Source organism: Motacilla alba, chromosome 8, assembly GCF_015832195.1.
Source record: "Motacilla alba alba isolate MOTALB_02 chromosome 8, Motacilla_alba_V1.0_pri, whole genome shotgun sequence".
Taxonomy (NCBI): Eukaryota; Metazoa; Chordata; class Aves; order Passeriformes; family Motacillidae; genus Motacilla; species Motacilla alba.
Window position 1 is genome coordinate 15675458 of NC_052023.1, and position 72089 is coordinate 15747546.

Here is a 72089-nt window from a genome sequence, read left to right on the forward strand (position 1 = left end):
AGTCACAGCACTGAACTGCAGAAGAACTGTATTTCACAGTAACCGTGCTGCTGTTTGTTCTTGGAAAAAATCACTCATTGTTCTCTTATCCCTGTACTGCTCTGAAGAATCTACAAAAAACCCCCAAAAAACCTGAGAAAACAAACCCAAGGAAACACGAGAACCTGAATACAAGAGCAGAATGTAATTGTACAGGGTGATTCTACACTGAACTGAAACATTCATGTTTTTATCATTGAGAACAAATGAAGTACAATGCCAGTCTGTTCCCCTTCTCTTCTTATGTCTCCATTTTGTTTTTACTTTGTTTAGCTTAGATTTTTTCTCTTTTTAGAGTCCTGCAGGGAGGAAAGAAGGAGTCTTTGTTTTAAAAAGTCTGAAACCAACACTGGCCCATTGATCACAATTAAGTCTAAAATAATACGCTTTTGCTGACCTGTTTGTATTGAATCCAAAAAACTGTATGTTATACCTGCTGTAGTCTGGATCTGCCCCTAGATCCAGTTTCTTCTCCTTGAGCTTCTGGTTGTGGGACAGTAAGCACAAATGAACCTCTGTGTTTTATTTATAGGGCTATACTTCCTCTTCTGTATGAAAGTGAATTTTTCATAATCAGGTGTTCTCTTTGGCACATTTCTTTGACAGATGCCTGTCCCCGTTACAACCATCTCTGTTGTCAGTTAAGTTCTTCAGACCATGAAAGGTGACACAGGACAGCAGTAGTTTTCACAGGAACACTGGGGAATTGCATACAAATTTCAAGTAATCTTGACATGATGTGCATGGGTCCAATTCAGAGCCTCCTGAAGTCCATATGAAACTGCTGACTTCAACACTCACCCATGTCTTCAGAGGCTGCTTCTGAATTTTTGAATTCAGATTTTTAACATGATAAGCTATAGAGGCTTAACCCGGTGACTCTTGGTAGTCTAGTCTACTCTAATGAGTAAATTTGCTGGTGATTAGTCAGACAATAGATGTGCTTTAGGAGAATAGTGGAGAGATTCACAAAAATATGTCTTTTGACATAATTTCCTGTGAATGAGGAGTGTTAGGTGCCATGGACCTGCTTCTGCCCATTCTCAGTCTTGGTCTTTAGTGACCCCCAACATGCATGCAGGCAGCATGCATAGCCTCATCTTGTTTCTAAGGATGTGTGCATAGGGAAAAATCCTTCAAGGGTCTCCCAGCACTTGTCTCCCAGACTGCTCACCAAGTCGACTGGCTTGGAGTTAATTTTCAGCTCATGTGCATGGACACAGAACAGAGGATACAATCAATCACGTGAAAAATAGATTAAAAATAATTTGAAAAGAAGATCAGACAGACAGTGGCAATTAGCCATGGGGCTCAGTCACACAAACATACTGACCAGTAGCCTGCTTCCCTGCATATAGTCCTTTTTAGTCCCCTTTTCCAATGCACCTCAATCTTTTTAGTTTTCCCTGGTCTACTATTGTTTGTCCCTTCTTTCTCTATGGCCTTTTGCCTAAACGTCTCATAATAACGCTTATCCTTTTAACAGTCTCCTGTTCTGAGTTTCCCTCTCAGACACTTCAGTATCAATTCTGCTCTCCTTTAAACAATAGTCCCCTAAGGTTGTGATAGGGAAGATGTGTGCTAATGTCTTTACAAATCATTTGATGGGTGAAGGTACGGGTGTTTATGTGTTTGAAATAGTTCTTAATGTCTCTATTAACTTCAAGCAGCAGGTTTGCTACAGAGCCCAGAGGGCCTGGCTTCTGAAACAGACAACTGGTTCTGCATAAGCTTGAATTCCTGAAGTTAGGTGTAAAATGACAGGGGGGATATGTGGGAGGCAGTTTGGGAAGGCTGTGGGGAAAGGAAGAGGGCAACGTGCGACTGAGACATTAGGATAAAAGGAGGCTGCACCCTCTGAAATCTCAAGAGGGAAAACCTATGGGCATGTGCTCCAGTGGACTCTCTCCCTTTATTCGAATGAAGCAGGACTGCTGTGTCTCCTTTATGGACTCTGGCTTTTCATAGCATGATTTTCCATACAGTTGCATAGCTGACCAGAGACTTTCAGCTGTGGAGTCTCTCAATAGGTTTTGTGCCAGGGAAACAGCTAAAACATTCACCTGTGACAGATTTATGGGCAATTGATTCAGATGAATCATGTTTCCTGAATTTTTGTGTTTATTTTGATTGACTATTAGCTGCACTGATCACAAATCTATCTATTCTGCCTGATTTCTTCCCTTGAGAGCTTTAGGGCAGCGGGATGCTGGTCCTTGTGCCTGTTCACAAACACGAGTCTGAGGATCAGGCTGGACCATTACAAAAGGCTGCAGAAAAGAGGCTGCTGTGTTGCAAACACGAGATGTACAGCCCCGGACGTTCAGGAAAATGTCTACTGTATGAATCTCACGTTCAGTGCAAGAAACTCTGTCTGGTCTGCATGTGTAGAGGGATGGGGGCACAGAGGGCTGTGTGAGGGCTGTTTGCACCTTGGAGTCATGGCTCTGCCCAAGTACATGGTATCTTTGGCGGAGAAGCCGGAGGTGAAGTCGAAGGCAGGATCCCTTGGCCGGGATGACCGCGGTGCCAGCGCTCTCCGGAGCGGGGCACATGCGCTCGCCTCTGCTGCCCTCCAGAGCCCGGCCCGCGGAACTGAGCCCGGCCGGGTGCAGGCTCCAGATTAACCTCATCTTCCCTCTTCACCTCGGCGACTCAAATCATGCGAGCCGTGCCTGCCGCGGAGCTTCTATTACTTTGCGGATAGCGAGAAACTGTTACGGCCACCCAAGACTGAAGGAAGCCCTGATTCCCCGGCAAAATCAAACCCCATGAGAGAGTGGCTTTGCTCGCTTTTGCAGCCTGAAAGTTCACCCGCAGCCTGTCCTCAGAGACATTTTCCTAGGTTTTCTGTACCAGATCTGCTCATTACCATCTCATGTATTTTTTCTTCTTCTTTTTTCTCCCCTCCCTTTTTGTTTCTTTCAGGGTTGTATAAAACATTAAGAAACTCTAAGGAGTGGCATACTCCTCATGTGATCTTCACCCAGGTCGCTGAGGATTTTTTGCATGACCACGTGTCTGGGCGAAGTCTGTTTCTTCAAATCTTTTGGCTGGATAGAGGAGCACAGTGTTACCTTACAACTACCTCAAATGAAGTCTGTGTTTAACATCAGCCATTTTGAGTGTTACAGTGCAGCCTGTTACAGACACAAAATACTTTGTCTGGGGACTGATGCATCACAGAATCACTGAATCATAGAATGTTAAGGGGTTGGAAAGGATTTTAAAAATCATCTAGTTCCAAACCCCGCCCCCGCCTAGGGCAGATACATCTCACACTAGTGTGACATAACCCATGCAGTAAAGAATTTCTTCCTTAGCTAAACTGGTGTTGTTAGGTCCATCAAAGGGGGGCATTACAGAGGGCATTTCTTAAACAAACGGCTTATTTCGCAAAGCTGCTTGGTTCGCGGAACACAGCAGCACCTCACACTGGGAACTGGCGGGGTCCATGGACATGGCACCTCACGCCCAGGGCTGTGCAGCTGCAGGGATGCCACCGAGGGCTCAGTCCCACCAGGCACTGCCTGACTGCAGCGGAGCGTACTCTGAACCACTTCACCAGGGCCCGCTGGGCGTGTGCGGGAGGGTGATGGTGTGGATGTCTCGCCACTCCTCGTCCTGCAGCGACCTCAAGCATGACAGGGCCAGCCGCCAGGACACAAAATGGCGGCTGCCAGGGCTCAAAATGGCCGCCGCGCAGCCTCCCTCGTGACCCAGCCGAGCCAGGCCCCGAGCGCGGCGGGCCCGGGCCCGCGCTCCCTGCAGGCCGGCCCAGTCACGTGACGCGCCGCCCGAGCCAATCGCCGCGCGCCGTGGCCGTGCGTGCAGCGCGCGGGTCCCGCCTCGCCTCGTTGTGGTGGAAGGCGCCATTGGGAGCCGCCGGAGCCGCCGCCACCTTCCCGCCAGCAGCGCCCGCCGCCGCCGCCGCCATGGACTACGGGGAAGGTGAGGGCGCTCCCCCGCTGCAAGGGCACGGCCCGGCCGCCGCCGCCGCTGCCGCCGTGGGGCCCGGCCGTGACTCAAAATGGCAGCGGCCGCTTTGTTACGCGCAGGACGGAGTCCCCCTCACCCACGTCCTCGTCCTCCTCCCCCGCCGCCACTGCCGGGCTGGGGGAGCTGCGGCGGCGGCCGGCGGCGGGAGGGCTGCGCGGGAGGAGGGCCCTCCCCGGGGCGGCGCGGGCGGGCGGGCAGCGCGGGCGGGGGCGGCGCTCCGCGGGCCGAGGCGCCCTGGGGGCGCGGGGCGAGCGGGGGGCGAGGGGGCGGCGGCGGGTGGGGGGCGCGGGCAGAGCCGGGGGGAGCTCGGGGCGAGCTCTTTGAGGGGGTCGTGTCAGGAGCCTGGAGATCCGACAGGAGAGAGAGCCGCCTCTTGTTGCGGCTCCCTGTCTCTCCCCTCCAGCTCTTGCTAAGCACTAAGTCATTCTCACTGACCCATCCTCTCCAGCTGAAGACAGAGATTGGAGATTCCCAGATACCCCCATGCATTGTGGTGTGAACATGCCCAGTGGGTCAGTCTCAGGTATGAGCTATAAATACGTCTAACCTGTAAAAAGAGTCGGGGCTGAACAATCAGTGTTAACAAAATCAAAAAAAGGAAACGGGTTTTTTAAAGTGCCTAACATGGTTTAAGTGCTCATGTTGTTTTCTGGAGGAGTTGTAACTGTCTGGGAGTGAGACTTGATTTTCATCTTGGGCATGTCAACATGAACTGCACGTTCCAAATGAAAAATTGTGAGATAAAGGAGTGGGGATGGGGGGTGGGGTAGAAATACAGACTTTTCTTAAGGTGGTGCTTTTTTTTTACATAAACCAGTATATTCTTACAGAGTACTATTTTTGTTGAAAAGAAAGAATATTTTCATTTTTTTATATAAACCAGAACCTGTAATTGCCTGGATTCTGTTTGCTTTTTGCCCCCCTAAAGTTTACTTCAACGACCAGTTTGGAAAGGAGCATAGAAAAAACATGTAAAGCCAAAACCAGAAGCTATCTCTTTCTTTTTGCACTGTCAAAAATACTATGCAGATAAAACAAAAAGGAGTGCACATACTTTGGTAAGATGATTAAGGTTATGAGTTTAGAAAAGACTCAAGAAATGTTTTGACATCTCTTGCCAGCATGCAAGCAAGTGTTAAAAGGATCTTAATATAAAAGCTTTACTGATACTGTATCCAAGCTGCGTTTACAGATCCTGTCAAGTAAGTGCTTTCTGTTGCTTCTCTTTGACACTCTTGCTGGCTGTTACATGGGAATAGCACATTGAATTACAGATGCATCTTTGATTGCAATGTAATAATTTTTGTTACACATTTCTTGAGTCTTACCTTTTTTTCAGATTATAATATTTTGCATTTATCTTTCTGCATATTAAAATTAATAAATAGTAAATAAATAAGTATATTGCCCCATGTTCTCATCTTCTTTATTGAGTACTAATTAAATATTCACTTGATTTTTAGAATGAAAGGTTATTCTTAAGTGCCAGTTTAAGTATCTTATTGGAATATTCACTGTAACTCTTGACCAGAACTTGCTTTTTTGAGGTCTGATAGTACAAATACTAAAATGAATCCAGGCTCGTTGTAGGGGAAGTAACTATTTGAATGTGTATTGTACAATTAGTGTTCCTTTCATGTGCCTCTGTAATAATAGTTTTCATTGTGTTAATTAAGCTGTGTGTTATTTGTAATTATTACAAAAGTTTAATTATGATGTATGCAGCTTGAAACTTTTACCATGACTGTTTATAAATTGTATGTACATGAGCAAGGCATGCATAAAAATTGTTTCACCCAGGTTCTGTACAAGGGACTGAAGGCTGTTTTGTGGGGTTCAGAAGACAGGCAGCAGAGGGTAGATGTTGGGAGTTCTCATCTTTGCCTGGTTTTCATTTGAGCTCTTGGCAAGGTTCATCCTGTTGGAAACTTTCAGGCAGTGGGAAGCGCTTTCAGTTGTGTGTCTGATGACTCCTGTAATTGCACCATTGTCCCTTCCTGACGGCTCAGTTTGAGCCCAGAGTTGACATGCCCTTTGGAATAAAGTGTTAGTATTGTTAGCAGAAATATTATTAAATATTCGTGTTAATATTTTAGTTACTGCAGCTATTGTCTTTTTAGTCTGGAAGGGGAAATGTCCTAATGACAAGGTTGTGATGCTAACAACCCAGACATGGTGTTATGAAAATGTAATGTGCCTGGAAAAAAAATACTGCTTCCTATTGCACAACAGACCCTTAAGCTTCTGGTAGTCAAAATTTAGCTTTTATAATTTATTTTGCTAGATCTCTCTAATTTTCTTAGCCTTTTCATCTGCTTCACATGGATCACACTGTTTAAAATGATTTCTTGTCTTTATGCTGTGAATATGATTTCAATGTTCTCTGCTCTAAAGCTTTTTCTTTTAAATTGAGTTCTTTGTACCAAGAGATTCTGAGTCTCACCTACTGTTTGTTTACTTTGTAGTTGTTTTCCTTTGGAAAATTTGATTTTTCTTTACTGGCTATTGAGATTTATTTTGCAGCTATTTTAAATTATTTCTCCACCAAGTATGGCTTCTTTTTTTTTTTTTAAATTAGTCTGAAGAAATACATATACATTAACATTTTCATTTTTAAATTAAACTTGTGTTTTAGTATGCTATTCTTTTTTAATTTAGAGGTAATATATTGTTTTCACCTTTGACGTAGCTCTTCTCCCCTCTTTTCAATACAAGTTCAATACAATCTAGAAGCTAAAAACCTGATAGTTCTTTGCAAGTTCTTCTATTTCCCTGCTTAAATTCAATGGCTCATTGATCCACAGGGTATTTATGCAAGAAGCTGCAGATGCCAAAACCTGATTTATTCTGTTAATAAATTCTTTGTTTCAGATGCTTTGATAATGCCTTCATCTCAGCAGTTCACCCTCTTGTTTTTAAGAGCAAATACGGACCACTGTTTTTTAATTTCTTTTTAATTCTGTGGTTTTCACAGATACACAAATATAATATTTCTTCAAAGGTTTCTTTGATAAGCAGTTACTATTTAAACTTAAATGAACTACTACTCATTTGAATTTTTGGTTTGAGACACTGGAATTCATTTCCTGGTGTTTTTTCTCTAGTGCTTCAATACATGTTCTTTCAGCATGTGAAACAATTTCACATTTAGTTGCCTGCACAGACAGGCCACTTTTCTATATCTCTACTGATGATGACAGTGATTATTATCAGTTACTACACTAAGGTCCTTTCTATTTTTGTTTATCTAAATGAATATTTACTGTTGTCTTGTATGTTTCCCCCTTTTTAGGATAAAGCCTGTCTGAAGAACATACTTTGAGAGGAAAGTTTAATACCTGAAGAAATACTGTACTTGTTAAGTTGAATGCAGTTCCTTTGTTGTGCTCTGGGCGTGAAGTATAAAATGTAGGAATCTTTGATAAAGTTCACAGCTGATGGCTGAACCAGGAGGACAGTGGTTGGAATGATAGGTTAACTGATCGGCAGTGTGGAACAGTTAATGAAGTAGTTGGAAGGAGATTACAAGGTCACCTTCAGTAGATCAGGTCAAAAGTGTCTATCCTACCTCACCAATATCCTGTTTGTCACTCTCTGTTTGGAGGCATGGAAGAAATAGTACAAGTACTCCCTTGGTATGTTTATATGCCTTCACTGGTTTGCAGCTGAGGACTTTCCCAGTCATAGTCTGTGTTTGACATGCTTTGAATTTCTTGTCAGTTGATTTATCCAATTTCTGTCTTAAATCCCTGTTAATCATTAGTAACTTACTACTTGTAACTGGGTTCTGGGACTTGTATGTCTGTTTTGTGAAAAGTGGCTTGGGTCCTTCTTTAGCTTGTTACTTGTAAATTTCATTTGCTCCCTCCAGTTTCTGGCAGTAAATCATTCAAGTGATCATCCCCCTTCATGTCTTTGTACCTTTTGTGTCCTGTGTTAACCGTTTTCAAATGTGAGTATGTTATAATGTAGGTAAATGCAGGGCAGTGAGTCTGGAAAGGGATGAATAAATTGTTCACTGTTGGGGAGGAGATGGTGGTGATGTCCTGAAGGCAGGGGTTTGAGGATTTAGGGACTGGCATAGCTCTATAGCAAGACTGCTGATGTTATATAAGATGACCTGAGTAAGGAGTGTTGAGCAAGTGTGGATGTCAGAAGTTATTCTGTGATTGTAAATTGTATTTTAGTGTTAGCTTTCATGCTAAAAATTTTAGACCAAAAATAAATTTCAAAATGATGCTTTTTAAACCATTTTTTTGGAAGGGTTCTTTGCACTTGAAAGTTTTTGTGTTTTTCCAATACTGCACTGCTGGCATATGCATAACATTGGTCCCTACTTCCTGTGCTGTAGTAGAATTGCATTGCAGTGGCGGGGATCTTGACAGTATGTTGTGTTCTTCCTTGTTGAGGGACTTGATTCAGTTCTCAACTCTTAACCTCACTGGCTTTGTGCCATCTTAGGGCCTGTAGATAATAGGGAGCCAGTGAAACTAAGGTGAATTATTGGGTGCTTTCGGGTCAGGTATGTCAGTTTGCAGAATGTCAGTGTCTTTTGATTAGTCGTCCTGTATTAAAAAACCTAACAACCTGGATCTGAGATTAGGTGATCCCATGGTCAATCTTAATTTCTGTGAAACTGAGTTCATTGTCTTGGCTATCTTCTCTTTTTGCTGGTTTGCATCTTTATGTAAACAGTCTTGAGGGTAATGTACTCCATTAGGTGGCAGATTATTCAGAAGCACCAGAGTAGGAGCATTAGATGTTTTTATTGGAAGCCTCATCAGTTTCTTTTTGCAGTCACTCTTTGCAATTTAAGTTGATGATGGGTGGTGCTACATGATTAGTATTTTGAAAAGGTTTTTTTACGCTTTGATTTTTGAATCTTTATTGTATGTTCAGAAAATGAACATGTACAGTGTGACTTCTATGTTAGAAGTTTTTTTTTTCTTTTCCCAGAAGTATAATCTTTAATTTTTTGGAAAGTACCTATGATCATTAGAATAAAAATCAGCAGTAGGTCTTTATGTGTTGGAGTCTCTGTTCAGGCATGCTAAGCATATCTATGTGAAAGCGATACAGTCATCTGAATATAATTTGCAGAATTTTCATTGTTGACAGATGCAGGAAAGTAAATTACAATGACTTGGTGCTAACAAGAACTAGGTACAAACGGGATATAATTTATATACGTATTTTCAGCACTACAGTTATTTTCATGAAATGACATGCACAGAGAGTTACTGTATTTCTTTAAATAGGACAACTTCTTACGACTTCAAGAGAGCTAATTGTCCTGGAAAAGTCAGTGGTTTACATGTGGAGATACTGAAATGTGTACTCTCTCTTGTCAGAGTAAAACAGCTACTTGGTTTTATTTTTATCCTTCCTGTGTTCATTGTGTATTCCTTCTGTGTTACTTTCCTCTGAATCTTGACTTGCCAGGTTTTCTTGGTATGACCCAAACCTTGGTGTTGGTTGATACTGGGAAGCAGTTTTGGTCTCCAGAATGCCGGTGAAGTGCAGATTGTGTACATTACAGGAAGACAGTGAATCATAATCGTTAGGCAGATCTGCAGCATTGTTTTAGTGCGTTGAATTTGAGTGATTATTTGCCCAGAATTTTTATGTAGACCTTCCAGTGCTGAGGAGGAAGTTGGTTCTTTTGTCAGACTTCATTACAAGATGCTGAGATGTCATGAAGTGACAGCAGTTTGACTGTGAAATACCAGCACCTTAGCACAGTTAGCGAGCTGCAGCTCAGTGCTGATTAGGGTGGATTTTTGTTTGTGCTAGATGGCAGAAAATTCTTTTGTTTGTCTCTAGCCTATATACAGAGCCTGCACTGCAGCATGACAGCTTGTAACCTTGACCCAGGGTCTCTCAATGACTTTGTGGGTTTCTTGGGGCATTGGATAGAGAGCCTCTGAGCTCTTTGTGTTATGAAAGGGTTGGAAGTGGTCTTAATTTTCTACAACTTCAGACATATTCTACATCAGGTATCTTCATTTAATTTGCTTAATTTATGACGATTCCAGCTGATGGAACAATAATCCTGAGTTACCTACTACTATTGGAAAAAATTAGGAACTTTATTTCAGTCAAGAGGTGCTCAGATGATGACAGACACGTGGCTTCTCTAATCATAGTGTCAAAATTGGTCTGCAACTGTCAATTTTGCATTTTGTTTGTAAGCACCGTGGCAATGAGTAAACCTCTTACTTAAGACTTTAAACTAGATTACTTTATAAGAATTCTCACTTGCTTTCTTTATAAACATTTTTCTGCTCTTTTTTTAGACATGGACCGGGATTATGGGCATGGAGGCTATGGTGGCCCACGATCCATGGACTCTTACCTTAACCAATCCTATGGGATGGAGAGTCATGGAGGTGGAGGCGGAGGAGGTGGTGGTGGTGGTAACAGGTAAAATAATCCTTCAGTTGTCCCAAGAATCAAATCAAATCCAATTTTAGTTTAAAATCATTCTTCTAACTTAAGTGTTCCTGAGGCATGTTGTTATGATTTTGTATGAACACTTTCATTCTGAGTCTTCATGTTTGATAAATACTGGCAAATACTAAACTGTAAGTGCTAGATTCTTGTAATAATCAGCATTTTTGTGGAAAAGTTTGACAGCGGAACAGTGCGTCTGAATGAAAATAGCAAAAGTTTTGTTTTTCAGTATTGTCTAGCAATTTGCAGCTGATTGGCCTGACACACCATTTCTGACATAGCAGACTAGACCTAATTGGTTTAGTGTCTTAGACTGAATCTATCAACATTCCGTTTTCAAGGAACATTTAGGGTATGTGTTCTTTGGTTTAAATGTGCAGTGCTCAAGTGATCTTGGTATTGAATCTGAAAGTCATGTCCAGATTATTTCATTGGAAGGTACTGATTACTCTTGAAACTGTGTGCATGTTCTGGGCTGCTTTGTAAGATGGAATAGTCTAAAACTAAACATTTGATGCAGTGGTCTGAAAGTTGTGTATTTAATGCTAGGGTACTATTTGCTCTTTCAGATGAAAACAATAGGGAGCAGCTGATTTGATTTAGGTCTTAAAATTGCATTCAAAGAAGCATGCTTTTCAGAGTAGTTATTCTATCTTGGAGGAGATAAAATGTGAAGAAAACTTAGATAATCTGATATTTTTCTTGTGTGCATCCTTGAATTTTTGTCTGGCTGTTGCCAGATTACTGTGTGGTTCCTGTCTGTAGTCTCTGTGGTGCCACTGGGGAAGGACAGTACTAAAGAGGGAGGCTGGAGAAGTGTTGTGTCTTGCTGCTCGGTTCTATTAAGCATTTTAGTTAAGTATAACTTGTTTAATAATGAACATTAATATTGATTTACAAGTCTGAGCAGAGATTGAGGAATGAGCGTACCTACCATATAGTAATCTGCATATGATGGAGGTTGAATGACTACTTGAACGCCAAAATGTCGCTTGCTATGTAACCTAATGTTATGCATGGACTTTTTCTGGTGTCATTTTCTGTGTATCTTTGAGACTTCTGAGATGAACAGATTTTAAAATGAAGGCATTCAGTTTACTGTAGATACAGTTAGGAAGTTGAGTCTCTTGTAGGTTGTATTGTATCAGTTAGGGGATTGTCTTTCCCAGCTGCTCAATCACCCTGTTACATACCCTGCAGGGACACTAACGTGTTTCCCTTCCACGCAGTTGCAGATACTGATTTCTAGCCTGACACTGCCCATGTCCCAGGCAAAGCAAACTCTTGATAAATAGCTGAAGATTGTAGCTCCTTGTTGCTTTATTCTGGAATTCCAAGGATTCTTTGTGTGTCTGCTGTGCATGCATTGGGGAGACTTTCAAAATCTTGAGTTGCTAGACCTAATGGTCTGCAAGTGAAAGCTGGATAGACTGAAGACCATGAACTTCTTTGCTTGTGAGACTGAATAGAAAAAAAATTTCAGAAAGAAAAAATGTGAACAGAAGAGCATATAAAATGAGAACTGTGGGATACTTGGAACTCAGAACTGTACCACTAAAAAAGCCAAAACATTTTTTTTTTCCCAGTTCAGAACTAAGCTGCCTCTTAACTGCTGTTTAACTGTTAGACTGTGAGGGTATGATTTTGAAGAAAGGGGAGTTTGACTAGGCTTTGAATGTCTGCAGGTGATTATTTTTGTGAGACTAGGGCTGGGCTCCAATAATGTTTTAGTAAATAAATGTTGCTGAAAATTTAAGTGAACAAAGTTCAGGTATACTGAACTTTAGAATTGTTTGTAGCAAAAATGGCTCAGATAGCTTTCTGTCTGGTCATAGTGTGAATTGCCCAGCCCTAATCAAGATTAAACAATAACACAACTGTACAGATCAGTATAGTAATAAATTGATTTTAGTTGATAAATGTCAACTGATAACTTGTCTTTTGAAATGTATATAACATTAGTAAGCTTACTTTTTTTTCTCCTCACTGTGCAACTTTTCCAGGTTTGGACCTTATGAGTCTTACGACTCCGGGTCTTCTCTGGGTGGGCGAGATCTGTACAGATCTGGCTATGGTTATAATGAACCCGAACAAAGCCGCTTCGGAGGTAGTTATGGTGGTCGATTTGACAACTCCTACCGGAATAGCCTTGACTCTTTCGGAGGTAGAAACCAGGGCGGGTCTAGCTGGGAAGCACCTTACTCCCGTTCAAAATTGAGGCCTGGGTTTATGGAGGACAGAGGAAGAGAGAGTTACTCTTCCTACAGCAGTTTTTCTTCACCCCATATGAAGCCTGCACCTGTAGGCTCTCGGGGGAGAGGAACGCCTGCTTATCCTGAAAGTGGATTTGGAAGCAGAAACTATGATGCTTTTGGAGGACCATCAACAGGCAGAGGCCGAGGCCGAGGAGTAAGTACAGAATCTTTTCAGATTCTTTTCACTAGACACTCTTTTAAACCCTTTCAAGACCACTGCTTTAAAATAAATGCACTGTCCAGTACAGTGTGGGGGTTTTGTCCAAGCAAACAATCATGGTTGACAATGTTGTTTATTCCTTTGAAGCTGTCTTCAAGTAGAACCCAGTCCCTCTTTCTGCTGAAAGTAATGAGTAATAGACTAGTTGATAAGGTTTGTTAAATCTCTCCTTTTGTTTGAAAGGTGAAGATAAAAGTAGTAGGTTTGGTCTAAAAGGGATTAAAAGGACTTTCATTTTTCCTTGTAAACACTAGCATCTCTGCTGCTGGTGGGGAAATTTTTGAATATTGTGAAAGTTGAATTCAAAGTCTTTTGAAGTTTTGAGTAGGTTAAAGGTGCAATGTATAAGCAAAAAATAAAACCCAGGTTGTGAACTCTAGAGCAGTTTCTGGTTCATGTGAAGGGAAAAGTTGAGCTGATTCTTTAATATGTTGAGTACATGTTTTATCAAACATCAAGTCTTCTTTTAAACTTAATTCTTACTCTGACTTGTTTACTGTAAGGGTGATGGGGAGGAAATGACAAAGGTGAGTGGTTAGCAGTTACAGTGATTCTTCTCAGAATTGAAGCATGGTTAAAGGGGCATCATCAACTTGAAATCAGGTCCTTTCACAGATCTGAAATTATTTTCTACACAGTGTACCTAGTCCTCTTACTTGTATTTGTTTTGAAGACTTAAGTTCTAAGTGCTTCTCAGTGTATTCCTTTCCAGTATGGGATGTAAAAAGTATGTGTCCTAGAGACAGCATGATTAACTGTATGCAAAATAGTGATCAGTTTGAGGAAGTAATACTTAATGTTAAGTGACCTAGGGGGAAAAATACAGCAGAGAATAAAAGAGAATAAAAAAACCCCAAACCTGACAGAAATACTAACTTTAGGTTGATGGTGTCCCTTTGTCTTGGTTTTATAATGCCAGTTTGATTTTTTTTTTTTAAAGCACGAAATATTCAGTGAACACCTTTCTGCCTGTGCCTCTAGGTGTAACTTACCTTTTAAAATTCCTGAGCGTGCTGTATTTCTTTGGGAAGTGATTCTTTAAGTTTAAACTATACAGCTTGAAGTGTAGAGGAAAATTATTTTTTATTGGGTCTTTTATATGCTTAACATGTGTGGTGGTTTTGTTCCAGAAAGTCTACTTTGCAGCATTGTTGAGTATTGTAGTTGCCTTATTCAACTTTTAGCTCAGATTTGCACATGGCTGTTAGCTAGCATGTAGCATGGTATGAGAAAAAGATTCTAATCTTCATTTCTCTGCTTGTGAAGCTGAAAATGTTACATTCTTAAGCCTTTATGCTGTTCTTTCAGAACTCATTTAGATCTGAAAGCGCTGTGCAGAGTTACAACTGAGTTCTTTTTTAATTTGCTGTTGAAATTTATCCTTTTAGTCTTTTATGTAATGTAAAGGCTAGACTACTTACCAGATGTAAAATGCATTGCACCTTTAATAGGTAGATTGTCTGTTTAAAAAAACCTGAACTTGAAATTATCCAGTGTGTACTTCATGTCAAATTCGTGTCTGATGTTATTGTACATGCTAGGCAGTCTATAGCGATCTCAGCTAAATAAATTAACATGGAGATCTTGTGCATGAACTTCTGATTATGGAAAGTGCCTGTTTTGGTACATTCTGTCTGTCATTTAAAATCTGCTTTTAAAAAGTCATGCTTTTCTAGAAGGCTTTGAAGTTATTTTTATGTTCTTTTGACAGTGTAATATTAATTCTCTCCTCATTGAAGGAGATACATTTCTGCTTATCCAAGTCACTCATCCAGTCTGTGGGCTCTCTTCTGCCCTTTAATAATCAAGTATTTAAGTTGATGTTAAGAAATATGTTAGCACTTATGAAAATATTCTAGCTACCTAACTTCCCCTCTTCAGATTACTCATTTATTCTGTGTCTTCAGAGAGGTAACTTTCATATTCAAGTATCCACAAATGACTGTACATAATTTTAGAAATAGTGGAAAGGTTTAGTCTTTTAGTCTTCCAATGGAATTTTCATTCCTATCATTGCATTGTTTTTGTTTCACTCTCTCCAGGCCCAACTTAAAAATTCTGCTTTTATTGAATTCAGTGGAAAGAGAGATAAAAGAAAGAATGGGCTTCCTTCAATTGATCAGTATTCCACAGTGGGCAACCTTCTTTACTCAGTTTTCAGATCACTGCTATATCATTTTGCATAAGATGCAAAGCAAAGAAGCTTTTTTGTTAAAGCTTCTTTTTTTTTTTTAGTGTTGAAAACCGAGTTGTTAAGCTCTGTGGTTTTGTTGTTTTTTGTTTTTTTTTTCATTTGGAATTCAGCATCTAGAGAATCTGAAGAGAGGAGCCAGGATGTTAGGCTGAGATATGACAGATATGTTCATTGCCTGGACAATGGTTCTGAATAAGCAGAAACACAGTTTATACATAAGTATTAGTTCTACTGGACAAACACCCACAAAGCCATTGCACAATTGAACAGCAGACAAGGAGCTTAAGTTTCCTCCTGCATTTTGCTCTAGAACACAGATTTTAGTTAAGGTCACAGTCATACTGTACCAAGTAGTTGTTTTATTGACATTGCTTTCATATACTGATACCTTTCTCTTGATTTCACAAATTTTCAGCATATGGGAGACTTTGGCGGAATGCACAGACCTGGAATTGTCGTTGACTATCATAACAAACCCAGTCCTGCAGCAGTTGCTGCAAGAGGAATTAAAAGAAAAATGATACCGCAGCCATATAACAAACCTGGTGGGACATTTATCAAGAAGCCCAAAATGACAAAGCCTATTTTGAAGCTGAGCCAGAAAAAATCGCCTAGTAAGTAGCAAGTGTCAAAATTTTAAAGTTAAAATTAGTAATTTTTTTATTCATTAGAAATTACTTAGTTTTAATATTCAAAAAGAGGGGTGTATGTGCAGTTTTGCAATTCTTCGTTTTCTACCTTTCAAATAGTCCACAGTGGATTTTTGGAATTTACATGTCTAACTTTCCTACTGTAAAGATAATTTGTTAAAAGATACTGAATATTTTGATGTGTTCAGATATGTACCACTGAAGACAATCACATTGAGACTTTATGATGATACTTCCTGGAGGCAAATTTTCACCACTAAAAATAATGTCAGAACTCAGGTTGTCTGAAGAGAGAATTCCTGACAAATAGTAAAATGTGCTCTTGCATGAGCCTGGGCCCTGCTGTCCAAATTGTTTGGATATAAAAAGTGGTGCATCAGCTGCAATGCAGTTAAAATAAAGATAGGGCGTGGGTGAAGAGGAGAGGGAAAAGGAGGGAAACTGCAAAAATGGCAAAAACTGTTACATAATAATTTATGAGAGGCAGAAAGAGATTGCTCATGCTTGTAAATGAAATGCTCTAATGACTAGAAGAATTGTAAATGAGAGAAATAAACTAAATACAAACTGCAAATTGTATTAGTGATGCTTGGTTTCTTTAGCTTACATAAAGATATTCTACAACTCTAGTATTAAATTTTTATATTGGAGTCAAAGTTGGAGAAAAGTCACTAGTGAGGTTTGAATAAAGTACTCACTTTGAAGGAATGTAAACTCGAGTATTATATATTGTGAACAGTGTCTACAGCAGTCAGATTTTAGTTTTTATGCTTGTGATTTCCTAGTAATTTTCATGTGCAAGTGTTTTATGTAGTTTGGTTTTAAATCACCCGTGAAAATAGTTTAAAGTTGCTGTAGCTCATAGCTTGCAAGGCAAATGTGCAGACTTGGCAGAGACTTTGAGGCATAAATTCTGGTTTTGATTTCATTATTCTGGTTACATTATTATGTATTACATAACTGTTCCCTTAACTGTAATGTCAAGAGTACTGTACCAGTTCCAGGAACGGGCTGTATAGAACACGCTCCTCTGCCTTTTGTATAGGAAGCTTTATGGTGGTCTCATCAGCTTTGTTGTTATGAAGAGGGTCTCTTAAATGCACGTCCAAGTTCTTTCAGTTACATTCAGGCACAACGCTTCTAGTTTATTATTTCATCCCCCTCACTGATTTCCACAATCAAAAGACCAACACATAATATTGGGGTTACTTTAGGAAGTGGAATAGATAGTGGAATATCCACATTCTATATTATTTGCATTCTATATTATTTGCAAGAATGCGGCCTGTCCTGTGGCTCTGAGATTAGGGGGAAGAAAATGTTGAGTAGTTTAATACAGTTTCTGAAACTTGAACTGAAAGACCTAAGCAGTATCATGTAGTTGAAAACTAAAAAGTGGGTTACAACTAACAGAAACCTTGATGCAGTTGCTATCTATTGTATGAATGAAAATATATCTCAAAATTGTACTGTCCTTTCAACCTTGAAATTCTTGTTTTGGAGTTAGATATCGGTGATTGCTTCTAAAAATGTTTAGTTTGTATTTCTAAGGGTAACTGATTTTACATTTAACAGTACTACTAAACTATGATAAATAGTAAATGTAGACAATCTTCCCTGCATAACAAGCTGACTTTTTTCCTAAATATCTTATTGTCTTAAAATGAATTGTCAGTGACAGCACTTTTGCATTGTTTCTCATTTTATGTTAATAGACATGAAGACATCTTACCAGGATTCTACTGTAGAGGTAAAGATTCCCAGAACTGGAAAATGTTTTGATTCTTTGAGAAGTTTGTCTAGTATACCTGAAGACACGTAATTCTTAAGCTAGAGTTTCCAAATTGGAGATTAAACTAGATAAGTTTTTCTGAACATGATTTTGGGTTTTTTTTCCACTTGATCTAAAACTGTCTTATTTTGGTGGCAGTTGATTTTGAGTGAAAGATAGAGCTTGTGCAGATAGCCTAGAAAGTGAATTTGAAGGTGTATTTGTAGGCCCTACCTGTTCGTGTAATGCACAAGAGAGCTCTCATATGAATGAACACTTCTCGTGTTGCCACGGGTAGACAGCCTGAGCTCATGCAGCTCTGACCTGCTTGGGTGGGTACAAAGGAGATCACTAAACAAAAGTGAGGAGGTATGGCTAAGACATAAGACAGAGAGAGGATAAATAAAAAAGGGTCAGTGTTAAAAGGTATTCTCTGATAGGGTAGGAAGATTAGTCCCTTCCTTCAGACAGATCAATTGCAACACTATGTGAGAATGTTAGTAGTAAGCTAAGCATGTGTCTATATATATATCCTGGTTTAATGTTGCAAGACTGGAATGGCATTTCCCTTCTTTTTGAGTGAGGGTATTAACACCTTCTCAACTAAGTAAAAGTCTGGATTGGAAGTCAAAATATTTATATAGAAAACTATTTTGGTTGTGAAAATAATTTAGTAAGGCATTATGGAGAAATGCAGAGCTAGAAATGTTTGTACATGGAGTTGCACAAGATAATTCACTTTCTTTCATTGTCATATTTAAAAAATAGCAAGTAAGAGATCTTTGGAAATAATGTAAATTACACTGCCTTTCTGGATTTAGAATTTATGGCTTTTTTAATTTATGGATTTGACTTTATTAGGAAATTGAAGTCGATACGAGTGGTGCAGTTGTTATATATGAAGACTTCACGAGAGATGCTTATGATCTTGGATATCAGACTTTTGGAGGTAAGTCAGTTTGCTTTGTCAGCTAAGGTATTGTAGGTATTCTGTTTGTGAGACTTTGAGAAATTATATTTTGTTTGCCTGTATTTATGACCTCTAGTAGTTATTTGGTAGCATGGCTGCCTGTTTTTTGTTTAAAGAGTTTAAAAATTCAGGCTGTGAAAATATGGTTGTTTGTAATATCCATCTATAACTTGGTTGATTTTTTCATGCTTACTGTGTCTCTGCTCTCTGATCATTTCAATATGTTGTTGTTTGCCTTTTTTTTATTTTTGTAAAAAAAAAATTGTGGTTTTCTATACCTGCTACCATTCCATTGCTTGAATGCTGTTCATCCCACTGGTTCCTCGCCCATATCCTATTATTTATCCCACTAGCTGATCAATCTCACCCTTAAACCCTAGGTGAGCCACTTTTAATAAAGTGGATTCAGTTATCTTGGAGAGCTGCTGTCAGGAATGTGGGCTCTATTTCATGTACAGTCTTAATGAAACAGGTTTATTAGTAGATCACAAAAATCAGTTTAAGTGTGTATTAACTGTAGTGATTCCAAGCACATAGAAAAAGAAATCCAGTGATAAGGCTGAAATTACTTTTAGTCCTCCTTTCCTTGTATGCTCGCCTATTGCATATGGCATAGTCTCATTTGATGGCAAGGAGGGCTGGAAATTTGCAGCCAAATGAGTGTTTCTTTTCTTGAGGTAATAATAAATATTTTGAGTTTCTTTTTAAATTGTGTGAGTTTCTTTTTGTTTTAAAAGTTTGCATAAGTGCACTGAAGGAAAGAGGGAGTTTTTAGTTTATATATAGATTCAGGTCTCTATTCCCCAGCTTCTCACAGGACAGGCACTTCAGTTTATGAGCTTGAGGGTCAAAATAGAGGCCATTTCACTCCACAGAATATCATAGCAGATGTTTTTACAGCAGTAAAACAAGTGGTCCTTTGAATATTTCCAGGGTTAGTGGTAATGCACTAAATGAAATTTAAATCCTGAGATCAGTATGGGAATTGCCTCTGTGGGTAGATAGGTGTTTTTTTGTTTTCAATGTGATTATTTTTAAAAATATTCTCATGGACAGGAGTTTTTCTCCTCTCTGGATCACAGTAAATTTTGAAACTCTTTGCTACAAAATTACAAACCTCGGGATAATCAGGTCAGTCATGAGGAGGTTTTCAGTATTCATGCACGGAGTGCTTTGCAGTCTTGGTGTTTGTGCTGATGGTGTTGTATGTGCCTTTCTGTTGCTGTTTGGATGGAGGTAGATTTTCTGGAGGCTGACCTCTTTTCAAAGGTTGAACTGTAAAAGAAAACAAAGTGATCCTCTTCTTTTTCCTCTAAAACTACCCACTGGATAATATTCTAATTGGTTCTCTTTGTCCATAGCCTACTAAAGCAGACATAGGAAAGACAAACATGAGTGCACTTATGCAAAAAGTTAGTGTCCTTGGAAGTCTTAAATGTTGTAGAACTAAATTCTCTTCATTTACTCATTGACACTTTTACTCACATGCTAGGTGGTAATTTAATCAAGTTCTTCTCTCAAGGTCTGGGTACTTTGGGTACTTTGTTGTGTGGTGAATCTGTCTGTCCTTGTCTCTCCCTCCCCTGCGCCCCTATTAACTGGTTTATTTATTTGTCTGAAAATCTTTGGAATATTTTTCTGTGAAACTAAGTGAAATCTAGTGGGTAAAAATAATAAAGTTGTTGAATAATAAAGTTGTTGAATGTTGGGTGCCATACCTTGAAGCCACAGTGTCTTGTCTCATTTATGAGAATCTTTGCTTTCACTTTTGAGAGCTGCCTTCTCAGTCTTCTCAGAAGAGACAGCCTTTAGATAGTTTTCCTTTGTGTAAGGGGAATGTAGCAGTGGTGCACTAAAAACATGGGAGAGTTTTAAACAATGTGTTTTTCTCTATGCATTTCCAGTTACCTTTTTCTGGTCACATTCTTGAAGAGGCCTTTAATAGCTAGGCACGACAGGGAAGGAGTTGCTTTAACTCAGCATTTCTTTTATGACTGTAAACTAGAGTGTAAAACCTTAGCTGCAAAGTTGAAAGCAAGTATTTAAATTGGTTATCTCTAGAGGAGGAAAACAAAGCAAAATTTCACAACGTTTAAGAAAGCCATTGAACCATGTTGCTACAGGGTCGTTCTCTGCATTTTGAAGTGTTTGTAGAGGAGACAGGGAAGACAGGTACTTCTGCTGTTGTTTGTTTGTTTTAAATTTGGTTTTTTATCCTTCAATTGTATGTTAAGATGGCAAAGGAGAAGTTAAAAGTGAGGAAGAAGAAAAGCGGCGGATTGAGGCCAGAAGAGAGAAGCAAAGGCGTAGAAGAGAAAAGAACAGTGAAAAATATGGTGATGGATACAGGTTGGTGCTGTAACTTCTGCGTTGTGTACAGTGTGTTTCTTGCCCTTAATGCCTCTCTAAGAACACATGTTTTTTTCCTTTGGACTAATTTTAGGAAAATAAAATGCAAGAAAGAAATGACAAAAAACCCCACCTCCTTCCACACCCCTCAACTTCCTCTGCTCCCCAGCAAAAGCAAAAAGCTTACCCAAATAAAGGAAAAAAACCTCAAGCCAAAACCTGGCAACCAAATTCAGTGGCTTAGAAGACTGGGTGTTTTACTGGACCACTGTTGTATCAGAAAATCCACAATTTACTAACCTCTTTTCCCCCACAAGTCCATCAGTGTACACTTGAGAAACACATTAGAATGGTACTGCTTTTGAAGTATATGTTGACTTAAAACCAATTTCTAACAGTTTTTTATTCCAGTTTTATATATGTGTGTGTGTATATATCTGTGGTCAACTGTTTTGTAGCAAAAATAAGTACCTAGGTTTGTAACTTTCATAGTCTTGCCCAGTGGCTGCACTGTACAAAACTGTTTAATGTCAGTGCAGTACATGATCCTAGCTAGTGATTAGTGACTTTTCCTCATTGTACTGAGGAGTTTATATTTACTTATAAAGATCATATAGCTTTTGTATGGAAAATGAGCTTTAAATGAATTCTTCTAATTACTTATAATTAGGAATTCATGGCCTGGCTGGACTATGATTCTGTGCCTTTGAGACATACTACAAAAGGTGACAGGAAGTAGAGCTGCAATAGGTGAAGTCACAGAATAATGTGGCTTTTAAATGCCTGGCTTCTGATTTCAGCAGTTTTTGTCTCCCGAATAGGTAATTTGTTACTCTGACACTGGCGTGATTCATATTTGATTCATGTAGCACTTACCCTTCGTAATGGAAAAACTCTAGGTTTTTTTTTTTTTTTTTTCATTTCTTTTTCACTTAGGCTTCTTCAAAGAATGCTTTTCCTGTTCCCTTTCTGATTGGGTTTGTCAAGTGTCATTGTTTTGAGGAGTTTTAATAGTTACATTTAATGTATTTCTCTTGATAGAATGGCATTTACGTGCTCATTTTGCAAGTTTCGAACGTTTGAAGAAAAAGAAATTGAGTCACATCTGGAGAGTGCAGCTCACCAGGAGACGTTGGATCATATCCAGAAGCAAACAAAATTTGACAAAGTAGTGATGGAATTTCTTCATGTAAGACAGCTGGTTTTGATCTGTTATATTGAAATACTGTTCTACATGAGAATATAGTTACAATTTACCATTTATTTTCAAAATACTCTTTACTTGCCATTAATAATTTTGTAGATGGCTTTTGGTGCAGCACATACTAGTGCAAGTTCAAGCAAATGAAGCAAATTTCAACTTTTACAGTTGAAAGTAGTGCCTTAAGAAGTAATAGCAATTACCTACTGTTTGTTATAAACTGTATCAAATTTTTAGAATCTGGGTTAATATTAGAATGTAAACAATTGTACATCATAGGTATTTACAATTTTTTCCCTTTGTAGGAGTGTATGGTGAATAAATTCAAGAAGACAGCAATGCGTAAGCAGCAGACAAGTAACCAAACGGAGAATTCCCAAGCTGCTGAAAAAGATATAATGGAAGGTGAGTAGTTTGGAGCTCCCCTGGTCTTTTTCTCCCTTTGTTCTTCTTTGAATTTGATAAAATGCATAAAACCGGTTAGTTTTCACATCTTTTCTGTACCTGGTTGAGGTTCCTTGCTTCGTTTCTGATGCCATGTGGAATGTAAGCCCAGCAGGAGATGGCAAACCTTGTTGGTTGGGTATCCAGGTAGCCTTGTCAGAAGGTGAGAACATTGTGCTAGGTACCTAACAAACAATTCTGTGGGCTTTGCCAGAGTCTCATTCAGTATAAGGCATGAGGAGTGACAGCAGGTGGATGCAGTAGATAGAAAGAGAGTGTAATAAAGCAATAAGGTGGTAGTGGTCAAATACAAGGATTTGGAAAAGTGCAAATAGGGTAGTTGCTGTGGTTTGGAGGGACAATGCCAAATTGAGGAGCTGGAGCATTTTTTGGTTACCCAAGATGCATCTCGGCCTGGAATTTTTTCCCCTTGGCTGTCCTACAGGCAGTTTCTGGAGCAGTTAATGTGTCCCTGCCTTGCTGTGCCGTATCCTCCCCTTCTTTGCTTGAGGGATTTCAGAACATGGGCTACAACCAAACGAGACATCTTTATTTTAGGCAATAACTATTGCAGTATTATTTAATTTGCACTTAAAATACTAAAAGCCACTTAAAAATGGATATAGGCAGCATCTTAACAATCCCTCAAATTCTATTATACTTTCCTTAAGTACTGGGGGGCCTGTTTTCCTTTGTGATGAGAATGTTCTGTTACCAAGCTAATATTTAAAATTACAAGAGGAGTTAGATTGATGTGCTTCTTCCTGATGGTGAAGGTGGGCAAGGAAGTAAATTAGTTTTTATAAGGGGTAAAGTAACTGCAGTTACTTCAGTCAGGCATTGTTTGATGTATCAAAATGTGTATTTTTAAGGATATTGGCTATTGTTGATTGAAAATCAATGCCACTTTTGTACTTTCCCTGGGTCTCATGTGTAGTGTGTGAAGAGGTGAAGTTGGAGTATTGAAGTGAAAAACTTCCTCTTCCAGTATTGCCCTCAGAGAGCCTAATTTTCATGCCTGAATGTAGGTGAATATTCCTCAGTGGTTTACTTTGACATGTTTAATAACTGAGAGCTCTTAATTTTTGGGTAATAAACAAACAGGCTACTTTTCCAGTTGCCTAAAGTAACACAGTTTGTGTTAATGATTCATTGCATTTTCTTTGGCAGGGGTTACGGCTGATGACCATATGATGAAAGTTGAGACTGTTCACTGCAGTGCTTGCAGTGTCTATGTTCCTGCATTGCACAGTTCTGTTCAGCAGCACTTAAAATCTCCTGATCACACAAAAGGAAAACAAGTAAGATATGACACATTATTTAAAAAAATAGGTGAAAAGTGTTACAGTTCTTGGTGCGAGTTATTTCTAAGTTCTTGTTGTTGTGGCTTGTTCTTTAGAAAGCTGTAATGTCCTTAATGCACTTCGTAAGCTTAGCACCTCAGGAAGTAGCCAGCACTTAAGCACCCCAGCTAATGAAATATTGGTGTGCTTAATGGCTGCCAGTGGAAAATCATGAGAAAGTTACTAGAAATCACTTCATAATTTGATGGGGATTTGCTTTACAGAGTTTAAGTATTGGAAACATTTTGTTATTCAGATTGAAAATTAAAACATGTGTGTTTCCAGCAAGATAAATGTACTGTCTCTTTTCTTGGCCATTATCTTTTTAATTTGAAGACAACTGAGAGCAGTTTAGAATTAGCAGTTATGTTGTATTTGTCCCTGTTAAAATTTATCATGATAAACTTAAGGGCTGGTAGAAGGGTTGAAAGAGCAGCATGAGCATGATAGTAGGCAAGGTTGCCAAAGTTACGGGATTTTTTCATATGAGCTTCTGTGATTGTGGAATGTTGTAGAATGTTTTGAGTTGGAAGGAGCCATAAAAATGGCCAAGATCACCTTCAGCAATATGTTAGACTGTGATGGAGAAGCCTGAATGTTGTCTGTAGATGAGAACAGATAACTGGTTGTAGTCCCTTTATATCAGCACGATACATCTTTTGATCAAGCTAAAGCAACAAGCTGTAAACAATGCTAAACCTAGTTGGTTAGGTTTATGTGGTTTGGGCTTACATACTAAGAACAAGTAGTTCACACAGTAGTACGTTCATTATTTTATTTACAGAAACTGACCATGAATTATGTGACAGTTGTTACAGGAACGTGATAATTATTCACTGTCAAATTTGTTTCCTAGGCCTACAGAGAACAAATAAAAAGGGAGAGTGTTCTTACTGCCACCAGCATCTTGAATAATCCTATAGTCAAGGCACGATACGAGCTGTATGTGAAGGTAAGATGCAAATGGATAGAAAATAATTGTTTGCTATTTTTTCCATATTGATAGTATAACCTCAGTCCTCTCTTATAGATAGCTCACAGATTTAATGTACTTTTAATGTGTTTTGCCAGTCAAAAAGCATTGTCTCAGATAAATTATTTTGCAGCAAAAATTACCACCTTCAGATTCGCCAGCTTTTGGTTGTCATTTAAAACTTGTATCCAAGCAATTTTTAATTGGATTCTCTAATTAAAAAAAAAAAGGCAAAACAAACATCAGGCAAACTTCAGCAGTATCTTTACATATAATGTTAACTGCAGAGCACAAAACACAAATTACTCCCATCTTTACATTTGGAAGCAAAAGCTCCTGCATGTGGGTTTGTACTGAAGTATAGTGTGCACACTACTCAGCTACTTTTTACTCTGTAGAATTTTTAGGGTTCATGACAAAAACAAAAGCTTGCAACAGTAGTTGATGAGATGAGAGAATTTTAAAAGACATGGAAACTTATGTTGTAGATATGTGACCTGAGAAACAGGTGAATTCATTTTACCAAAATGGAAGGTTTTTTTCTGCTGGGCCACTTAATTTGCTAAGTGACTCTGTAATACTGTTGTTAGCTGTTTCTGGATTACCTTTAATTGGTTTATGATTCTGCCTGTGCCATAACAATAAGACTATTTCAGACAAAGCAATACTGTCTTTTGGAAATATGGCAGGGTATGAGTCAGTGCCCAAGCTAATTGTGATTTAAAATGTCAAATTAGTTGTGTCCTGAAAAATTATGTATGCATGGGTGTGTGAATCAGTTTCAGACAGCTGTTAAGGAGAGGTTGCAAATGGCCAGATAGCAGAGCCTGGAATATCTGCTGGTGTTTCCAGCCACCTCTTCCCAGTTCCTTATGGCTGGTATGCCTTGTCCAATACAGCCCCCTAGCGGGAGACTGGTAAAAGGGAGAATGGAAATTTGCCATTCATCAGTTCAAAAACTGAGCAGAGAAAAACTTGCAAGATTGTCTTCACAAGGAGACCACTGATATTTTCACAATGACTAGCACTGGTGTTTTCTGTGGTGGACTGAACTTTAACACTTTCACCAGGACCTGCTCAGTGCGATGCCTCTGGTTGTGCAAATCTCTTTCATCCTTATTCAAATTTAGAATTAACTGAGACTGAAGTAGTTCAGTTTTCTTATACAGCATGTGATGGAGCAGAGTACTCATGCATGTGGGACCTGCAGTCTTCCAGGAAAAAAAATGGTCTCAATTCTGCTTTCTTTGGGTTAAATCCAAATCTGATTTTAAAATTTCTCTTGATTTTTAGAATAATACTGACATCAAGTTTTTGTTTTGTGGCATTTGCTGAATATTTTTATAGCTCTCCAATTTTTCAGTAGCCACCTGGAATATTCTACCTGAGAAATCTAACAGGTGTGGAGAAAAAAGAGGACAAGGCACATAGCATTCAATTTTTCTTTTGTATCTTGTTTTAAATAATACTCTTAAAATCCTAGTCCTGGTGCAGTTTCTGTTTGGTGTCATACGTTCAGATCAGACTTGATTTATCAGATGTATGAACATGAAATGAGGTTTAGCCAAGAAACTCCTAATAGTTCATGTTGTTATTATTCATTGATTATTCACAGTTCTGAAGTATATGAACAGGGGAAGGCTGTGGTATGTTGTGCTGAGCAGTTGTATGAAATGGAGAAATATGAACCCAGAATGCCAGTGTGTTTCAAGGACTGAGAAAACTGGTAATTTTTCTAGGGTGACAATGGAATGAATTTCAGGCTAGTCAATGTAATAAATTCTAGATTTCTTTTTCATTTTTAATGCCTTTTTTCATAGAATTATTCAGAGTGCATGAAGATTGTAAATAAGGAAAAGCAGAATAAAACTCTTCTGTTCCAATTTGGTTTTAATTGGGCAGAAAAAGTAAGCAGCTGTAGTTCTTAATTTAAACATGTTGAAACTTAAGCATGTAATTTTGATTTCTGAATGTTGCAGTGTTTAGCAAAAACTTGGGTTTTTCTGAGTGCCATTTCCACTTTCATTGAAAGAATTTATTGGGATCCCAGTTTCCCATGTGCATAAAGATGTGGTGTTGCTAGTTTTAAATCCAACGTGTTTTGATTTTCTTGCAAAAAACCCACAACTATTACAAAGCTGTATAAAAATGATGTATCATTTCTTAGTGGCTGCCCCTTTCATTCACTGAAATTGAGTATGATTTTGTATTTGAAATAAATATCAAAGTGTTTGTTTTCAATTTTCTTCTTTAGGGTGAAAATCCTTTTGAAATTAATGATCAGGCTCAGGAGCAGCAAACGGAAGAAGAAGAAAAAGCTGATGAGCCAGCTGAGGGTGAGGAAGAGGAAGAAGAAGAGGAGGAAGAAACTGAAGAGCAAACTGACTTCACTTTAGACCACACTGAAGATAACTAAGTTCAAGAAAATGAAAATAAATTAGTGGGGGCAAACCAGCTTTTTATTTCTGCTCTAAAGTGGCTCAGACTTTTTAATAGTCTCAAATGGATCTGAAGGTTCCCCACCATATGCATGCATTCCATTCCATGGAGAACTTGTTTATATAATTCCTCTGTGTTTCTGATTTTGTTAAAATGAAATTAAGACTATTTTAGTTGAGCTTTTTATAGAAAACTGACTGTTAAAGCTGATCAAAACATTGTGTTGTATATTTTTTTAAGCATCCTATTTTTTTGGTGTGTGTACTGAAAGTTGGATATAATAACTTCTGGTCTAATCAGTTGAAAAGGAGGGCAGGTCTGTGGGGTAAATATTTTAAAAGCTTTATGGTGTAAGCCTATAAATATTTACCTCATAGTACAGGATAAGTAACTTCAAAAATTGTGCTGTTGAGTGTGGCTGTTTGGGGGACTGCATTGCACTCTGTATAATAGAGTATGTGTTTATAATATGCCTTGTAGCTTTTTGTGATAAGATGTACCAGTTTGTAGCAATAAAATATGTAAGAAATATTACTGTTTTAAATGTCTGTAGTTTAAGTCAATTTCAAAAATTTCCCCATGCTGACTACTAAACTGGTTTCAAATTAAATTTTGATTGATACTATCATTGAAGTTTGTAGTTGCATCTTAAGTGACTCATTTATTGCTGAGTTTTTATGTATTCAGACTCCACCTGCCAAGACAGGTAAGTACTTGGGCCCTCACAGTGTGCCTGGGGGAAGTGTGCTTTCTGTGTGTTTACATGTGGGGTACTCTTGTCTATCTTAGGAATTACAAGTACACCTGTGTTTTTTCTGTAGTTCCTGCTGCTGTAGCTTTGGAATAATGAGAACCGAAAATGTCTGATTTGACTGTTTTTAAGTCCAGTGAAGTAACTTGCACCTTTTTTCTCTAAACAAGGTAACTTGACCCAAGTTACAATCTGTGGTGGTTACAGGGAATTTTTTTGTTTCAAAATCTCATAATGTGATGTTGCACATTTCTTTTGGCAAGCCCTTGTGATAAAATGTAGTTATTGCTATGTAGAGGTAATAAATACTTACAATACTTATATATATAAATACTTGAAACCTTACCTCCAAACCAATTTTCCTTTTCAGTGATATATTTTTGAACTGGGGAAGGTGTGCAAGTGTTATGGAGGAATACTTGATTCAGATATTAGGCCACCTGAAATCCTAATAGCAGTCAACTTTGAGTGCTGTGTAGTGCTTTTGTGTAGCTTGGAGAGTAGAAAATAGGACAAAGGGAGAGGAAACTTGAGTTTGGTGTCTTGACCTCTTGTTTATGGCTTTACAATTTTTATTTTATATTTTAAAAATCAGCATGATGTAAGCTAGATTGTTGTAACTCTAAGTATCAGCTTGGAACCAGAAGTTAGCATGGGTTGGTTGGAAGATGCATTAAGCCTGCAGCTGTTCTCGATCTCTAAATACTCCTCCATGTTAAGGCTAGATTCAAGATTCAAATTTGCATTGCTTTTAAGGTGTAATCTCCCCTTCTGCCTTACAAGCTCATTCAACTATTTCTGTTCTATTTGAAGGTTTCTTGCCTTACAAGGGAAAGATGCATCTTATCTCTTCCCAGAAAACCTAACAGGAACTGTAGCAGTGTTCTAGGAACTCGTGAGAGTTTTAGCATGAGAATTTGAATAGTTAAGAGAATCAAGATGCTGCCCAATTTTTGGCAAGTGGTGAGTTTTGGTTTGTGGTTTATTTTTTGTCTATGGCTTCTTTATTGGAGAGAATTGAGTTGCTTCTACTCAGCTAAAAGAAGCTCTTCCATTTAGGATCTCAGTACTTTATTTCCATTGCTGCACTGATTTCATCCATGATGACTTCAGGATCTTTGAATTCAAAGTATTCATGATTTGACTGACACCTAAAATACATAATTTGCTACTTACAACTAGGGTGTTTTAAGTGATAGCTTAAACTTAGATGACAGATTTGAGGGAGTGGGGGACAACTGCTGATTATAATGGACAAAATTATTCCACAGGCAAAGGAGGAACTTCAGATGGAGTCCTTGGGTCCTTTTGCTAGCTAATGCTTCATCAAATTAAAACTTCAGAGGGACTGATGGCTGCCCATTCCAGGTGACACCATTGGTAAGACACATACACACACACAGAGACTCATTCCAAATGTAGTGGGGATTGTGTTTCAGAATCTCAGAAAGGAAGGCCACGGCTTTAAGCAGTTACGGAGAGAGATGCCTCCTGATTACACAGCCCTGCTCAGAGACCTTTATATTTCCTTTACGTTCACCAGCAATGTGCTCACAATTGCCTACTGTTCACAAGTATTTGATTGCAGTAGGGTATGCCTTTCCCCGTTTATGAAAACCTTGAAATGTTGACTTGTGATTGATACAAATTTATAAAATGACTTTAATATGAATTTATAAAAAATTTCAGAGTGTTTTTTATCCTCCATCCCTAAAAACCACTTTAGATAAAAAATCAGTGACAGACTGGACTTGAAATGTAGTTGATGTTTCACAATCACAGATGATAACTGGTTACTAATGGTGTTTCTTGGAGAGTGTTGATTAAGGAAAAGCAGTTGGAGTTTAGGCAGGTAGGTTCTGTTCTGAAACTAATATTGAGAAGTTCAAAAAAATTTTGGAGATGGTAAAGAGACATCAGGTGAAAAGTATTTCAAAGGCTGTCCTCCCTACATGATAGGCAAGATCTCTCTCTAATCCTCTTTCAGAGCATGAGCTGTGTAACTTTTTAGGGTGTTGAGTGGAATCAATAGAGTAGGTTTGGTGCCTCTTATCTGAGTAGTCAAAATGGTACGGAATGTTTCAGGTGGTGATTTACATTACACAAAAGTGGCAGAGTTTTGACTTGCGTGATGGTACTAATGCTAATTTATTTCTGCTGGAAGCATCCTGATGCATTTTTCATCTTTCATAGGAACTGAATGGTGTTCTTGGTTTGTAGTTGTGCTGAAGAAAACATGCAACTTGTTTCACATTCTACCTACCTCAGGAGCTACAACATCAAGCTTTTTGCTCTGAGAAATGTTGACAAATACTATGTAGAGCTTTGTGGTTTTGTTTTCTTTAGGATTGAACTTGCAAGGTAGCCAGTAGAGTAGTAAGAAATAGAGGCACTAATCCTTGCAATTTGCTCACAGAGAATAATTGCTATATATGCAAGCTCTTATGTGTATTGTAGCCAAAATGCACTAGGGTTTTTACCTACAATTATTTTTTGCTACATAGTATAACTATAGGATGATTAGTATCATACTTGTATAATACTTGGCTTGATTTCATGCTGTGTGAGGGATTGAAATCTTGAAACAAGCCTGTAGATTTTCTTGCTTTGGCTTTTCCAGTTTTTCTTACAGATAAAAATGTGAAAGGTATGGAGACTTACCATCTTCATTCCCATTTACCCTGGACATCTTCCTTGTGGACTCTAGGACATGTGTTCCAAACTGTTTCTGTGTTTGTGGAGTGAAATCAGTTTTCAGCTTGCTGAATAGAAGCTTTACATTATCTTGTTGTAGTCTATCAGACTTTTACCAAAAAATACATTTTCTTTAAATGTATTTTTCAGCTTCCAGAATGTCTTCTGCTCCAAGTAACCCTAAAATAGAGGATCTGGAGCTTTTCTTCAGTTGGTTATCCTACTAACTGAAGTCCTCACCCACTCAGATTCAAGATTGTAGGGAGAAACTTTATTGTAAGGAATGCCCCTAGTAAGCAGGGAGTTGGATCTCTCTTAGCTTTGCTAAATCCGACATCCTTCAGTCAAAAGCCTGCAGTGAAGTCCCTCAAATCATGTGAGAGGATTAGAATGTTACATTGAGTTTGTTAGCAGGGAAGTCTGTTCTGAGTTAAGTGTAAAAATGAGTAACATGCAATCTGTTTAATTTCTTAATTTCTAAAATTGTGTCACGTTTTTAGGCTTGCAATAGTGTACTTCTCTTTAAATTTAAGTCCTGCACCTAAATTCAAACAGATTTGTCTGGTTTAAAGTACACTTAGCTGATGAATACAGTTAGCCTTTCTGTATACATAAAAAGGTGTATAAACCCAAAGTCCAACATCTAATACAAAAGAGCTTCTGATCTTACTCTGCAAATCTAAGCTTTCCTCATCCCATACTTAGTACTTCAAAGCTGATGCCAACAGGGAAAGGAGTAAATACCCAGAGGGTAAATTTGAGCATCAAAATCTGCTGAGACAAAAACAAAAGAGAAGACTTCTTAAGACCCCACAACCCCTTACTATCCTCTGATTCTGATTTAAAATAAAGTCCTTTCTGTATGCAGAAGTGTGGTTGAAGGGTTTTTGTGGTGGTTTGGGGTTTTTTTGGGTTTTTTTCTCATGGTTTGAAGATTACCAAGTGTTACAGGAGAATGAGGAATAAGTAATCTGCTTGCCTGTCTGGTCCTCTGCAGGTGAAACGTTTGGGTATTTGCAACAAATGTGCCTGTTCTTTTTTTGGAGACTTACTATCTTCATTCCTGTTTACCCTGGACATCTTCCTTGTGGACTCTAGGACATGTGTTCCTAACTGTTGCTGTGTTTGTAGAGTTCTTTATATACCCAAAGCTGTGAAGGTAAGTCAGCAATGTTGGGAGTTTTTGTGGGTCAGGAAAAAAGCTAAGGATGGGTAAAATGGTGGCAGGACCAATGCATGTACTGTGAGTAAGCACAACCTACTGTGTGTATAAGTGAATATTTGTCAAAACATTTTGAAGAGCAGAACAGCTGTATGGACTTAGGAGAAAGGCCACAAGTGTTAACATGGCCCATTTAAAAAAGAACATCTTGTTTATTGTATAGTCCTTTTCAATCTTCTCACTTCAGATAGGTCATAAGATAGATGTCCTTCGTCACCAGGTAATAACATGGTTGTTCATTACTTTTTGTTTTCTTTTGTGATTAGTAAGGTTGCTGCATCATTAACCATCAGTCGTTAAAGTTCCTCCAAATGTACCTGTAAATCACACAAACACATTGGAGCCTATTTGAATGTCTTGGAACATAGCTAAGCTAATTAGCTACTACACATGTGGGAGCAGACAATTAACAGTTGCCTTACCATCAGAGTTGGGGTCAAGCAGTGTTAAATGTCCCACTCCTTCGAGCTTCTTATCTGGGTCTGCTCTCCAAATGGATCATGGTGTACTAGAGTCATGGGGATGGAGTAATGTCTATGGCGTGTCCGTCTTGCCCTGCAGGCATCTGCTGAGTGTCTGGATTTTGTATTTCTAGTCAGTTTTTGTATTTCTCCCTGACTTTCTAACAGACTATGTGTAGCATTTGGAGTCAGGCCAGGTTGCAGGCCAGTGTTGTAGCATTTCCTAAGAGAGAGAATTTGCAGGATCTCTAGGGTATCCCAATTCTGAATCTGACTGAACACCCTCTTGGTAAAACACGAGTGCTGTGTGAAATGGGTATTGACAAAGGATGGTGCCTTCCTACTTTTGTGTCCAGTCCCTGAACACTGCATTATAAATGTCTTTCAGTGAAGGGTTTATTTCTGCAATTGAGATTTGCACCTTTTGAAGTATAAAGATTTCTATATATTTCTACAGAAATGCTTCTATCAATACATTAGCAACAAAAGAAGGGATAAGGAGACTTTCCTTCTTCTGTTGAATTAGGAGGAAACAATTACAAATGACAGGGAAAAGGCTAAGGTACTTAATGCCTTCTTCACCATAGTCTAATATAAAACCGGTTATTGTCCAGGGAGCCAGCCTCCTGAGCTGGAAGACAGGGACAGGCAGCAGGATGAAGCCCCCATAATCCAAAGGTAAATGGCCCTACTATAGGTTTGGGGAAGGTGGGTAGAAGATGCCCACAGGAAAAGGAGCTGGGGGTGCTGGTTGACAGTGGCTGAACATGAGCCAATGGCACCCTGGCCTGTATCAGCAATGTGGCCAGCAGGACCAGGGCAGTTGTTGTACTGTGCTTAGCATTGGTGGAGCTGCACGTGGAATACTGTGTCCATTTCTGGGCCCCTCACTACAAAAAGGACATTGAGATGCTGCAGTATGTCCAGAGAGGAGCAGCAGAGCTGGCGAAGGGTCTGGAGCACAAGTCCTATGAGCTGCAGAGGGAGCTGGGGATGTTTGGGATAAAGGAGGCTTGAGGGGAACTGCATCACTATCAACAACTTCCTAAATGGGGGTTGTAATGAGGGGGGGGGGGTCAGTCTCTTCTCCCAAGTCACAGGCAGTAGGACAAGCAAGAGGAAAGGGCCTCAAATTGCATCAGGGAAAGTTTAGATTGGATATTAGGGAAAATTTTGTTACTGAAGGGTTTATCAACCTTTGGAACAGGCTGCCCAGGGAGGCGGCCGAGTCACCATCCCTGGAGGTATTTAAAAGACATGTAGATGTGGCACTTAGGGTCATGGTTTAGTGGTGCACTTGGCAGTGTTAGGCTAGCGGTTGAACGCAATGGTCTGAAAGACCTTTGTCATCCTAAATGATTTTATGGTTCTTTGACTGTCAGCAGCATATGTTAAATAGTGTCATAACAGTTTGTGTACAGCAATTATAATTTACAGAATATCCCTCATTCCATCTATTGCTTGGCTGAAGGTAAAACTTAGTGTAGCCTGTTACTACTGTGGGAGTGCGCGGGAGTGCTAATGCTGGAGTTCTCAAGGCACTGTGTACTAAGGGGTTAATTTGTTTCCACCACTGGGGATTTGAATTCCTTGTCTGTGCTGAGGTCACTGTCACTGTTAAATGACAGATGTCTTTCTGAAAATCCCTTGCATCTTTCCTTGTGCTGTAAAGTTCAGTGACTGCAATAACAGGGTGTTGTTCTTTAATAACTGTTAAATTTATTCTTTAGAGAATTTACAAAGATGTCCTATTGCTCTGGGAGAGCTCCCTTGATGCCGAACTCTGCATTTTCTTTTTGCATAATGCCTACAGATTTAGAGCCACTGTACTCCCAGTTGTATAGCTGCTGTATCCCTTGTTCAGTGCTGCTGAAATACTCGTAAATCTCCTTTCTTCTAGTGGCTTTGTGCAGCAGCTGGGGTATGACAATAAGGTCCCTGATCTATAATTCCAGACAGCCCCGGAGGGTGAACAGATCGACCAATCCTCATCCCCAACGTAAGCCCAGGGAACTCACTGTCCCTGGGAGGTAGTTGTCTAATGCTTTCTATTTGTATTCTGCATGAAACTCTTCTTGATGCTGGACTGTTGTTCACTTAGAGAATTATCCAGTGCACAGTATATAAACTCCCACTAGAGATTGAATGCATGTAAATAAAGCATGCCTTAAGTCTAGCATAATGTAACTTTAAGTGAGAAGAAATAGACTCAATCTAAGCACCTTGTAAAGCTGCATTCACTGCTAAGACCTGCACAATGCAGTCACAATCTGCATTTCTATGTCACACGGATAAGAGGTAAGGAGGACAGCTGTATAGGTTTTCTAATTCCAGGGATTTCCTGGCTTTTTATTGATTTAATGAGAATACAACACTGGCCTTTTAAAATAACATCCGTTTTTAAATACGCTTGTGAAATAGCAACATTTATGTTGTAACAGAGACATAGTTTGAAAAATGTGATTGATTGACCTTTATGCTACACACGCCTCATGAAAATGTTACTTTATACTCTATTTTCACACCACCTAAAAGCCTGGCAGGCATTTCAGAGTACAGACAGAAGATGATCCCTGCCCTATAGCTGTTGCTATCTCCTTGTAATCTCTAGCTATATTCTCTTCAGCTGTATGATTTTTGCAACTTTCATGTCTGTGTAGCAGCATTGACATGTATTTTAACTATAAATTATTTAGAACATATCTACTTGAAAGCTAGTACTCGTTTACTCCTAAACCTCCATCATCTGCTTAAACATTGAGATTAATGAAGTGTAAAAGGCTATTTTCAAGTGTGAGGAGTTATGTACATGCTATCAGTCTTTGATTGCACTTGCTTTATCCAAGCATCTTTAATGCTGACAAAATTGTCATACTAGTTTTATTTTCGGCAACATCTTTAAAGGCAATGAAACTGCTTCAGTTTAGTGATTTCTTATTTGCCAGAAAAATATATTCAGCATATGGAAAGCAGTCAGATTTTGATAGAAGTAGTGTGCTTTGTGCCAAGCCCCGCCCTGCATCGAGGCCAAAGGCAGCAGCCCAGGCAGGGCAGCTCCCAGCCTGTTTTAGTAAGGTTGAGTGCTCATCAGCACTACTCTTGCAAAACTGATGGTTCTGCTGATACTGCAGAAGTACAATTCCATAGATGTTCTGTGAAAGGTAATCTCTAAAGAAAAGATGGAATCTTTATTGTTTTCATCTGTAATTTCACATTAGTTTCTTGTACGTGTTTTTCAGTAGTCTTTTCTGGAATTCCTCCAGAAAGGGAATGCACCACTGGTCTGCTAGAGGGTGTAAGAATAGCTTACATACAGAGGACAAACCATGCAGGTCATATCTCACTTGTGTTTCAGTCCCCTTTGTAAAGATAGCTCTACATTTATGGCCTTTAACCTGTCCTTTGTCAGGTGGGAATTCAGGAAGGCTGAGAAAAAAAATCCTGTTTAAAATGTTATTTCAAACAAAGGATACAGTTTCCAAGTTAAATATCAAAGCATGTAAAATTATCCCTTATAAACTTGGATTTGTACTGAGTTAAAGATTATTAAACTGCAGTAGTAGCCTTTTTGAATTAGGGTGGTGTTTGTTTTCAAATGATCTAAACAAAGGATTTCTCAAGCTCTGAAAGTAAATGTAAAACAATCACTGTCTCTTTAGTCTTAGTTAATTGCATCAAAATTTAGATGGGACAGAGCCCTTGTGAATGTAAGAACATTTACATAAAACACTGTTCAGAGAACTCAAAGTTCCATGCCAGAGCACAGTGGTTTGGTGATTACTTTTGCACAAGAGCTAAGCACTGTGCTTGTTGTGGAGATGGACATTATTGTTTACAGTATTTGTGTAATATATGATGTAATTAACATAGTCTTGGTTAGCTAAAATGAACATCATATAAACATTAATTTGTATTGTTTTATCCTTGCTGCTTTCAGGAGGCTTCTTTTATCTGGAGATTCATGACAATATGATTTTTTGGACATAAATATGGCCAAAATAAGGAAAGACATTCATTGAAGAGAACTAGCTTGCTTCCATTTCACAGAGTTTTGAAACAATCCCATTATCATTTTTCTTCTCACCAAAAATGCTCACAGACTTATCAGACTTCTTTAACAGTGTTTGAAACATTTTTTGTAATGATTGATCGAGTGTTTTTTGATAAAGTACAAGTATTTCAGACTGTTAAAGGTATGAAAGATAACAGCATGGGACATTTTAAATGCAGCAGGACTTTTTAGTGAAAGTTTTATTCTTGCAAAAAGGCATTATTTCAAGCAAAAAGCCCCCAACTTCCTGCCTTACAGAAGTTGTGGGTCTCAGAATGTGAATTTTGCTTGCTGTTTTTCTAGATGCTGGACCCTTTACTTCTTTTCATCCATATCATAAATACTTATTTAATTTCCATGGAAGTAAGATGAGAGAACATGTCAATATCAGAGGCAGCTAAATTCCACATATTTGTTAGGATATAATCTACATTTACTCTTTTGCTCTCTTCTAAGTGTCTTTTGTTCCATTCAGAATCCTTCATGTCTCAAGCCTGTGGAGGATGCCATAATGTGCCAGGGTACCCTGTTGTGCTAATTGTTCTTTCTACATAAATATTAGCTTTGTCAAATCTCATTTCTTAGGTTGATGTAATTGTTGTAAATCAAGATTGACTCACTTTCTCTTCTGCCTCTCTTGATTCCTTCTGCCTGTATCCCATTTCTTTTTCCACTCATGCTCTCTAATTGGTCATCAAAGTGGTAAGGATCTTTTATGAAGACTGATTTCTTCTTCCTTATTCCACAGTTGTTCTATCACCATTTTTGCCAACCTGAATCAATGATAAATATTGCTGGAAGTGTAAGTATGGACAGACAGGCAAGTATTAATCTTTGAGAGAACATAAAAAAGGAGTTGTCCACTTTCCAATATTTTTGTTTACTATACATTTATAGTAGGAACTGTATTTAAATCCACATGCAATTGTAGCACTGAACACATAAGCCCAGATAGATCTAACTTCAGTGTACCTTTTGTATTTCAAAACTAAAGTGCCTGAGATTTTAAGTAACTAAAATAAGACACACAAAATGCAGAACAAGAATGCAATGTTTAATGAGTATTTTCATTTAATTTCACACCCCTACTCACTTCTTGTAAGAGGTTTTTAATTGTTTAGTTCCTGACAATTGTATTTTCTTTCCAAATAAAGTTTGGCCATAATTTCCCCCCTCCCCCAAGTTATTTGGGGATTATTTTTCCTAACTTAAGAAAAAGAATCCCTTTTATAAGGGGCTTGATTTTCATTTTTTTTAAGTTTAAATCAGTGTTCATATTTTTTAAAATCCTTTTGGACATTTTGGCAGACTGTCGTAAGCTCAAGCTCATTAGCCTTTTTTAACATTACAGTAACAGTATACAAATGCAGAATGTTTCTGTTTTGCTAATGATATTCCCTAGCAATAGTACATGTCTACTCCTAGTTTTGTCACGCTTGCATGACGGAGTACAGTTGTGATGATACCACTTTATAATCCTTAACTGTCCTCATTAAACTTCTTGTATTTGTTCCTTTCCTCTGGATGGGTCAGAAAACATAACCCTTCACAGGAGAATAGGCTTCAGGTTGCTCCAGTTCTATCAGTGGATGTAAACTACATTCTTAAAGTTGTATGGGTTAGGTCCTTTACATTGTCCTTAATTTGAAGAGCTGTTATGGGTTGGGAAAGGATTGCTTTGAAGAAGTTTTGTTGTGGCCTTTCTAGTTTCTTATTTGTTTGACTGCTGTTTGGGAGCGCTGGTAGTTAACAAAACAAGACCAAAAAAAACCAACCCAAACAAAACACCAAAGTGTACTTGAATGAGTGGTAGTATCACAGCGAGGCATTGCTTTAGAAGTAACTGAATAAGAGTCAAGCAAGGATTCTCTGCTTCTGTTTAGCTCTTCCAAGCACTTCCTATGTTTTGTGAGAATGAATTTAGTAATGATTAATCTTCTCATTTGGATAAGGAAATTATAAAAGTTAATAAAGTAGCTGAAAATATTTTGAAATTCCAAGTGAGAGGGTCTACCACAGAATCACATATTTTGTTGCTACCATGACTTAATAACCCCAGGACTTGTGTGTTCTTTCTTGAAGAAGATGCTTTCATTTAATTCCTTTTTCATGTGCTGGCTCAGTGTTTCAGTCCTTGAATTTCCAAAGTGGCTCTCCATGGTTTCCATTCAAATGCTTGTTATTTCTTGTATTTGAAGCTCATCAGGTTTTCAGGTCCTCTTGAAAGACTTGGGGTTTGTTTGCTTTTTTTTTTTTTTTCCTTTTCTGGGAAGTTCACAAAAAAAGGAGTTGTTCTTTAAAACAAGCTCAGGATTAAAAAGAAACCCCAACAAAGTCTGAATTGCTGAGTCTGTCTGGCTATCTGTCTTTAGACTTTATAATGGAGCCCACTGGTGTAGTTTCTGTGCAGCAGTGTGGTTAATAAAATGAGATCCCAAGTGAACTTGGAGGCTTTTTATCCTCTGTGGTGGTAGACAGCAGAGCCTGGTGTAATCCTGAGATGATCAGTGTTGATTTGTTAGCTTTGTCAGGGAGTGGAACCTAGACCATGACTGAGAAAAGGCCTTTTTTGCCCCTTCTCACTCACTGGATGGTGTATGCTCTTCTTACATCTTTACAAGCTTTATAGAACAGGAGCTGTCTCAGAAGTTTTGCCATTAACCCTAACAAAAAGTAACTTTTACTCACCATCCTGATTTTTAGATTTTAGTTAGAATCAGATCTGAAGGGCTGCTTATATGACTGGAATAAAACATGTTAAGACAACCATTAGTGGGGTCTCACTCTGTGTGAAGAAAGGCTTTTCTCTGGAGCAAATCAAGACCACGTCTAAAAAAGATGCACTCAGTTACCAAAGAGGATGTAGCCTGTGTTTTTACACTCAGTAGATGCAAATGCTTCATTACATTTTAAGGTTAATGACTTGCTCTGGATGTTTGACCTGGTGTGCTGTAGTGTGCAATACAAGTGGCATGAGTCATCTGTCTTAATTTAGGACTTCATTAAAATGCAGTGGGTGTTCATTATAGTCCATGTATTCCTACTTTTGGCTGATGGCTTCAGTAACAAAAGCTGAGCTGACGGGGTGGAAGGTGTCTCCTTAGCTCTTAATTTCATATCAGCAATAGCTGGTATTTGGTTTTAGCCATCATGATATTAGGGACATTGTCTGAGTCTCTTGATTTCATAAAACCAACTAGGGACATTGGAAATATTCACTGGAAGCTCTCCTTACTCTTCAGTGAGAGAGGAGGATGGACAGAAAATGGCATTCAAAGAGGAGGTTTTTTTGTTTTGATGTTTTAATTAGGGGAGTGTTTGGAGAAAGCAGCGAACAAACTGCAGGTTTAAAAAGGAGGGGTAAAACTGTTGACATCTAAATTAACAGTGTCTGAGTCTAGTAATCATTGTATTGATTCTGTGATCACAAGTATTTAGCACAAATGAAGCTTAAATTTCTCATGAAAAAAGGCAAGTGATGATGAGAGGTTTTCTTCTTCTGTTTCAATTATTTCAGTCATAGATGTTCAGCACTTTTTAGTGCAACAGAAAGAAAATCCGAGCAGACTGATTCCTGCTTTCTTGTCCAGGTCTTGCCTTATATAACAGCAATACAAACTCAGAATTTTTGAGGACTATAAGTTGTAAAAAGAAAAAGACTGTGAGAGAAAGCAGAGGTAGAAACATTGCTGTTGTCCTTCATGCACTGAAATGGAGTGTCTTTGGCCTGTGGAAAACCATGCTGGTAGCTTTGGTAAGGGATGACTAAATGAGTAATTTTGGGATAGGGTCTTACAGCTGAATATAATTAAAAACATTTAGCAATCATTCCTCCAATGGCACTTCTCATGTTTAATCACAAACTGGTTAGTTGGTCAGTTGTTATCATATTTTGCAAATAGTTTTAGAGAATTCGTAATGCATTTACAGCGTGACAGGCCAGTCAGTCTCATCTCAGTGCCTGGCATGATCATGCAGCAGATCTTCCTAAAACTTGTGCAAAGGCATGTGGAAAATTAGGTGATTGGTAACAGCCCACATGGCTCTGCTACGGGAAAATGATACCTGACACATTTTGAGCCTTCTACATAGAGAGTTAGTGCTGGTGGATGAAGGGAGTACAACTGATATCATCTACCTGGACTTGTGCAAAGCATTTGACACTACCCTAACGTGAGATCCTTGTCTGTAAACTGGGCAGGCATAGATTTGATGGATGGACTGCCTGGTGGATAGGGAATTGGCTGAGTGGCCACGTTCAAAGAGTTGTGGTCAACGTCTCAATGTCCAAGTGGAATCCAGTAACTGGTGGTGATCCTCAGGGATCAGTGTTGGGACTGGCTCTGTTTCACAGCTTTGTCAGTGACATGGACAATGATCAAGAGCACCCTCATCCATGACAATGACACCGAGCCGTGTGGTGTGGCCAACACGCTGGAGGGAAAGGATGCCACCCACAGGGACACTGACAGGCTGGAGAGATGGGCCCCTGTGAACCTCATGAAGTTCAACAGGGCCGAGAGCCAGGTGCTCCTGGCTTGGGACAATCCCAAGCACTAACAAGGCTGGGCAGAGAACGGATTGAGAGCAGCTCTGAGGAGGACTTGGGGGTTTTGGCACCGCATGAGCCAGCAATGTGCACTCACAGCCCAGAAAACCAACCCTATCCTGGGCTGCAGCTGAAGCAGCGTGCATGGAGGTGATTCTCCCCTCTGCCCTCATGAGACAATACAGAGAGTGCTGTGGCCAGCTCTGGGGCCTCAGCATAAGAAAGACATGGACCTGTTGGAATGAGTCCAGCTGAGGGCAACAAAGATGATCAGAGGGCTGGAGCACCTCCTGTGAAAACAGGCTGAGAGAATTGGAGTTCATCAGCCTGGAAAAGAGAAAGCTTTGAGGAGAGCTTAGAGCCCCTTCCAGTGCCTGAAGGGTCTGCAAGAGAGCTGGAGAGGGACTTTTCATAAAGACATAATGATGGAATAAGGGGAAATGGCTTAAACTGAAAAAGGGTAGGTTTAGATTGGATTAAAAATAAATTCTTTACTGTGTGGGTGGTGAGGCACTGGGACAGGTTGTCCAGGGAAGCCTGAACAGGTCTTTGAGCAACCTATTCTATTGGAAGGTGGCCCTGCCCATGGCAGGAGGCATTGGAACTATATGATGTTAGTCTCCCTCACTGGAGATACTAAAGAATCACGCAGATGCAATCCTGTGTAGTGTACTCTTGGAAGAGTCTGCTTGAGCAAGAAGGTTGGACCAGATGACACCATGGTTCCTTCCAACCTTATCCACTTGGTGATAGTGATTCTGTCATCTTCAAGGCGCTTTCCAACCGAAAACATGCTATGGTTCTACTTTCTCATTTAAACTCAATCAATGGGACAATAATTGAGACTTTGATTTTTCTGCTTGGTCAAGACAGGTTGTGTAAATGTAGCTGAATTCTGACCTCTCTTTAGAATTCTGTGGAATCTGTGACTTAGGACCCACTTCTGATTTTTCTGTCTTGTTACACAATCTGGGAGTTGACAGGTAGAGGGCAGCAAAGTTCTATTTTCTTAAGTGAAGTTCAAACCATTTTTTAACAAGATAAATTATGATTTTGTCAGTTTGATGCATTGGTTAGTACTCTTCTGATTCAAAATAAGTACAAAAATTGCATCTGAAAATATTTGCAATAATACAAATATAAAAGAGCCTTGTTGCAGTATGTCTTAACTGGTTGTGAAATAGCTACAATAAAGGAAAAGAAAATAATTTGCGAGACCAATTAAGGGATGGCTTTTTGACATCATAGTGAGAAACTTGTGCTGGTTTGTGCCAAAATCTATAATTACAGACTGCATGCTGAATTTTTGAACTGGAAGCCAAATGACATCACCCACAGATATTTCCCACTTCTCTTAAGAAAGAAAAAATGAAAGGGAATCTTGCATGCAGCTCTGGATTGATTTTTGGATAAATGCCCTATCTTTGCCTCATTTATCTCACAATGTGAAATTATTCATATTACTCAGTGGCGACACTCAATTCCCCTGTGAGTCCTTAAGTGTAGTTATGAAATGATGGCATTGAGTTTGAAATCAGTTACTCCTCCAGCATCAGTGTGCGAGCTGTAAACATTCCACAAGAGGAACAGAAAAAGCGTTAAAATAAAACCGCAAGTGGAAATTAATTCTCATGAATTCACCCAAAGGGGACTGCCCTGTGCATTACTTCAGCCACTAATAATGAATGCTGATCATTAATGCAGAAAGTAGAATTTACTTGATAAATGCATTGGAACATAGATATTATCTTTTCAAGTGGTTATGATGTTATACTGTTTATCTAGTGCTGCTGCCTGTTACATACTATGAGTAGGCTCTGAGTTTAAGCTCAAAGCCCTGGACTGATGAGGAAGACCAGGGTCAGAAGATGGCAACATGCTTTACTGTCTGAAATACATCTGTGAAAAAAAAAAAAAGAGAAAAAACCAAAACAAAACCCCAAACATGTATTCAAATGTTATGGCTTATTTTCAGAGTTAAATTCCATGTTATGTAGCTTCTCTGAAGACAGGGAGTTGCACAGCTATGTAAGGACTTCAAGTAGCTTGCCAGGCATGAAGTGTTCAGATTTTGTGCAGTCTGATAGAAGCTGTCAGGTTAGGGGTAGTTCCTCAGTCTTGTCCTTTTTGCTCTCTGTATGCGTACTTGAAACCTATACTTTAAGCCATGCACAAGTTAGCAATTAATGTGACTTCTTTGTGCATAATGGATTAATGAATGTAGGGAAGAAGTTTGCAAAATGGAAAAATTAAGTCTGAGTTAGAAAGGTGTAAACACAAAGATGCTGTTTGTACTTTATTTGCATATTTCACAGGTGGAATGTATTTTGCAGATTTAAATTGTGAGACAATATTAATGCCACTCAAATATTTTTAATTATTTTTGGGAGGTTTCTGTCAAAGTAGAGTAATTGTTTTAAACATATTGCATTAATTTTATCTTATGTGCTGAGACTTTCGCTGCTGTCAACAGGTGCCCTCTTTGAATGCTGTGGAGAGCACAATTTGGCATTCACATTCATAGTCTTACTGTGCTTGAGAGTTTGCATCATGTTCTGTTTTCCCTCTCTGTTCATTCACCAGTTCCTGGAGAACTAGTACTGTTCTTAGTTCTAAAAAGTCTTTTTGAAGGACATCATACTAGATTTTCCTTGCCCTTCCTTTGTATATAATTCCTCTTGAATCTCTCCCAGACCAAAAAACACTCTTGAAGTGCTTATTCTGGCTGAAACTGTGATCCCAAATTATTGCAGATATTTTTGAATACTTCCTGCTCTATCTCAACCAAATTTTCAGGCATATTGCTTTGAAGCCCATCACATCTGGATAAATGAGTCTTAAGTTGTGTCTTGGCAATGCTTTTATTTTAGTTTTTAAAATCTTGTTATTTATTTATGGTAACAATTTCATATACGTCAAAAATGTATTATCAAAAATGAATACACACTTGTAAACACTGTATTGAAGTAAGAACTATTTAAGTATTGGATTAGGAGTAGTGTGTATTTAAGTATTAAAACATTCATTGCATATTAATTCTTCACATAGGTGACAAATATTTGTATCTGCAAAAGAAATTGTAAGAAACGTATTAATTTTATACACAACAGAGCTATTAAAAACCAGCAATCCATAAATCAGAAAAATAACATTAGCTAATGTGTTGCATTGTAGTCTGAAGTTACATGAACCTTTATGCTGTAAGAGCATAAAGCAGCTCTAAGCAAATTGGCTGTTTTAATTTCTGCATGGCTAACGTTTAGGAAGTATGATTAATGAATTTTTAATGCATGTGTTAGTTTTGTGATTTTTTTGTTGTTGTTGTTTTGTTTTGTGGGTTTTCTATAGCAGAAAATTGCAAGGAGGGTAAAGCCACACTTAAGGCATTGCTAGTTTTAATCCAAGGTAGGTCCAAGACACACATTTTTGTGATCAAATCCTATCATCTAAAAATAAGCTGTACTGAAAGACTGAAACACCCTTTACTATGTAACATCACAAAAGCACAGCCACTATAATGTGCAAAATATTGCATTTTTCATTGGCAAGGCTACGTCTGTAGCGCTGCTGGTAAAAAACAGATTGACATTTGGTCATTATTTCTTATCAAGGGTGTTTTACTTGTAATGCTATTTGACAGCTATATTCTAGGTCTGACAGCATTGAACCAGCTTAATTCCCACTGAACTGCTCTAAATACGTGGTATTGCAATCAGTTTAACAACCCCTGGAGGCAATAAAATCTCTCCTTTGAACACACACAAGGGGAAGAAATCTAAGATTTATAAAGGGCAGCAAGTATTCAAGATAGGGGCAAAGTTTATGTGTGAGCCTATAATTGATGTTTCCTTTGTTGGAAAAGAAAGCTTGAGGATGCTTTAAGAATTAATCTTTAACAAGATCTAATCTGCACTAACAAGATCTGCTCAAGATGAGTGAGAGTAAGATATGATACCAAGAGTTTTGTCATATTCAGCCAACAATGAAAATTCAAAGGTACTCTGTAGTTTAGGAACATTTTTGAGCAGATCAAGAAACTTCACAATTAGATGTGAAATTTGCCAGAGCTCCCTGCCGCAGGTGGAGGAGAGCAGAACTCATAACCTGGGCTGCTTTTTCTCTGCCATACATTCAGGTGAGCACTCCTAAGGCTATAAGAGCTTCCCATTATCCACTGAACATACAGGGTAGGTGGGAAGGTACTAGAGGTTTGCTCCTTTTGTTCTTGCAACAAATAATTTGGCAGACCAGGTAGTGAAAAAACAAGGGTAGATGCTAATGAACTTATCAAATAGTATCTTGCTTTCTAAAGGATACCCATTGCTTTAAAAAAATACTGTATTTGGTATTACCTCTCAATAAAATTAGCTGCCACTTGGATGAGTGATGGTCTTTCATCCAAAGAAAGAAGAGTATTGTGGAAAAACATAAACCCCATCATTGTTGTGCAATTTAATGAGATACTGTTAATGCCATAGGAACGTGTCATTAAAATGTATATAGGAACCTTTTCATTGCATATATAGGAAGAACATGATGGAAAAAGGTTTTTCGAGTTTTCCTGGCTTCTATTTGCAGAATTACACTACAGGATTCAAACATAACTGTCTAAAGGAAGACTTCTGGTTCCAGGTTACCACCTGACCACTACTTTTATGTCTATAAAGTATAAGTCGATACAGGGAGCTTGGGGACAGTCTCCCTGGTGAGGGGATGAAATAGTGGTATTGAGGAGGACAGGAAATCTCAGCTTGTCCTAGTGTGTGAGAAAACCTCTCAATATGGAGAAAATGAGCCCATTTTGCATCTGTTTCTTTCCAGAGGTTGGAGAAAACTTATCTGAAATAATTTGTCTGTCAAAAATAGTTACTTCTAGCTCTGTTGAAGAAATAATCTTGTTTAAGTAATCGTGTCCTGTAGCATTTTTGTGGCAATAGTTGAGATTTGGGGCTGTCAGTCTGCCTCAGTACTGTTTCCTTTTCTTTCAGAAATAAAGAGAGCCTTTTTTTTAATAGATTAGCTGGCTTTTGGATTTCTGTAAAAAAAAAAAATTAAGTATTTGTAGTGGCATGATAGATGGTTTCAGGTTTGATACTGTCATATTTTTTGTGTTTATTTTTCCTTAATCAACTGTAAATCTGATAGTTCAGGGAAAGGGACCGTAATGTGTTAGAGAAAAAGGCCACTTCAGCCTCTGAGCAATAACTTCAGTTTGTGTGGAAAAGGGGAATAGGAAAACCCCTCTTGCCTGTGGTGAATAGATTACAAGGCAACATTTCTCTATAGGTAACACTGATGTAACTAAGTACTAGTAAGGTACTACAAACAGCTAGGCATATCTTCTAAGAATATGAAAACTATCTTTGCCCCAGCTAGTGTCACTAGAACTCCTGAGAGTTTTCACCAGATGAAAAATTACCAGATGTTGCTGTCTTTCCATGTTCAGTTACAGTTACTGGGTGTTGTCAAAAAATACTGTATGCAGAGGTTTCCCGCAATGCCTTCTGGCATGCCCTTGGCCGCTGTATTGCTTCCATTTGAAAAGCTTCTTTTCCTCTGCCATCACTTCTGGTTTTGCAGACCTTTAAGTTGGTTAGTTAGGGTGAGTGTTTTCACGTAGTTTATGTGCCTGTTTCTGGGTGAGGGGCTCTCATGTAAGCCCAGCTGTAGAACAGTCTTGATCAAATCATGACCATGACAGTCAAATACACTCAGTAACACAGCTGATTTCATTTGGCAAAACAGGCTACCTGCCGGCTTTATTCACTTCTTTTTGTGCTCATATTCTACTTTCTGTGACTAATTTAGCAGTGTAGTTCTAGCCATAAGCCCATTTATTATTATAAAATTTGTTTGATTATTTTTTCCCCCTTCTCCTTATGAAGGGTTGCAGATAGTGACTAGCTAGAGACCTGTGTGAATCTGACTTCAGACAAGTGCAGTGCTGTTATTTTGGTTTTTTCAAGCTGTTATTTTAGTCAAAACACAAAGATTTTTAAAAATTGATTCTTACCAGTAATTGATTATTACCAGTAGAGACAAACTCTAAGCTCCTGCCAACATAGGCTAGTTTCAAAGAAATTTCAATGTCTCCTTTTCTAATATTACAATAGAAGCTCAGTTAGGCCTTTCATACCCGGCAGTTTTGTGTTATCCACACACCTCCTGCAGGAACAGACTATCCCTTGCTGCTAGACAGTAACCTGTATTAGCAAAGTGCAACTGTGGTACTGATGTAAAATGTACTGTAAGGTTCTTACTTCTATAATGCAGTACTTGTATTATTTAAAAACATTTTGGTAATGTTTTATTTCTTACATAGCCAGAAAATGAAAAAAAAAAACCTGACCAAAATCTCCTCAGCAGGTTTTGAAGAGGTTGTTACTCATTAATGTGAATGAGGAAGGTTCTATCCTAAGTAATTAAAAACAAATTAAGTAGAGGCACTAAATCTTTGTCTCATAAATGAAGGTTTCATCAGGGTGAAATTATATCTCATTGGTCATGGAGTGAATAATAAATGAACCAGTGAATCTACTGGATCATTTCAAATGACTAATCTTAGTCAACCAGGTAAGTGAAGATGGCTATAAATTGGGTTAATTACTGTAGCTTGAGTTTTAACTCGACAGCTCTTAATTTCAACTTTCAAAGGCTACACAAACCAATTTTGTACTCTTAGATTATAATGAGCAGTCTTTATTCTTTAATCAGTTCATCCAGTATCTGGCTGTCTACTGTAACATTCCTTTGAAGTCGAGAAAGATCTAACATAATTGAAGAAATGTCTAACTACTTGACTCCCTCTTTTTTAATATAAAGGAATTAAACATTAATCAGACTTGTGCATCTCAATTAAGCCAATTAAAATTATCACAGAATGTAGTGCACAGAGCAATAGGTAGCTTTAATGTTTGAATACATTATCAACTTTTACCTAATGTTCCTTATTTAAGATGTTTGTTACTCAAAATGGGAATGCATGCAATGCATTAAAGAATACTACCATTGTTTAAAAAGTTTGACTAACTTAATTTACTTAGTGTAATCGCCTACATTTATGCACAAAATATGTTAAATTTTGTTGCATTTAGTTAAGATTAATATGTGGATTACTTTAGGTCTTCCTGAGCCAGTCTAATTTCCATATGTCTTTGTGCTGATTTTTTTTTTTTGGTAAGAAAAATATTATACACTATATCTGACTTAATTTATATCACAGGGAAGTATGGCTTAGTCTTTACTGGCTGATGTATATACGCAAAGTCCATATAATTACTAATAATTTGTAACAAGTGTTAATTGATAAACAACTCCCTCTGGTAGCTTAATTAAAGCTGTAGGATAGCAAGGCGATTTACAACTGGGATTGATCTCAATTAGTCAACAAAATCTGTGTAGTCTGTTCAAAGAAGAAGGAGGAAATTTAGCCTAGCGAGGCTTTGGGGATTTTGTCTTGTATTTTTCTTTTTTTTTTATCAAGAGAAATAAAATCAAAAAGTACAGTAATGTTTTCTGCAGTTATCTACCTATTGTACACTGTGCTTATCTTTACGCTACCCAGCACTTGTTCTTTCATTTGTTTGTTCATTGTCAGGTTACAGAACAATATTCAAACATTTCTTTTCATTATACACAATGTGATAAAAAAGTAATTTCATACAGGGATGTACATTTTAGAATAACACCCCCAGGAGACCACAAACTAGAGAATGAAAAACATTTAAAATGTGTCAGTTTTTGATCTTTCTTAGAGATTTGTTTATAAACTGGCATTATGCAGCCTTAATTAAAAGATAACACAGGAAAGATGGCATTAGGGAATAACTGGATATGTGGAAGCACAGTGATCTTATAAAGTCAGCTATGCTGTTTCAGGATTCACTACTCTTTTATCATTTGGACTGATAGTAAGAATATAATCTACGAGTACTTGAAATTGCCCCTGTGGAATAAAAAAAAGTGTCATCTCTGTTTAAACTAGATCACAGACTGGCTGCAAACAGCTGCTGAAACATTAATTAATTTGTTTGCAAATAAATCATGGATATGTACTAGCTGCAAATACAGATATAAACAAGCATGAATGTTGTGCTTCTTAGATTACCTATGGATCCCTGGTTTGCCTACATTTTTAAAGATAATTGTATATGCACCAGAAAAACAAACACATAGACCAAATAATCTGAAAGAGCAGAGCCTTTTTATTAAAGTTGTTCTGTAGATACATCGATGTGCTGAAATGCAAATCAGTTTCAGTGCTTTAAAAAATACACATCCATTTTACATTTGTGTAGGACTGAACCTCATTTAAGAAAGATTTGTTAATCAAAGAGAATGAAATATTTTGGTGGAGGCATATGAATGTGGGTTTAACAAGTTTGCAGCTAAAAATACAGCTTGATTTCAGCTCTGCAATTTATGTTCCTCTGTATTCTGAATGCTTTTTTGGTAGCTGTGTGGTGTCCTCTATAAACTCTGCATTTCTTGGTACCTGCTTTTCATATCCCATCAAGGATGCTGCTCAGTATCTATGGATTGTTTAAAGAAACAGGTTAATGGTACAGCCTTGTACTTCCTTGAGCTAGAGGTGAGGCAGATGTACCCAAATTCACATTTGTAAGGACACAGGCACTTCCTTGGGGCAAGTTTGAGCTGCTATGGAGGTGGAGGTTATAGCACATGGCCAGGAAAGGATGCATGGTCCAAATTCTGCATTCTCCAAAAATGTTATCTGCCTCACAGAACTGTTGTCTTATGTACACAGCTTTTTCTCTGCTTTTTAAAGAGGATTTGTTTTGAAAATTTTCTAACATGGTGGGTATCCTTTTTAGTCTTTGGGAAATTAAGTGTTTGCTAACAGGAAAAAATCACATTTTGACATGAAAAAATGAAGTCAGAACCCTAGAGAAAACACAAAACTATAGAGGAGCTAACATGATGATGTGAATTTGATTTTCTTCTTCCTTCCTTCTTTTTTTTTGTACACTATCTGAACTGCCATTTGAAAGATCCTATTCCAAGCAGATTCTGCTGTCCAGATGTTTTTGTTAGTGAAGGGATAGATTTTCTTAAGTTAGGCTCAAAATTACTTGAGCAGTATTGATTTTTGGGTACTGAAACTGCATCGTGCCTTAAAATCACCTTTTCTGTAGATAGTGCAAGCTTTAGTGTTAGTTCCAAGAGCAGTCTTTGACCTCAGGGAGCATATTCCTGCAAAGCACTCAGGTACTGTTAGCACCCAGCTTCTTCCTTCATGCCTTCCTTTAATCCTGAAGAGAAGGCTTCGGGTCATTTAGTCTTTGTACTCGAGTTAACTATAAGCTCTTTGCTTGGGCTCTCAGAAAGCACTGGCTAGAGCATGGGTTCTTTCGAAACTCAAAGCCTGCTAGGGCTTTTTCAGAGGTTAATGTGACCACTCTGGATACTATCAGTCATGTTTGTTTACCAGTCCTGCCCTAAGGTTCACCCACCAGCTGCTCTGAGTTCAGCTATTTAGCTTCTTGTGGCATAGCACTTCCACAGCCTAATTCAGTGATATTATCTGTCTAGAAGCTTGACTTTATATGTTTAAGGGAAGAAGGAGAAATTTTACTTTACTATTACTTTTGCCAGTAATACCAGCTAAGCTCTCTTTCTGTGGAAGATCTTAACCTTTGGGGGTTTTTTTTGTGAAGTGGGGGAAGAAAGGTTCATGTGAACGTGTGGGCAGGAATGGCAGTACCTGCAAGCCAGTGACCTGAGGGAAGCTATGTGCTTCTACAAGTTATGATTTTACATGAAGGATGGTGACAGCTTCTGGAAGCCAGTGTTTGTTCCCTGGCCAAACTGCTCTGTTACATCAGGCAGGAGAGAAGCCAGGAGAAAAGGTTTCATGGGTGGTGCTATTAGGAGAGATTTTAGTGATGCTTCTGTATTCTGCATTTGCAAAGAAATGCAGAAAAACTGAAAACTCCAAGGAAAGTTGTAACCATCACAGTTTTCGGATCAAATTGGGGAGGTATAGATTTTGAGAAGTCTTTTTGCTCCTGTATTTGTCAAGAAAGCTGAATTTTCCTTTTTTTTTCTTTTTTTTTTTGGTGAAATGTAAACTCATTTGTGCTCACGGCAATTAGTAAAGTCAATGGGCAGCCAAGGATAAACAAAGTTCTCAGAACCCCTAGCATTCCAGTCTGCCATTCACTGTTAGAGGTTTGTGCTGTTATGATGACTGGATTGATCTGTAATGTCTCAGAAGCTACACAACATGGTGTCTGTGTGATGTATAATGTTGTTGGGTGGAACTTTGCCATATGCTTCCCATTTGATGTTCTTTGCAAGATCACCTTGTCATACCTTGGACTAAAATTGTGTTTTATTCTCAGAAGTGACCCCTCTTTGAGTCTGTCAGGGCTATTTTATTGTATTTTGTGTTTGGGTTTTTGGTTGTGTTCCCCTGCCTGCTGCCTCTTTTTTCCCCAGTGCTGTACATATGCATTGACCTAAAGGGACTTCAGACAAAACTGAAGCACGAATTGGAGGTTCAGCCCGGGAACTTTTCAAATAACTCTCTGCTGCTGGTTTCCTTGAGAGCTTACGTCCCCTCTGTGATCAGCTTTGGAATGTTTAATTTATTTATGTGCCTGTTTCCAGCCGGTATCTCTAGCTGCAGTCTCTTTTCCTTCCAGGGGGGCAGGAGCCCCTGTGTCAGCATGGCCCACGAGCTGTCTGCAGGGCGTTCCCGGCGGCAGGCGACAAGGCAGGGGCTCTTGATCATGCTGCCAGACCATGAGCATCTGTACTTAGGACCTGAACACAGCCCTCCCTCTGGGTTTGTCTGCTTGTTGTAGCTAATTATAATTGTAAATTTGCCCTTAAAATCAAATTCTGTTTAAAGAGCAACTTTTGCCTTGGGGCACCCTTGTAAGTGGAAAATACTTATCCAAAAAGAGTTTACTTGGCTTATGATTTCCTGTAATCCCTATATTGTTCTTCAAGATATTTGTATGAGAGTGAGGAATTGCTTTTCACAGTTTAGCCTCCCCTTTCCTCTTTATGTCTGATCTTGTACAGGAATTGTCACCTTTTGTTTCATGGTATCACAGCCAGTTCCATTGAAAAAGCTGGATGCTCCCAAGTTTTATGTCTCCCAGCAGGGTCTACTTTTTAATCTGTTTTTCTACTTTTTAATTTGTTTCACAAATTAATGGTTGGGTCGTGTTTTCTCAGGAATTTATGCTGTTGGTCCTTTCACCTTCGTACAGTTTAGATAGAATTGCTGCCCAAAACTACAGCTAATTCTGGTCTAAAACATAACACATGTTTATCCCTCTGGCCACACTACCCAACACTTTGGGATCAAGAAGCAAAGAACAGCATCATGCTTAACTGAGGTATGCTCTGATCACTTGAGTGTCTGAAGTCTGGTTCACTCTGAAACTGGGATGGGGTTCTCTGCCCAGTGATGTAAAGTCCTGTGCTTATTTGGGAGATGTAAATAAATTGCATGCATGAGGCTATTTGTGCAAAATAGGCCATGGAATAATTGAGTACAGCAGGTGCAACTGCCATTCTTCCAGCAGGTCTGGAAGACTGGGATTTGAGCTGTGTGGCTTCTTCCTATTGGCACTCATCAAGAGAAAGTAGAAGGAATAACTCAGCCTAACTAACCCTCCTCATTATCCCATGTGCTCCTGGTTCATAAAGAGTGAGTTTCTGAATAGTTTTGGCACAGTTTGTAGCTTTGGTTCTTGATTAATAAGTTAAACATCAAGTAGTGGGTTGCAGGGTCAGCCAGAAAAATGCAACTGCCAGGAGTCAAGCCCTGGTAATTTGGTATCAATTTAAGCTTAGTGGATTCAGACTTACGTAAGCTAAACGAGAATCACTTACGTAAGTGTGAAAGCGTACATGGATGGAAACAAGCTGAGAAATAAGTAAAGAAAAACATATTTAAAAAATAAAAAGGCCTCAAGAATGCTGTTCTGTTCCAAAATGCCATATGGTCAATTGCTTGGCATCATCTTCCCAAGTGTGTTAGCAATGCTTTACAGGTTGCTGAACATCAGTGCCTGGATGGAAGGCAATGGCTGAAATAGCATGATATGAAAAAGGGAGCAGCTTCAATGCTTTCATCTGTGTGTTAGCAGTCAGACAGCATGGGATTGTCATTGCTTCAGAACTTCCTTCACTAAGAGTCAGTAGGAATTGTTTGGATGTAAGTGATGTAAAGATGTTTTAACACTGTCCTTAGTTTGGATAGCAGAATTTTAAGGAAAATTTGTCAAGTTGTTTGTTTTTTTTTCTATCTTATTATTTATTTTCGCAATGAATAATTGTGTTTGTTGTCGGGGGCCAATACACACATCAAGCTACTTAAGGGTAAACCACAGGAGTAAACACACACTTGTGAGTTATGACACACACTCAGAATAACGCAGGGAAACAATGAGGGATATTATTGAAGCAAAACTAATTTTTGTTCTTGTATAACATTCTGAACAGAACAGTGAAGGACATCATAAATCCATTCATTTATTTCAAAATTTGCAAAACAAATCCCTTCTTACACGTAGTATTTGTACAACATGAAATTATTATTCAATAAGTTGACATTTTAAACCTATTACTGCCTAAACCCATCTATTACTGAGCTATTCAGAGCACTAAGTTAACATTTACCAGAACATTCATCCTCACATCATGGGGAGATCAAGCTCAAATCCTTTATTTCATATTCAGATCTTGTTGGGTCAGGATTGAAAACTGCTACCTTTCTGATACTTTACTGAAAAGCCACTCTGAAATCCACAAAAGAATTATTATCAAGTTACTGCAGTTATTCAGCTAGATGTTGACTTTGATATGTCAACTCTCTGATCTTTAATAGAAAATTGATGGTCTTGCACTGAGGGTCAGTCATATGCATGACCAGGATAGGCCAAGGTTTGCATTAAATTACACCCAGCCTTGCATTTTATTCTCTGGCAGGCAAAGTCAAACAAAGCCAAATGGATACCTTGTTAGTTTTGTTTTCTTCATTGTTTTCTGTTGGCATATGGATTTAATTCTGTAATGGGGGACTGCTGGGCACAATCTGCTTTATTGATTTTTCTGGGGAAAGTTTTTGTGAGAGCACACAGAAGTATGATAACACAAAAGCAACTGGTGCTATTTTTGTTCTTGTTGCAGTAGGTGTCTATTTATTCAACTATTGACTGCGTCACAAATAATCAGGTTGAATTTGTGCTTCTAGTAATGTCTTCCTTAAGGCTCGGGCTGAAGTTTTGAAAATCACCATGGCTTTTTTTTTTTGCTTCCTATAAATTTTGTTCCTGTGGTGACTGCAATGAATCATGCAAACTTTGGCCCTTTTCAGTGTTGTTGGTTGTCAGTTCATACAAAGCTGCATTTTTAACTTGTCTGAGGAAGGAGTGCTGTATGGCAGAACTAGGATATCCATGGTCTAGGACTGCATTTTGAATCCCAGCTTCTAAAGTGTCTGCTGAAGCCACAGGGGGTTGGGTGAGCTTCTGCTCTGAGCATAATTTCTTTGATGGCTGCAGATGAATATGTTGTATAGCAGAAAATAAGAAAATGAAAGCAAGGGAATACATTTCCCTTAAAAAAAATACCAAAAACTGCTCTTCATCTTCTGTTTCCTGCAACTGCTATTATGCAAACACCACATCAAATATGCCTATAGAGACTTGAATGGCTCAGCAGCATCTCCTGGTTTTATGTGTAGCTTCCTGCAAGGTTTTCAGGTTTGCTGTTCAGATAATGTTGCTCAAAATAATGACAGAAGGTGAACATACATCCTCTCTTTTGCAGAATGAACCAAAATTTTCCTACCAAGTTCTCGTAGGAGAGGATGGGCAAGTTTGGCCCCTTTGATTAATGACAGCAAAGAATGTCTCATTTCTTTGAGTGGAAGTTGGCCAGCATGGAGGCCAATACAGTGAGCCTTGTCAGGACAGTCACATGAAGCATCTGTGGATGAACTGGGGCATCCCTTTCCTCATGAAATCTAGAGAAGGTCCTGGATAGAGGGTAATTGTTTTTGAGATATCTTACCATTGTCTATGTGGACTGATCGTGGAAAGACTCATGGAAAGACACAACTTTTGTCTATTGTTGGTGTTGGTTTTGTGTCAGTGTTTTTTTGTTGGCTAGATTTTTCAAAGCCTTAGCTGGGAGGCTGCCAATTCTCACTGAAATGCAAGAGGATCTAGTGTTCAGAAAATCTAACTGATTTGGGAAGACATCTCACTGACTTTCAGTAGGATTTACATGCCTGAGTCTCTTAAATGCTTCTGAAAATGCCGACCTTGGATTTGAAAGCCAACCAAATGTGTGCTAAGCATTTTCACAGAAGCAGACTGGTCACAGTACGTCCACTCTGCAGGACCAAGTTTCACAACAGATGCATATAAGGCATTTAGCTGTTAGAGAAAGGATGTCAGACTTCAGATTTGAAGGGGAATGCACAGCCTAATGTAAGTATTAATGCAGCCCTTAATGCCAAGTTAAGAACATCAGTGACTATATAGGAAGGATTTTTAGGAATAGTCTGTGTTACTACTTTGATGTGAATCTCCTTCATCAAACTCAGAATTAGCTTTGCTGAAGTCAATAGACTCTTGCACCCTTGTAAGTGACTGCAGTTAGGCAACCCTCCAAGTATGTATGCTCTTATAGAGCAAAACATACAGATTATAAATAACATCACAGGGAGACTGGGTCTGCTTTATCTCTCCAGTAATTCTTCTGATATGCTTTGAGTTACATCAGGATAAATTTGGCCCACTGAGATTAGTATAAAAAAAGCAGGTAGTGTTTCTTAGCTAGAAAGGTGCATATAAATCCCTGTATCTCTAACTTTGATCAGCTTAACGCTCAGCTTTCTATGTGAATCCTTTACCTTCTCCCTTATTTCAGAGCAGCTAATGCTGGCAAATGCCTGTTGGACCTACAAAATTACCATGCTGTACAGCAGAGGTGCTGTGAAACTCCCAGAGCATACAAGTGATGCTCAGATCAAACTGCCTTTCTCTTCCTCCTAGTCTATGAAATTGTGTAGATGACTCCTTCAAATCTCTTTCATTTTAGAGCCTGATCCTGTGACCCACTGATTCCGCTCATCTCCCTTTAAAGCTAATGAGAATCAGAAGTGCTCATCACCATTCATGGTGCAGGATTAGGCCCTTAATTATCCTCAGAAATAGTCATTCTCTTCTGCATGATGAAACGGTGTTGCACCAGCCTTACCTGGTGACGGTAATGCCTCTTCATGTTTGTCTTAAGATGCCTTGCTTTGTCAATACAAGCAAAATTTCTGTGTCTGCACTCCCCTCCCCAGTCATTCACATTATACAGTGATGTATGGCACCAGCCTGTTTTCAGTTTGTCCCTTAGGAAAGAAATGATGGTATCCATGCTTTAAAATAGCTCTTCACTTAATACTTTCCTGTATAATTAGGAAATGATGTTCATCTGACAAAGTACATTCATTAAATAATTTCAAAATAAGCCAGAGGCATTGTTTAAACGTAGTGTCAACATAAACTGTAAAAAATTTGCAGAATAGTTAAATTTTAGCCAAAAGTGTATGTTAATGGAGCAAGAACACTAAATGTTTTTTCTGCTTTTTAAGGCATCGAACTATCTTTTAGTGCAAGTTCTGCCTCACAGCCAGATCTGGCCCCTTCTTCACCCTAGCCCTTTCATCTCCCTTTGTTCCATGTCTATGCTGAGACTGAGATTTTCCCACCTCTCTCAGTCTTACTGTGGCTCTGAAAGATGATTGCCTTCCGGTGAAGCCCTTTCCCCTTCTTCTGTACCCAAGCTCCATGTTCAATGAACATCAAAAAGCCTTATCATACCCTGATGGTTTAAATCTTTAAACAGAGAGTAACAGCCTGAGTACATCCAGACCCCTCACATCCTATAGTCTTGTCACTATGTGTTCCTGCAACAATTACCAGGAGAGGGAGGCTGCGGAGTGAATCAAGTAGCGTGTGTTGTCTCCCTGGACTCCATGCTGATGCTCTGATCAGGACTTCAGCAAAATTCTGTTTGAAATGAGAATAGACTAATTTTCATCAGACTCTTCTCAGAGGAATCCCATGTGGGCCAGCATGCCAAGGGTCATCATTAGAAAACTGCCTTCAAAAGAGCTGGGGTTTCTTGTGGCAAAGCTCTTTCCCTTTACTAAATTTATAAACATTTATGTAAAAATGTATACATTAATTGTTCTGCTTCCTTGTATGCCTGCAAAGTAATGTCCAAAAACATACTTGAGGAAATAGACTTCTAAAAATAGCCCAAGTCAGGACAAAAATGTCCTCATTTTGACTGAAAATTCAGTATACTGTGATCAAAGGATGCTGTAACTCCCAGCTGTTCAAAGGGACTTGTATTAAAAAAAAAAATCAGATGTGACCAAGAATAGAAAATAACTCATTAAGAGCTTAACTAGATGATGGCAGGTGAAGCCATCAGTTGCTTAAACACTGTAATATTTTTCTAAACAGTTTCTGTTATTTTTCTTCTTCTTTTTTTTTTTTTTTCTTCCCCCTGGAATCAATTTATACTTTCTAGAAATAATTATGAGATCAAGTAAAGTTTGTCTGCTATGGAAAATAAACAGATACACAAGACACTGGGCTGTGGGGTAATGAAGACATCACTTCACTGCATTTTTAACCATAGATAAATTACTGAATTTATTTTACAATTCGTATTTATCAATTTTCATTTGAAGTAGCTGCAGTTCTTAAAAGGCAAAAGAAAGGTAATAGGAGTCTATAAGTAAAAGAACCATCCCCGGAAGTTTTAAGCCTTCAGATATAAAGAAAAGGTCTTTGCTCTGTCTTTTGTGACTTACAAGCAATGAATGGTAGGTGGATATGATTCTCCTCATTTTTATAGCTATTGTTTTGCTACCACAGTGTTTGTAAAATGCATTAAAAAACTCTTTATAATTCTCTTAAGCAGCTTAAATCCCTTTTCACTTTCCCCAGGCAAAACCTGATTCACTTGCATGTTTTTGGGCTCTGACCTTCACAATGCTGATCTCCCAACAGTAGTAGCCAGTTTCTTATTCTTTAAGTGCTGGAGGAATCATGAAAAATTCAGACACTGGGTTTCCCTGAGACCAATCTGGTGGCTTTGTCTTTGTGCTAACTGCTGCTTTCTATGCATCATTCAAAAGGTACATACTGTTGTCAGCCCCTGAACTGCTACTTGGTGTTAAACATGAATATTTGTAGCTTAGCAAGGGACTAAATTTAAAAAAATTAATATTTGACAACCTTTGAGAAGGCATTACTGGCATGAAACTATACGAATGAAAGACTGCATTTGTGAAAAATGAGAACTTTCTTCACTGGGGCAGTTCTAAACATTATCAGATCTGTTTTGAAACAGCTCTGGTTGCTGGACTTTCTTCCTGATGCACAAATTATGATTGTACCAAAGAAAATACTATAGTACATTTGTTTTTTCCTGTGTACTGCAGGGGAAAAATTCATTCTGTGCATGTGCCACTAATCCTATCTGACCAGAAAGCAGAGAAAGATGGCATGTGGCTTATTCTGGCTACACATCAGAGATACATCCAATGGTAAAATTGCCTTTTTCCACATTTCTTAATTAGAAATAGAAATGGCTTCCACTAATAGAATCTCTTATTAATAACAAAAGGAATTGCTAGCTCTCTAGTTCAAGTGGCATATCTGCATAACTTATAGCCTTAAGAGCTTGTAGAGTCACTCACACTCCTGGCAGAATGCCTTTTACTCTCCCATATTAATGAGTTGTTCTAAATTTAGTCTACTGTGACAAACTAATATTAATACAGTATTTTATGGCCCAGAGCATTGTTAATGCATAAGAATGAAACACTGAATCAGAAAAAGGGGAAAGGAAGCAAGATTACTTAGTATGATTGTCAAGATATAAGATAATCCAACTATGTAGATATTAAGACTTAAATATAATGCTCTGCTTATAGATTTATATTATGTGAAACATTTTCTATTATTTTAAATCCTTGCAGTATTAGTTTCTTATTTTCAAAGGTTTATAACTCGGTCATAAAAATTCACTCTGGGCTGAAACTTGGCATACAAGGTCTTAACCTGGGAGCATTTTCTTAAGTAAATTTTCAAACAAATCAGTGTTTTCCTTTGGTAAAAGTGAGACAACAGTCAACATATACGTAATTTTCATAACAGGTCTCAGAAAACAATGGAAACTAATAAACAAAGCCAAAAAGAGTCTGTAATAAGATTTAATTGCTCTTTTTGTATTATTTTAATTCTTTTTAATTGCAAAATGCTAGCTGGACAACATATTTGGCAGACAGTGGCTATTTAGATGTCAGAGTTCCTTCCATTGCAATCAAGGGATTTTTGTCACTCTTTGAAGGGGAAGTAGAATACAGTACTCCATTTGATAGCTATTTGATAGTGATGATTTTACTGTCTTAGTATTTACCTAAATAGATATTTGCATGAATATTACCTAAATGCCATTTTGCAGGAGAAAAAGACTTTATGCAGATTTTTTAATATGACTTCAATAGGTGTGTTTTATAAGCATGCATGTGCATCCTTGTCTACAAATATATTTCATCTTTGCAACCTAAAGCCTAGTCCAAACAGAGTTAAACCATCTACCTGTGTAAACTAAGTGGAAGAAAAACATATGACCCTAACTCATGGAAGGGATGCTGCTCCTACCCAAGTGTGTCTGATGCCCACCAGAATGCTGCCAGTTGTAAGGTGGAACATGGATTTTTACTCTGAACAGTAGGCAACAGACAGCAGAGGAGCTGATGTGGAAGCAGAGGGTCAGCAATGAATTGTATAAGGGGCTTGACTACCTGTGCCATTACTGCAAATCCACCTTAAACGAGGAGGGATGATGATGTTTTTTGATTAGCTAATGGAATAATTAGCTATATCTGGTGATTTTACTGACAAACTTTGGAAATGGTATATGCAAAATAATTCTTGATTTGCTTTGGATTTCTGACTCATATAAAATTTAATCCCTGATTTGACTTCTCTCTTCTCATATTTATGCGGATTAGGGAGTTCTATCTCCAGTGTTTACAGGAATGCAGATTAGTTAAGGAGTCTTGAGTAAATGTGAAAATTGAAAGGCCTGGGATGTGTGATTTCAGTGCCCAATAGACCTTGGAGGAAGACAGATCCCTTAACCTCATTTGGGTAGTGCTGCAGAGCTGTCAAGATGGAAGTTGTCTTTGTGCAGGTGGAGAAATGTTCCTTTTGACACTCTTCTCAAGGAAATTTTTAGAAAAATCAATCTACTTATGGCTGCTGGTGGGGGTTTATCAAGGTTGGTTCAACTGCATCCAGTACTACTTGTGCTGCTTCAAAACATGCAAAGAATTTCGATGCTTGGTTGTGGGGTAAGAGCTGTGTTTTGGGAGTAGTGGCATTAGCTGTAACTGGTGACATTCAGGAAAGAAAAATCTAATTGCAGTGAAGTTTTGGTGGACAGGGAGGTTATGGAGTTAGCAGGTGCCTAGCTAGCACAGAAGCCCAGCGCAAACTGGATTGTTAATTTTGGTGCTGGTCAGATAGGAAACCGTGTGTAAAAAAGAGCAGAGCTCTCCTGCTCTTCCTGCAGCTCCCCACGCTCCAGGAGGAGGATAAGCATTGGAGTTGGGTACACAGTTCTGCCCAGGGCCCCCCATCAAACTGACAATAAGTTTCATGGTCAGTGGCAGATCCGTGCCTGGCTGGGCAGGGGGGAATAGCAGAAGTTCTGTGTAAGTGACACAGCTTGGGTATCAGAAGGAGCAGTTGTAGGGGGCTGCAGCTCGCTGGAGGCAGATTTTAACGAGCCACTGCACCAACTGGGCAGAATCATTTCCAGCAAAGCCCTCATTTCAGCAATGATTCAGTCTCCATAAGACCCCTCTGTGCTGACAGAGAACCACAGGCAAGAAATTATCTAAAACTGATGTAATTTGGAATAAAACCACAAGAACTGGCACTGGGGGTTAGTTGCCTTGCATATTATGTTGCTCAAATTGTAGCCAGCCACTCAGGTGGGTGAGGTGCGGCCAAGGCTTTTTGCACTGCATCCCATACACAGTGCTGGGAGTCCTTCTGCAAGAGCAAAGTCCTGTTCACTCAGAATTTCTTCATTGTGTGAGATGCCAGTACATTCCACATTGCACAAATTATGGAGTTTGTTAATCTCCCTACGCCGTAATTAAGTCTGTTTAAGTCTACAGTGCAGTCCATGAGTTCCTTTCAGAGGGTGTTTGGGGAGCAGTGGATCAGTTTTTTCTTTGCTCTCCCTGCCAGCACTAGGCCTTTACCAAGCAAAGCTAATGATCATCCAGCCATCTTTGTCCCTGAATCCTGGTCACACACACATTCACTGGAGAGTGAGCAAACTGTCATTTTGAGGCAGGAGTGTTACTGAGGGCTCTCTTGTTGCCTAGAAGGCAGGATGAAAGAAAGGAAAAGGCAGTCTTCTGTCATAAACTGAAAATGATGCCTACACTTGCTCTGCACTCTTACAGAAACATTAAACAGATTATTGAAACTTTATGTATTTGGATAGTATTTTGGTCTATCTTTTGGCTTTTGTTTCCTGCTTTTATTCCAGTCTTGCAGCTGTGTTCCTGCAAACCCTCCTGAAAAATCTCTTCAACACAGTCACGTCAGAGGTCTAAGGACTGAGTGGCCCATGATGGTAATGAATGAACAGTCACTGACAGTGCTGAATTTTTGTCCATCACCTTCCACAGATATTTGCATTATATAAAGCCTGGATTTTGACACATGGAGCAGATCTTTTTACTTGATAGTGGTGTATATTTTGCCTGAAATAATTTGAAGAAAACCCTGAATTTTCTATTTTCTTAAATATAATTTTTCCCTATTTCTCCCAGTTTGTTGTTTTTGCTGTTGAGTTTTTTTTTTCATCATTCCTGCCTTTTCAGATGTAGATATCAAGCTAAAATCAAAGCTGCCACACCAGCAGTTTCAAAAATGTGTTGTGCCACCATGCATCTCTGTTGGGTAGTATTTCATCTGAGAAGCTTGAAAAGAGCCTATTTTTAAATAGGTAAGTGCTAAGCATCTTCTAAAAGACAGATCTCCCAAAGCTGTATGGGGGTAGCTACCTGGAACCACCAACCTTAGATTTGCTAGTTCTTCTGAAGACCTGCCATTCTTTGTCATTGTTTTCCCTTTGCAGTGAAAATCTTCAGCATATTGATATTGTGGAGGAAAAATCAAGCAGCTGCCAAGATTTGGCTATTTTCCATGCACAGAATGCTGATACCTCCCACCTTCTGAATCAATATATCTCTAAGATGGATTGGAGGATGAGGCTTCAAACTAATTCACATGACTGCCTACCACTGTAGTGGACAGAATACCTATTTGGCAGCAGTGACTGGAAAGGTAATTTTTAATGTTACATGTTTTATTTCATGTACCTCTAATAAAACACAAGTGTTCTGTTTTTCAAGGAAATACTGGGAGGCACAACCTTAAAGAAATGCTTGCTTATGACCCTGTTACACATGGAGTTTTGGACTGCAGTGATAAGTGGTGGGTTGTTGTTTTATTGCTAAAAGAACTTACTTAGCATATGCAATATGCAAAAGGAGGAAAGCTGAATGTTGGAGCATATTACCAGTGTGCACTTAAAAGAAAATTATCCCATGAAAAACAAACCCCTCGACTTAAATGCTACTCATAAACTATAAGGCAACTAAGTCTACCTTAATGAGTTGTATTACTACTTGATGGGAAAATAAAACCAATACCACTAAAATATTGAGCTAGTGTAAATGTTGACAGGTTAGAATCTGTTAAATGCATGTTATTGTGGGAGCTGGAGAGGTGTAGTTTGTGTTATTTTGGGGTTTTTTAATTATACCTAGGGTTTATGAGAATTCCATTCTTTTTTTTCTGAGTTTGTCACTGCAGTTCTTTTCATCAATGGGTAGGAAGCAGAAGCTTGAATTGTGTAAGCAAATGCAGTATGGGAGATATCCCTTTCAAGAGAAAGGGAGAAAGTCAAAAATGTCTACCACCATGTCTGATTCATATTATTCTGTTATTTTTGTTCCCTTACACATTTGTTTCTATATAATGCCATTGAACTCTGCTGTCTTGCAGGCTAATTTAAGGCTCATAATTTAACTCTGAACAGGCTTACCTGTATGATGTGGGAGAGTCTCAAGAATGGTGAAACTTTTTTTTAAAACTGAACTCGTGAAATCCAAATGTCTGACAGCAAGGTGCTGGAGATATGGAGGGTGCAGAATACATAGTAATGGCTAAATGCACTTAACTCAGATGCTTATAAAATAGTAAAGGAGAAAAAATCACCAGCAATGATAGAACAAGGTAAGAATTTCTACTAATGCATCAGACATCTCTTTTGACTCCTTTGTCTCGACTGGTGTGCACTTTGGTGATTTTAATTAAGTTTCTCATTTAGACCACGCTACTGTTTCGGTCAGATGCTCTCCGGAAACCAGGCGTTCGCTAGAGGGCAGCCTTTGATAAAATGTTTAAAAGAGGCCTCCAAAGCCGCGAGGAACAGACATGCAGATCGCTTTAATATTAAACACTTTTAGCAGGGTTCTCTGACATACGTTGTCAGATCTGTTTGTTGGTCTGGGGTCTGGAACAATGTTTGGGTTGATGAGAATTTTTGAAAGAAATTTAATGATTTATTCCATTAATACATGTGAATTGGTGTGAGATGGATATACTGTTTCATGTTTGCAGAAATTGCACCCTGCAGCCCTATCTTCTATCCTTAGCCTTTTAAATGTACATAAATTAATATTTTAACTTTTATATTGCAAAATAATAAAACATGAATAGGTCCACTTGTCTGTTAACCCTTTCCTTTTTTTTTTTTTTTATTACTACTGTTTTTCAAGCAGTTGTCTCAGCATTAGTATTTTATTTGGCAACAATCTCTTGTTGCTGCAGAGTCTCAGTAGATCAGTGTGGCTGGGCACCTGTGGAGTCCTGTCATGGTGCTAGAGGCAAAACCTTCTCTTGTGCTAGTGTTGCTCCTCAATTGTTTGCAAGGCTTTGCCCTGGCTTTGCCAGGGCTTCCAGCTATCCTGGACAGGCCAACAGCTCCCTGCAGCCTCCACAGGGCCAGGGATGCAGATGGCCAGGAGGCAGCCCTCCTGGACTGGCTGATCAGACAGGAACCCTTGAAAAGGTGTGATTTGGCATTTAAGGTTAGATAAACAGGTATTTTCTGATTCATCACTAGCCAAGAAATGCCATTTTGCTTCTCTGAACTAGGGGCATCAAATGAAAAGTGACTTCTGCCACCAAGCATTAGGGATCTATTCAAGGAGACTACATCACCCTTGGCTTTCTAGTTGTGGGGGAGGGAGAGATTGTTAAAAAGGACAGTTTAACTGACCTAAGATTTGAAATGCCTTCTGGAGATGTGCATCCTCTAGAGAGAGCATTTGAGTGATAAGACATATCATTTGTATGTGTCTAAAATGAAGGGGTGTAACCTGGACTCCACAGCCACATAGGTCACTTTTAACAGTGATGCCAATGCTTTTCCCTGGTGAACAGGAAGCAGATACGACCAGGGTTAGTACTGGAACCATTATGCTGCTGGGAAAAGCTCTGTGGTTTAATAGACTTCTCTTCCTTACCAGGTTAAGTGGTGTTGACTTAGGTGAACTCTTTGTAAATGACATCTTTGCTGGGATTGCTGTCTGCACAGGCAAGGTGAAAGCCTGATCCTGAGGATGTGTGTACTCAGCCTGCAATAAACATGCCAAGGACTCTCCCAGCTCAGAAGCTGAGCTGTGGTTAAGCACATTGCACCTCGTGTGGTTCGGATGCTGGATGCCGAGTGGGTGAAATTCTGATTTCCTATTTTTAGCTGTTAGTCTCCAGACTGACTGTAGCTTTGTGGTTACAGGTATTCCTGTGTAGTTAGAAAACCAGAAGAATTCATTTGGATAGCATGAGATGTATAAATGGAATATCATTGTCGTTATCTTTAGAATTACATCTTTCACATGCCAGGTAAATCCAGGAGGCAGCTAAACATTCTTCCCCTGTGACATTATCACAAATGTCATTTGGTGCTTCAAGACTGTTTGAGCAAAATAAATCACCGGCCAAGTGATGTTTGTATCATCATATGTGTGTTACTTTTTGCTGGAAAAGATTGTCACAAGATAGCCTTTATTCAGTTCTTCAAGGCAAATCTGTTTTTTTTTGTTCTTAATGGTGGATTTTTGTTTCATTTTTATTTTTTCAATTGTTGTTAAATACCTCTCAATGTTTGTCTTGAAGCTTTGCAGGTCTGAGGGCTGACAAATGGTTTAGAGATATTTAGAGAACTTACCTTATTTATGCACAATGTAAGATATTTTTGTCTTCTGTCCCAGTTGCATATTTCTATCTGGTTATGTGATGTCTCTGCTCAATAAAGGAAGAGGAAGGAACCATCTGTAACATCCCTGGTAACTGTAGCTTCCTGTGACCATTCAACAAAAACTTCACTCTATTTTTGTGTTTCCTGACTGGTTAAACTGCTGCTGCCTGGTGAGTGGAACACCGTGGTGCCAGTAAGAGCACAATCGGCTCAGGGCTTGAGTGGTCTCCATCCGACAGCAGAAATAGAACAAACCATTTGCTTTATGTTTTAATTGTGGTAGAAGCGTATAAGAAATGTCTGGCTCGTGGTGTTAGGAGAGAGTGGTTTCTCCACATACACCAAAGCCTCTGGCGCACAGCCTTGTGTCTTCATTTCATTTTAAATTAATAATCTTGCCAGTTCACTTTGAAGCCTGCAGTCCAACCTCCACAAAGACCATCGCTTACCAATGAGATATGGGACAGAGCTGTTCTAATAGCACAGGAAGACTGAAGTTTTATGCCAGCTTTATTATCAATGCTTGCTGAGAAACACTGTGCTTACTCTGTGAGCTGTGCTGTAATTCAGGCAGCTCACAGTACTGATCCTACCTGCTATGGTTGATTGATATAACTGAAAGAATAGAGTGGCCAGAGGAAACTCTTCACAGAGAAAAGAGCTAGATCCAGATCTCTTGGTACGAAAGATCATGTGAACTGTGTGGTTGTACTTAGTGGTCCTCTTGGACAGAGATTTATTGAACAGTAGCTGCATTTGATGAAGGAGTGAAAACACTTCATTTTGTTCCAAACAGCATCATCCTGTTCCCAGACCTTTGGTGTCCTAGAAGGGTCTAAATGTAATTTCTTCTGTCCAGAGTCAGCACAAAGAGATTCTTTGGACTGATGTTTCTCCTGTCTTTCCTGGAAAATGTGCCTCGTCCTGTAAGGTACCTTGAGTGAAAGTAGCTTGTTATCAATTAGTTCAGTCCAAGAGTTTCCCATCCTATTTTAAATTACCCATAGCTGATGCAGTGTGGTCAGCCAGGAAATTGTATCTCAGCAAAGCAAAGAGAATAAAATCTCTTCACTAAGGTGAGGTACCTAAAAGCAGGTTAGTACAAGTGTCCTGCTTCTGCTATATATGATGCTTTTACGCCAGCCTTGAATAGTGGTGATCCCTGTAACTGCTTTCCTCTCTACCCTAGAAGGCAGGAACCAGTTGCATTCCCTCAGTCTCAACCTCTTGAGGTATCTCTCATGCCTTCCTTTCTCTCTCCTGGACTAAGGGGAAGGGAGAGGCTTGCTAGGAGTGCAGATCCCTTTGAGTTCCATCCAGCAAAATTGTATGTTTGCAGCAGCTCTCAAAAGGGAGGAGTCCCTACTGCTGATATCCCACTTGCTTGGATGGAGAGCCAGCCTACCTCCCCTCCCACACAGAGCACTGCTGAGACTGCTGCCAAGGACTGGCAGCTTCTGGACTTAGTATCTGTGCCATGACTCACAGCAAACTGCTCACTGTTCTCATGGTGGAAACTGGAAACAAGTGGAAATTGCATAGTTGCATGCCTTCAGCACAGAGGTCTTTTTTGTACTGACCTGTGCTGTCCATGCCTTAACACACCCATACTGTTCAGTCTGAAAAAACAAACCAAACCAAAAAGACTCCCAAAGCCTTAAACTCAAGTGACAAGAAGTCCCCAAAACCATCAAGCTGAACATCATGTTTGGTACTCACAGGTTTAGGTTTTGGTTTTTGTTTGGGCTGAGGTATTTAATTCAATATTTTACTTAGGTTGCAAACTCAGCTGTACCGAGAATATACAACAGCAATTTCTCTCCTTTTTAATTACTTGTCACTCTTTTTTTCTACAATCATGTTGTTCTTGTTGCTGACAAGATGACAACAGGTTTAGTAAAGCCTCAAAGACATTGAAAAAGGTCATTTGAATCAGTATTATAGTTCTATAATTTCACAGCTTTTTATAGGGCATCACTGACTGCTGGGAAGAGGCGTATGCAGAGGTAATGCTGACAAACTTTGGTCTGTTACTGGGAAATGCTTGATGAGTAAAATCTGTGATTATAGTGGTGTGATGAGGCCTGAACACCTCTTCTTCTGAGGCAGCCTTTTCACTACTGAAGAGGATTAACAAAAGAGGCAGATGCCAGTGACAAAGTGCCAATATTTGTTAACAGATGTGATCCTTGTAATGTAGCATGTGTTCTTAATTTGGCACGGCTTGACACCAGGAGGATCTCTGTAAATAAGGTGTCATTAGCTGTGTCCAATAGGCTTTCCTCCTAAACTGGTCTTTGGTTAGTATCCATGTTCTGGTTGAAACTGGCATTCTACCTTGTGAATGGGCTTTATGCCACTCTGACAGATGGGCATGACAGTAGACCAGCCAGGGAAACATTAAACACATCCAAGCTGAGTATTAAGAGCCAAATAATCTATCCAGAAATATAACAGGGGCAGATTTGTGTTATTGTAATTGGTGAAGTGGATATGCTGCTGCTACCTGAGCTCTTATATGGTTAAATGTTTGCATTCTTAGACTTTGTTTTGGTCACGTCCAGGTCTTGGTTTTATAAGAATGAAGATTACTGCTTAAAAAGAATAAAAAAAAATAAAAGCAGCAAACAAAAAAGAATCTGTTTTTGAAAGAAACTTCTATATTAAGTGAAGAAAATATCAAGTGAGTCAGTCATGTTTCTCGTTAAGTAGGTTGATGCCAGTCTTCTATTTGTGTTGACTTCCAATTAAGTATTTAGGTGAAAATGTTTTGCACGGTATTTCCTTTCTCCATTTTAAAAATTAAAAATGTTGAATAAGATATTTTTCTGTCGCTGAATCTCTGGAGCAAAAATGTATTCTGTTGCATCAGTGAGAAGTCAACTGAGTTACTTGAGGAATTGCTTGTCCTGATGTTTTTAGAAGGGGAAAACATAGATGCTTAAGAAATGCATATTTAAAGATTTAAAAATCTAAAAAGGTAGATATTATAAGAATGTAGGAATTTTCTCTGTAAAAACATTATCACGAAATTTCTGCTCATAGAATTCTACTTAACCACTTACCTTTGCTTGCAGATAAAATTGGCTTATTGTTTTACTTAGAAAAAAAATTGACTTTGAATTAAAAGGGAGAAGGGTTCTGAAGTACTTTTTCAGAAATTGTAATGCTTTGTATTTAGTGGAAATCATGGTGTGCATGATGAGGACTTTGAACATCTTTCTGCAGCCAAATGGACTTTGTTGTGATTTGTAGCAGCGAAGAAACTTCCTGTAATTTAGAGGGAGAACGCCCCACTCTCTGATATGATCAATGTACCTCTGATATTTTTGTAAGGCTGCAGTGTTCTTAGTGCAGTTTTGTAATATTTGCATATTAGCACAGATTGATCAGTCGGATTTGTTTAAGTAAAAAAAGCTGAAAAATATCTTTGCCTTGATGGAAAAGCCAGGTACTTGTGCTTACCCTCTGAGACATGAAGCACTCACCCTGATGAGTGAGGAACCCCTGGAGGGCTACCTTTGCTGGGTAGCAGAGGTTGTGAGAATAACACACAGACAGACTGCTTTTGTCACCCGAACTCTGCAGTATGGGCACGTTTTCCTACCACTGGAGAATTCATGAGCTTCTGTAGCCTTTGATACAGATGCATACGGTAACTTGTTGCCAATTTTGTGCAATTAGGGCATACAAAATGGTTTCCCTGTTAGGAATGTTGCATGTGCTACGACACTAATTAGGGGTTTCTCTCCTTTACATGCATGCCTGTCTGCCATTAATATTAATGGCAATTTTGCCCAAGCACAGGGAAAGACAAGACCTGTGTAACTGTGACTTAAACTTTTGCCTTAGAAATTCCCTATATAGTTGTTCTTGGAACCTGCTGGCTTGCAATTTGCTAAACTTACCTGTGAAAATGGTGGTGTGTAGATAAACAGTTACCTTTCAAGGGGTAGTTCTATCAACTCTTCTATGGTCTTCCCCCTCTGGGTCTCTCGTTTGTCCCTGTGGTTACATTACAAGCATTTCAGTTATTTAAAAAGCCACCTTTTACGCATACTTAATTTTTTTTTCCTATAATGAATCTTATATTATAAAATTAAAAAAGCTCCAGTGGCTATACAATTACTCCGTGTTCTTGCAAGGAGGTGCACCCTGCTATTTTCTAACAGAGAAACGCAAACAAATCTGCTAGTATTGTCAGAGGAGAGATACAGGCTCATGGGGCTTTAAAACTCTGCTGAAATTTTGGGTTTCGTGCAGATTGTGATGAAACACATGCAGCATGCAAGCAGCACTCTGTGAAGGCACCCTAGCAAGCCAGCTCCAAGGAACGAAACTGAGGAGGCTCTCGTGCCTCCAGCTCAATGCCAGGTCATTGCAGGAGTGAGCAGGGTGAAGTAGAAAGGCAGAGCAGGATGCAAAGCCATTTTTAGGAGGAGACAGCTTTGCCAAAAAAATGGAAGGGTGCTTAGACAGAAGGTGCTTAGTCTTTTGCTCAAAAGCCACTTGGAATGATCATTAAGATGCTGATTAATAGGATAAGTGATGTAGCCTGGGTCAAGCTCAGTCTTTGTCTCTTAGCAAAGACCACCAACAAAGACATGACATGTATCAAGGACAGCAGATGAAGATGATTTGCAGTTTGTGCTTTCATCTTGTGAACATGCAATACAATATTTTTTGAATAATCCATGGTTCTAGTTGCACGTACATTCCAATAACTAGAGCAGATAGTACAGATTTACTTATAGGTATAGACATGCTGAACTCTTTATTTTAACTTAATTTTGGAGGTGCTTGAGCAAAATTTTCAGTTCTCTGAATGGCTCAGGATATGGGTGGATTATTTCATCTTCACAAGTCCTCTGCAGCTGATCTGCAGATGCTGAGATAAGAACAACCAATATAAGCTAAAAAGCAGGGCTGAAAGAAAAATCCAGAGGGCTGTGGAATGTCAATTAAAGTCTGAAGATGTGAGTGCTGTCAAATCTTTTTCCAGGGGAAAGAGTCTTTGCCTTTTATGCAACTTTATGTGAATTACGTTCCTGACTGAGCAGATCATGGGCTGATGGATCTGAAAGGGTACACTTTTTTTTATTATGTCAACAAAAAACTTTTCAATTCTGAATAGTAAATAATGCCCACCACCCCCCCCACCCCTCCCAAATTTCTGGCATGCAGAGAGCATGACTGTGCCAGCAGTTGGCTCCCCCTGGATGACAAGATCTACTGCAACAAAATAATGGTAGAAATTATTATCTATGCTCCTCAGAGAAAGACTTTAAAAATTATTAACATCAAGACATTCTCTGAAATTTCTCAATGCTTCATTAATTTTTGAGGCTGTGAAGGTTGAAAAATGAAAGAACATCTGCATTAAATGAGATTTTGTATAAATTACCCTCTAAAATGTGCCAAAAATATATTTAAAGGCAGAGATCCCAAGGCCAGTTTGCTTTCCTCTTACTTTCTCTTCAATTATCTTGTCTCAGACTTAGAAAAAAATTAATTGGACTAGCAAATGTCTCTTATCAATGTATTTGGGGAGGAGGGGGACAGAATAAGAAGAAGGTGCATGTGGTTACACATATAGGTGAGCAAGACAGAGAAGTGTGTATGTGTGTAGAACCCAACAAAAGCAGAAGACAGACCAGTGGTGTCCCAGAAGTGTCAACAGAAAAGGGCACAGATGTAAGATGCTGAAGGAAAAAGGTTGTAACAATGTGCAAAGGTTTAAGTGGTTTCTCATCACAAATCTCATGACCACAAATCTTAACTGTGGATTGACATATTGCTATTTTTTTCTTGCAAATTATGTGTGGAAATGACTCAATTTGAATCTTATACCTTTGGCACAAAGACACTGGTCAACATGTATCCCTATGTCAGAGAAGAGATGAAGATATTTGCATTTGCTCATTTGCCCCAAAGAAATGCTTGTTTTCAAATGTATATAAGCCTTTCCTAAAGTGATGTTTCTCAGAAAGCTCTTACTGAACTGTGCATCATAGCATACAGCAAAGTAAAGTTCTACGAGAAGTTTTGCAAGTGAGGCTGCAAGAAGGTTGGACATTTCAACTCAGTCACCCAAATTCTAGTGCAAGTTCATTGTTTCAAGCATCCATGTAGAGAATAAAAGCTCCATTCTGCACGGCTTTGCTCCTTGCGTGAAGTGGGCTATGAAATTGTGAAAAGCTTCCTGCTCACTTTGACTGTGCTGACGTACAGAAGATTCGGGGCAGTACAGAACCAGGGACACTGTGTGTCCTGCCTCCACTAAGGCTGTCCCTTGTTCATCTTTTCCCCCACTGCACTGAGTGTATTTACACAGCTGCTGCTGGTGGCAGTGCAGTGGGTGGTTGGTGTGCCTGACTGCAAGGGAGAGGAAGTCCCACTGTGTTTCAGTGTGACTCAGAAAAGCCCATGGAGATCCTGGATTGCTCTTGGTTTCTCACTGAGGCTTGTGCTACAGTTAAGTGTGGCTTTTTTCAGCTGGAGATAATCTTTGTCTTGTTTTGGGAGTGTTTGTGCTAACAATTGCTCTTTCCAGACAGGGAGCAGAGCAGTTAGCAGGAAGAGAAGACTGAGGGCTGGAGAAATTAGGAAGCAAGTCGCTTAATCCTGGTGTGAGTTTCTGA

The 72089-nt window shown here is 38.9% G+C and overlaps 1 protein-coding gene across 2 annotated transcripts; it reads left to right on the top strand.

Annotated features, from left to right (window-relative positions):
* Window positions 1–3844: 3844 nt before the first annotated feature.
* Window positions 3845–27830, top strand: ZNF326 (zinc finger protein 326). Of its 2 annotated transcripts, XM_038144343.1 has the most exons (13): window positions 3845–3990; window positions 4487–4561; window positions 10335–10461; window positions 12495–12900; window positions 15576–15774; window positions 17526–17560; window positions 18443–18530; window positions 20786–20900; window positions 21942–22089; window positions 22407–22506; window positions 23716–23846; window positions 24745–24840; window positions 27116–27830. In XM_038144343.1, the coding sequence occupies exons 1-13, from the start codon at window positions 3975–3977 to the stop codon at window positions 27275–27277; spliced, it is 1698 nt and encodes a 565-aa protein (XP_038000271.1). In that variant the 5' UTR covers window positions 3845–3974; the 3' UTR covers window positions 27278–27830. The 2 variants fall into 2 exon arrangements, with proteins under 2 accessions (XP_038000271.1, XP_038000272.1); XM_038144344.1 differs by lacking the exon at window positions 4487–4561 and having other exon boundaries at window positions 27116–27277.
* Window positions 27831–72089: the final 44259 nt, after the last annotated feature.

What these genes read in the sequence shown, in the direction of transcription:
- ZNF326 (XM_038144343.1), top strand. An exon ending in GCCCAGTGGGTCAGTCTCAG is followed by an intron (nt 4,562 to 10,334) that starts GTATGAGCTATA and finishes CTCTTTTTTTAG; the next exon opens with ACATGGACCGGGATTATGGG. An exon ending in GGTGGTGGTGGTGGTAACAG is followed by an intron (nt 10,462 to 12,494) that starts GTAAAATAATCC and finishes CAACTTTTCCAG; the next exon opens with GTTTGGACCTTATGAGTCTT.